Below are 72,089 nucleotides of genomic sequence, written 5' to 3'. Positions count from 1 at the left end.
ATTTTTCTACTACCTATTACATATAAGAACTAATTTGTTTATAGTTTTAAGGTTGAGCTTAAAAGTTAGGTGTACTCCATGTGCTTCCTCCATCAAATAAGTATATACGTATACACTCAGTGATCATAGAGGATACTGACCCACCTCTCTTGCTGACTTATGCCATATTATTTGGATAAGAAAGCTTATAGTACATTATGTAAATTTAGCTGCAGGCTAAAAGCAAGCTTTCCAAGCATAACAGCCTAACAATCTGCTTTCTTTATGGAAAATGGCTGGAAAGTTTTGCTAAGTGTAAGCTATGCAATTAAATAACTCTACTCAATTTAATCTAAGTGAAAATGTAAAAAGCACATGAACTTTATTAATATATTCTTATTTATAAGAATTAAAACTTTGATAAACTGTAAGAATTAAATGAAATAGAAAAATGCCACATTACAGCTTATTACCAATATTATAATTTGTTCATTCAAATATGTACTGAATTCTATTGATTTAAAGGCTGCAAAGCTGATTCTGTTTATCATATGTATACATTTTTTCAATAAAAACTGGCATAATAAAGTCAAGAAATCCAGATTTGCCTCTACGGGGACTTTATATTGATTCTAAAAGTCATTTATAAAACCTGAATTAACTTTCCTATTCTTACTTAAAGTGAACTTACCTATTAAAAATGTCTACTATTAGCAATTCAAATTGTTGTTAGCTTTGGTTTCCATATTGTATAGCTATACCTGCCTAGCTCGATAGTGATAAATAATGGAGAAATTCACTTTTTACTGTATACTAGTATTTTATTAGTTTAGGATTAGCTATATGTCTGGAATTAATGCTAATGTTGTATGTGTAAGAAGCTACAAGACCTTAACAAGCATGACAAAGAATGTCATAAAGTGCTCAGTCAAATTTAATTTAAAAAAATGAAATTAATAATTGTACTTTACAAAAATTAAAATCCTTCATAAAAACATGTAGATCCACATAACTGATTTCTGAAGAACAATTGAAAAATTCTTTAGATATTTTGTCTTCTTTATGTATTGGGGTTTTTCTGATATTTGTCAAATTGATATTAAAATGGCAAAATTGTGTCCCATTTATGGCCACCTTGAAAAAGTATAGTAAGCAGATAACAGTGTATAAAATAATGATTTGTAATTAATATTGACTTTGATTGCTTGATCAGTTTTGTTTACAAAAATGTGATATGGGCAACGCCTAAGGATAGTATGTGAATAATGGTTAATTAATCCTCTACTAATTTCTATTTAACTTGATTTATATTGATTCCTTGATAGTAAAGTAATCGGAGGCTTGCATTGACACTGTGGGGGTCATTTACTATAGCGCCGGTAAGTACTGGGCACTATTACATATAATAGCGCCCACTTTAGGCAATTAAGATTTCTACAGGCGAATGTGCTAATGAAAAAGAATGCTATTAGTGGCGAACATACGTTAGTAAATTCGGAACTCAGCGCTAATTAACGTTTCCGCGTACCGTATATACTCGAGTATAAGCCGAGTTTTTCAGAACATTTTTTTGTGCTGAAAATACCCCTCTCGGCTTATACTCGAGTCTGTGTTCATTTGCAGCCTCGTGCGCCTGATCTCTAGTCGACGGCCGTGCCTCATCCTCGATAGGTAGGACACTGACTCACTGCTTTGAAGAACAGAATCAGTGTTCCGTCAAGGACGAGGGACAAGGAGAGGGCGGGGCTTTGTTACACTGGCCGCCGACTAGACTGACTGCATGCATGTCACAGTGCTGGAAGATCGTAAGGCTGCAGATGGACACAGCGCAGGAGATCAGGTAGGGAGAATGGGCACAGTGAGGCATGGGCACAGTTACAGTGAGGCATGGGCACAGTGTAACAAAGCGAGAATGGGCACAGTGAGGCATGGGCACAGTGATAGTGAGGCATGGTCGTGCAGTGTAACAAAGCACCGACTCTGCCTCTGCCTTCTCCTCGCCTGTGATAGGCGGGACACTGACTCACTGCTTTGAAGACCTGAATCAGTGTTCCGTCACGGATGAGGGAGGAGGCAGAGGCGGGGTGACGTCAGTCTAGTCGACGGGGCTTTGTTACACTGGCCGTCCACTAGACTGACTGCATGCATGTCACAGCACCGGGAGATCGTAAGGCTGCAGATGGACACAGCGCCGGAGATTAGGTAGGGAGAATGGGCACAGTGAGGCATGGGCACAGTAACAGTGAGGCATGGGCACAGTGATGATGAGGCATGGGCACAGTGAGGCATGGGCACAGTGACAGTGAGGCATGGGCACAGTGACAGTGAGGCATGGGCACAGTGAGGCATGGGCACAGTGACAGTGAGGCATGGGCACAGTGAGGCATGTGAGGCATGTGCACAGTGAGGCATGTGAGGCATGGGCACAGTGAGGCATGAGCACAGTGAGGCATGTGAGGCATGGGCACAGTGAGGCATGGGCACAGTGAGGCATGGACACAGTGAGGCATGGGCACAGTGAAGCATGGGCACAGTGAGGCATGGACACAATGAGGCATGGGCACAGTGAGGCATGGGCACAGTGAAGCATGGGCACAGTGAGGCATGGACACAGTGAGGCACACACATGGACACAGTAAGGCAAAGTGAGGCACAGTGAGGCATGCAGATGGGGCTTATACTCGAGACAATACGTTTTCCCAGTTTTTTGTGGTAAAATTAGGGGCCTCTGCTTATATTTGGGTCAGCTTATACTCGAGTATATATGGTATATGCAAATGCCAATTTCTAATAAGTTATTATATAGCACTGGACTGCAACCTTGATCCATGTATATGAAAGAAAAAATATGAAACATTTTTATCTGAGATGTGCTCTACCTCGTGTGCATCTATTGATATATATTGCAATTAGTATTCCTAGTTTTTTCCTTCTTTTGCTAACTAATGCAGTTGTGAATGATTATTACAGAGTAATGTCTGCTATTCTGTAAAGTTACATGTATTGAAAATTTAGGTTACCTATTTGTTGTATGTTGTTTTTATATTTATATTTATGTTTATTCTTTAATCAAACTACACTATTATGCAGGTCTCAGCGTACCTAGCACAATAGCTTGGTGGTCTGCTCAGATGTCTCCGCAGCACTTATGGTATAAGTTAAAATCCCAGCCAACCTAGCATCCACCAGTTGTGTTTATTTTTTTAGTGCACGAGCGAATTAAAATAAACAAACAAAGAAATGTAAACTGCCCATTAGCTAGTGTGTGGTGTTTGGAATTCCACACCATAATATTATTGAATACTTACATACCATTGCATGCATTTGAAGAGTTAATATAATAGAATCAGCCAAATTAAAGTGCATTGCCTAATTGGCATTTGCCTATTTTCAGCATATGCTGCTTTGGCTAAAAGTAATTCACCAATGCAATCTTTTAGTACCTCTCTGTGGGATTTGAACCCATAAGTCTTTCGAAGCCTGAATTTTTCAAGGTAGAAGCTCTGACCACTAGCCTATTGGGATTAGCACAATCATACACATAGAAAATACATTTACTAATGTTTGATGTTTCTTGTCTACAAGCTGTCTTCTCCCAGAGCCGTCTTTCATGCCACCGCCGTCTTCTCCCGCTGCTGTGTTCTTCCGCGCAGCCGGTTATCCGCTAATTTAAAAAAAGCTGCTCTTCTTCTTCTGTGGCGGTCTTCTGTGGCCATCCAATGACATCACCCGTGGATCGCCCCATGGATATGTAAGAGACGCCACACAGCAGGTGACAAAACAGCGGAGGAAGATCGCCACAGAAGATGAGCAGCTTTTTTTATTAGCCAGTAACCGGCAGTGCGGAAGAACACAGCAGATGGAGAAGACGGCGGCGAAAGGAGAGACGGCCCTGGGAGAATACAGCTCAGGGAGAAGATGGCAGTGGGAGAGACAGTGGCAGTAGAATATGGCTCAGGGAAGAAGAACGGCTCAGAGCTATTTTACAATAAAGGGCTTGACATAAACCTATTTTTTTTTTACATTTCACTGCTTTTTCTGGTGAACGGGTAGGGGTACAATGTACCCCATTCCCATAGGGGGACAGGATCTGGGGCCCCCTTTTTAAAGAAATATGCATTTTTATTTTGCCAGTAGAAACAAAATTATGTACATTTAGTAGCATAAAAAAATAAATATTCTACAGGATATATGGTGCTACATTTAGCAAAACAGTTATCTATTGGGTTTTAAGGGCCTAGGAGCTTACAATCTAAAATGTGTCTAAACCTTAGAGTGAACACAGCTTTACTTTCAGTGTATAACATTTCATAATACAACTACTCACCCACCAACCCACATCACATTTTTATCTGCAAGATTATAGAAACATACATAACAGTCATTCTTACAAAGCATTCCAACATAATATTAAAAAAGGCACATATTCAAACACCCACCACCCCCCCACAATCCACACACATACATTGGGGAGTATGTTCTGCTGGAAGCTGCATTTCTGTGTACATGATTAAGCAATGAGATCAAAGAGTAGAAGGTTAGCAGATGCTCTCAAACCATGTATGCTTGTTCAGACAGGAATACACACACAACATTGACAGCATGGCCACATAAACCCACTTTTGATGGAAAAAATGCACAAGAATTTCAGCACACAAATAGCCCTAGTTGGGCGTTTTTTCATTATGCACAATATCATTCCTTCTCCCCCACAAATCATAGCAAAAACGAACCCCCCCACTGCAGTCCTTTATATCAGGTTGTATTGTTAGCATACAGACACACGCCCAATAGAAGTACATGCCCACCAGTATCTTTTCATCTGTCTCTTCATTTATGTGTTTGCATCTGATAAGCAGGAACACATAATACTATTTACAACTGTGTTAGCCCATGGCTATTTGCATCAATTCGCCTACTACAGGCCAAAGATTGATGTCCATTTGCATGCACATAAACAAAGCAATAGTTTTCTAAGCATATGTACCTGTGCAGTGTAAACCCTACAAGTTTAAATGTCCATGTCTCTGGGCATGATTAGTGCTAACAAACATTAACATCAGTCCCTGGCTGCAATGAGCTTCCAATCTAAAGTCCAAAACTAACTTTCTTACATTAGAGACTATTTTGACAGGAGACAAATAACTTGCCAGCATGTCTTTGGATTGTGGTGAGAAACCCACACAGGGAGAACATATAAACTTCAACACAAGCATTAGTATGTTGGGGAATTGAACCAGCAATCCCAGTGCTGCTAGACAGAAATGCTACCCGCTTGGCCAGTGAACAGCCTCACGCATGTAGTCTGCATCTCTGTGGTGTGAACCAACCCTAAGTCCATAGCCATGATCAGTGTCACAAGCAATATACAATATATTGGCCTAAGTATTGGGTTGCCTGCCTTTATACACACATGAAATGTAATTGCATCCCAGTCTTAGTCTGTAGGGTTCAAAATTGATTTGGCCCACCCTTTACAGCTATAACCGCTTCAACTCTTCTGGGAAGGCTGTCCACAAGGTTTAGGAGTGTGTCTATGGGAATGTTTGACCACTCTTCCAGAAGGGCATTTGTGAGGTCAGGCACTGATGTTGGACAAGAAGGCCTGGCTTACAGTCTCCGCTCTAATTCATCCCCAAGGTGTTCTGTTGTGTTGAGGTCAGTACTCTGTGCAGACCAGTCAAGTTCCCCCACCCCAAACTCACTCACCCATGTCTTTATGGACCTTGCTTTGTGCACTCGTCCAAATCATTTGGTGGAGGGGGGATTATGATGTGGGGGTTTTTTTTTAGGAGTTGGGCTTGGCCTCTTAGTTCCAGTGAAAGTTTGGGGATAGCCCCTTCCTGTTCCAACATGACTGCACACCAGTGCACAAAGCAAGGTCCATAAACACATGGATGAGGGAGTTTGGGGTAGAGGAACTTGACTGGCCTGCGCAGAGTCCTTAACTCAACCTGATAGAACACCTTTTGGCTTAATTAGAGCAGAGCTACGAGACAGGCCTCCTCATCCGACATCAGTGCCTGACCTTACAAATGCGCTTCTGGAAGAATGGTCAAACATTCCCATAGACACACTAAACCTTGTGGACAGCCCTCCCAGCTTTCCCAGAAGCTGTTATAGCTGCAGAGGGTGGTCCAATTTTTTTTTAACCCTACGGACTAAGACTGGGGTACCATTAAAGTTCATATGTGTGTAAAGGCAGGTGTCCCAATACTTTTGGCTAGATAGTGTATCTGGTAAGATTTACAATGGTGGTGGAACATAAATACTACATTTAGACAGTTTTAGGACCCGAGTCAGGAGTTATGTTTAACAACATAGGGAGATGAGACAACTTCTCTACATGAAGCAATATGCTTTGGATTCAAACCAAGACCCTCAGCAATGCTATGCAGAAGTTCTAACCTGTAAGCCACAGAGCCACCACATGTGGAAACCTCCTACACATAAATACACATATACTGCATTTCTTTGGACATATAGGTGGTGGAATTACATTAATCAAGAGTTATTCTCCTTGATTTATTCTGTGATATTTTGTGGGTGAGTGTAGAATAGTGATATTACCCTCTGATTTTTGGGAATTACATTTTGATTTCTGATGTTGGTACACATATCACATTTTTTGGGGTCAAATTGCGATTATTTGGACATAAAAAAAAACACACAAAATGTGACCCATTTTATATTTGCATCAGCAATGGTATTATTTGTGGTTTGTAAAGACACCTGTGTGAGTTTGGATAAAGATTTTTGTGAGATGGAGAGTAGGGATGAGCCGAACACCCCCCTGTTCGGTTCGCACCAGAACATGCGAACAGGAAAAAAGTTCTTTCGAACACGCTAACACTGTTAAAGTCTATGGGACACGAACATGAATAATCAAAAGTGCTAATTTTAAAGGCTTATATGCAAGTTATTGTCATAAAAAGTGTTTGGGGACCTGGGTCCTGCCCCAGGGGACATGGATCAATGCAAAAAAAAGTTTTAAAAACAGCCATTTTTTCAGGAGCAGTGATTTTAATAATGCTTAAAGTCAAACAATAAAAGTGCAATATCCCTTTAAATTTCGTAGCTGGGGGGTGTCTATAGTATGCCTGTAAAGGGGCGCATGTTTCCCGTGTTTAGAACAGTCTGACAGCAAAATGAAATTTCGAAGGAAAAAACCCATTTAAAACTACTCGTGGCTATTGCATTGCCGACAATACACATAGAAGTTCATTGATAAAAACAGCATGGGAATTCCCCACAGGGGAACCCCGAACCAAAATTAAAAAAAAAAAATGACGTGGGGGGTCTCCCTAAATTCCATACCAGGCCCTTCAGGTCTGGTATGGATATTAAGGGGAACACGGCCAAAATTTAAAAAAAAAAATGACGTGGGGTTCCCCCTAAATTCCATACCAGACCCTTCAGGTCTGATATGGGATTTTAAGGGGAACCCCGCGCCAAAAAAAACGGCGTGGGGTCCCCCCAAAAATCCATACCAGACCCTTATCCGAGCATGCAACCTGGCAGGCCGCAGGAAAAGAGGGGGGATGAGAGTGCGGCCCCCCCCTCCTGAACCGTACCAGGCCACATGCCCTCAACATTGGGAGGGTGCTTTGGGGTAGCCCCCCAAAACACCTTGTCCCCATGTTGATGAGGACAAGGGCCTCATCCCCACAACCCTGGCCGGTGGTTGTGGGGGTCTGCGGGCGGGGGGCTTATCGGAATCTGGAAGCCCCCTTTAACAAGGGGACCCCCAGATCCCGGCCCCCCCTGTGTGAAATGGTAAGGGGGTACTTACCCCTACCATTTCACTAAAAAACTGTCAAAAATGTTAAAAATGACAAGAGACAGTTTTTGACAATTCCTTTATTTAAATGCTTCTTCTTTCTTCTATCTTCCTTCGTCTTCTTCTTCTGGTTCTTCTGGCTCTTCTGGTTCTTCCTCCGGCGTTCTCGTCCAGTATCTCCTCCGCGGCGTCTTCTATCTTCTTCTCCTCGGGCCACTCCGCACCCATGGCATGGGGGGAGGCTCCCGCTCTTCTCTTCGTTTTCTTCTCTTCTTCCTTCTTCTCTTCTTCTCTTCTTCTCTTCTTCATTTTCTTCTCCGGGCTGCTCCGCATCCATGCTGGCATGGAGGGAGGCTCCCACTGTATGACGGCGTCTACTCGTCTGACAGTTCTTAAATAACGGGGGCGGGGCCACCCGGTGACCCCGCCCCCCTCTGACGCACGGTGACTTGATGGGACTTCCCTGTGACGTCACGGGGAATGCCACAGGGAAGTCCCATCATGTCCCGTGCGTCAGAGGGGGGCGGGGTCACCGGGTGGCCCCCCCCCGTTATTTAAGAACCGTCAGACAAGGAGACGCCGTCACACAGCGGGAGCCTCCCTCCATGCCAGCATGGGTGCGGAGCGCCCCCCAGAGAAGAAAATGAAGAAGAGAAGAAGAGAAGAAAATGAAGAGAAGAGCGGGAGCCTCCCCCCATGCCATGGGTGCGGAGCGGCCCGAGGAGAAGAAGATAGAAGACGCCGCGGAGGAGATGCTGGACGAGAACACCGGAGGAAGAACCAGAAGAACCAGAAGAAGAAGAAGATGAAGGAAGATAGAAGAAAGAAGAAGCATTTAAATAAAGGAATTGTCAAAAACTGTCTCTTGTCATTTTTAACATTTTTGACAGTTTATTAGTGAAATGGTAGGGGTAAGTACCCCCTTACCATTTCACACAGGGGGGGTCCAGGATCTGGGGGTCCCCTTGTTAAAGGGGGCTTCCAGATTCCGATAAGCCCCCCGCCTGCAGACCCCCACCGGCCAGGGTTGTGGGGATGAGGCTCTTGTCCTCATCAACCCAGGGACAAGGTGTTTTGGGGGGCTACCCCAAAGCACCCTCCCAATGTTGAGGACATGTGGCCTGGTACGATTCAGGAGGGGGGGCGCACTCTCGTCCCCCCCTCTTTTCCTGTGGCCTGCCAGGTTGCGTGCTCAGATAAGGGTCTGGTAGGGTTTTTTTTTTTTTTGGCACGGGGTTAAACTTAAAATCCATACCAGACCTAAAGGGTCTGGTATGGAATTTAGGGGGAACCCCACGTCATTTTTTAAAAAAATTTTGGCCGGGGTTCTCCTTAATATCCATACCAGACCTGAAGGGCCTGGTATGGAATTTAGGGGGACTCCCACGTCATTTTTTTTTTTTAATTTTGGTTCGGGGTTCCCCTGTGGGGAATTCCCATGCTGTTTTTATCAATGAACTTCTATGTGTATTGTCGGCAATGCAATAGCCGCGAGTAGTTTTAAATGGGTTTTTTCCTTCGAAATGTCATTTTGCTGTCAGACTGTTCTAAACACAGGAAACATGCGCCCCTTTACAGGCATACTATAGACACCCCCCAGCTATGAAATTTAAAGGAATATTACACTTTTATTGTTTGACTTTAAGCATTATTAAAATCACTGCTCCTGAAAAAGCGGCCGTTTTTAAAACTTTTTTTTGCATTGATCCATGTCCCCTGGGGCAGGACCCAGGTCCCCAAACACTTTTTATGACAATAACTTGCATATAAGCCTTTAAAATTAGCACTTTTTATTTCTCCCATAGACTTTTAAAGGGTGTTCCGCGGCATTCGAATTTGCTGTGAACACCCCAAATTGTTCGCTGTTCGGCGAACTTGCGAACAGCCAATGTTCAAGTCAAACATGAGTTCGACTCGATCTCGAAGCTCATCCCTAATGGAGAGTAACAAGTGAAAGTGACAGTGAAAAATATATTTTATCAAAACATCAAAACATTCCACATTCTAGCTTTCTTAAAAACAAAATAGATGAGAAAAAACTGAATAGAAGCAGCAACATTGTTGCAAGGAACATTTATTTCAGAGAAAGATACATTTTATCTCAACATTAAAAGTATTTATTTGGGGAAGTTACAATTGTACTATTAGAATCAATGGCTGAAACTTGCATTGGACTATAATAGCGCCGATTCTCATTCTCAAAAATGCATTTTAGCCCAGCGCTAATTTTGGTATTTACTATAGCACCTTGTAAAAAAAGCCATGGGAGCTAAAATGAGAGTTGTTTGCAGGTCTGAGCATGCTCAGTTGTCTTGGCACCTAGTTGTACAGAGACGGGGAATGTATCTCTTTTTTAGACTTTTAAAGATATTTCTGTGTAGAAATAATTTTTTAACACAGTTTAAAAGCAGAATAACATTAAACAATATACCGCATATTTCAGTACCATTTAGGCAATTATATCATGCTCTAAACATTATTTCCATGTGCGCTACTCCAGGTTTTAGCAGAGTAAGGGTTTGGGCGCTATTTGTTTTCAGGGAACTATAGTAAATTCAATTTTGGGAGTATTTTTTTTACCAGCACTATAGTGAATGCTGTTTTAGAGATAAGTAGTGCGACTAGCGCTAATTCGTGCTAATTAGCGCCGCAGCGCTATAGTAAATGACCCCTAGTTTGTTCAATGTTTATAATTTCAACATCTTACCACATTTCCCCATTGCATGGTATTTGTATTAAAATTTTAATATTATATAAATATTTACAACTTTAGATGCATGCTTTTCTTGGCAGGCTCCTCTCTTACCATTTTAAACTGTTGGATAATTTCTAAGTACTTATCTTTTGCTCTCCTATTTTACTGTTGTCTGTTTTACTAATTATAAAGTGTTATATGTAAAATATGTAATATGTCAGGAAATACATAGTGCCTGGACAGCTACTTCCTTCTCTATGTTACTGATCTTTTTTAATTAAGAGTCATCTCCAGTGGGATCACACATATAGTGTGGTGGTGGTCGGGCGCTGGCCAGTCATCTACTCAGGTGGCTTCCTGTTAACACTGGATGGTGCATGGGTCAATGGGACCAGGAGATGGTGAGCCTACATTTACTTAGCTGTGGGGATATCTTTGCATCAGCTGTGGCTGTACCCAGTGGTGACAGGTGGAGACAGTGGATATTGTTGGATGCATGGGTGGGGTGCTGTAGTCCTGTGTGTGGGAGGAGGCATCTGTATGGGGGAGGATATGGTTATGTGCACATGGTTATGTGATGGGTACTGTGTGGAGGGGGAATGAATGGAGAGGGAGGAAGAGGATGTATGCATTGTGTAGGTTGATCTGCTTGCTATATGTGTAAGCCCCAATGGTGGTGGCTTGTTGGGATGAATGGAATGCGTGGCTATGGCTGTTTGTGCATTGGTGGTAATCTGGGCTGACATGGTTGAGTATATGTGTATGTGTGTGGGGGAGGGGGATAGGATGGGTGGGGTCTTGTGGCGAAGTGTAGGTGGTTCCTTCTGGTGGTGACTGTGTGGTGGATGTTTATGTATATGTGGGGGTGCATTCTTACGGACATGAGCACACGGTCTCTCCCATCCTCTACTAATCCTGTTTTAGGAAGATATCTAGCATGCCCCATATTGGAATTCCTGCTTATGGTCATTTATAAAAGGAGGTTTAGTTATGTTAGCTGGACACCTTGTGATTGCTGTCATACATATATTGGAACTTTTAAGTTCTCTTTCTCTTAATATTCTAGATATTACCATTGCTACCCGCCTAAATCCATCTAAGGTGTGACCCAGTGTCTGTTAGACTAAATCCTAGGTTCTGGCACCTTAGAACATAGGGCTGGGGTCTGGTTCAGTCCCTTTCTATGCTGGAAATTGTGAACAGCCAGAATCTGATGAAACTGGTGAGCACAATATTTATGAAATATCTTGTGATTGTAATAATTTTGTCTGTTACTGTAAAATGATAACATTATATGTGGACTGTTGTGATTGTAACTATATCCCTTTAAATTCAATCTGCAGCCTAGATTCCCTGAAGAAGCGGACATCTATTCCTGTGAAACGCGTTGGTATACTCTATGCTCAAGAATCTCTTCATATACTGGGAACAAGTATTATTGGCTAGATGCCATATGTTACTCACACATCATGATTTTATGATGTTTTATTTATATTTGTACAATAAAATGTTATATTTTTAAATCAACTTTGGTTTCTGTGGTTACCTCAATGACAACCTCATATCCTTAAAAATCCTATCTTTCATATGGGAGGCAATATCTCCTCCCATTTCTTTCTTTTTTTACTGTATATTATATATTGGGATGTGGATATGATTGTTTGTCCTAGAACTGGTCAAACCTGATACTACAAAACAAGAGCATAGTATAGACTTGGGCAACACAAAATCTCCTCAATGTTTATGTCCATCCAGATGGTAACTTTTCACTGTGATAAGGTGCATTTTGATTCTGAAAACTAAGCCTACTGTCTTAACCAAATACTCACCGGCCACTTTATTAAGTACACCTTGCTAGTACTGGGTTGGACCCCTTTTGCCTTCAGAACTGCCTTAATTCTTTGTGGCATAGATTCAACAAGGTGTTGGAAACATTCCTCAGAGATTTTGGTTCATATTAACATGATAGCATCACGCAGTTGCTGCAGATTAGGGATGAGCCCACGGTTCGAGATGAATATAAGTTCTACTCGAACATTGGGTGTTTGCTCGGGGGAAATTAGAGCACGACGGAATGCCACATAATACACTGCAAGATCGCAGTGCATTGACATCTGATGATTGGCCAAAGCATGCACCTGACCTGCATGCATTCGCCAATGACAGTGTGCTCTGCTGCGAGAGCCATAATTGGCCAAAGGCAGGGTCCCCCCCAAAATCTATACCAGATCCTTATCCGAGCATGCAACCTGGAAGGTTAAGATAGAGGTGGATGAGCGAGCACCCCTCCTCCTGAACCATACCAGGCCACTTGCCCTCAGCATGGGGTGGGTGCTTTAGGGTCCCCATTGTACCCCTACCCATTCCCCAAAAAAAGTGTCAAAAAGTAAAAACCACAAAAGACAGTTTTTGACAATTCCTTTATTAAAAAAGAAAAAAGTGTCCTGCGATGTGCATTCTTTTTCAATCACGGTGCTGACGGACCCGAAAGAGAGAAAAAAGCTCCGCCTTGATGGGAGGCGTCCTGCCGACTGCAGTCTTTTCGCAGTGAAGCTGTTATTTCGGCTGACATCATGTGTCATTGGGGGGGTGGGGTCATCTGGTTACATCAGCGGGTCCCGCCCTTGCCTTTTTAACAGCTGTCACTGTGAAAAAACAGTAGTCGGCTGAACGCCTCCCATTAAGGCGGAGCTTTTTTAAAAAAGATTTCGGGTCCGGTATGGATTTTGGGAGGACCTCCACGCCAATTATTATTTTTTTCCAAAAGATTTGTTATTGAGAAAGATCTGTTGTTATACAGGGGAATAAAGCTTACAGTGGTGTACAGTAACATTGGGAATTGAGCTTAGGGAACGTAAGCATAAAGATAACCTTAAGAACGGTAAATGTGAGATACATAGCCAACTCGTGTTATTGTAGGAAGTCCAAGTACGATTATAGTTCTACAACCTTAAATGTGTTGTGTGTTAATGTATCACCTCGTCACCCCTATTGGGGTCTCACTGTGATGGGGGGGCAATAATCAGGTTGCAGACCACAGATCTCTTGGAGAACCTACTAGTATATTAGACTAAAGAAATTCACTTTGCATATTTTTTTAACCAGACCAATTTTCAGCTTTCAGCGCTGTCGCACTTTGAATGACAATTGCGCGGTCATGCTAAACTGTACCCAAACTAATTTTTTATCATTTTGTTCCCATAAATAGAGCTTTCTTTTGGTGGTATTTGATCACCTCTGGGATTTTTATTTTCTGCTAAACAAATTAAAAAAGACCGAAAATTTGGAAAAAAATATTTTTTTTTGTTTCAGTTACAAAACTTTGTAAATAAGTAAGTTTTCTCCTTCACTGATGGGGTTTCACTGATGGGCACTGATAAGGTGGCACTGATGGGCACCCATGAGGTGGCACCAATGAGGTGGCACTGATGAGGTGGCATTGATGGGCACTGATTATGGGCACTGATAGGCGGCACTGATGGGGCACTGATAGGCGGCACTGATGGGCACTGATAGTTGGCATTGATATGCGGCACAAATGGGCACTGATAGGCAGCATGGATGGGCACTGATAGGTGGCAAGGATGGGCATGGATGGGCACTGATAGGTGGCACTGATGTACTGTAATGTATTGTACTGATGGATGACAACCAGTGCCAAACAATAATGCCTGCCAATCAGTGATGCCCATTGTGGGCACTGATTGCCATCCTTTGTGGGCACTGATTGGCATCCTTGGTGGTCTAGGGTGGCATACCTGGTGGTGGGCATCCCTGGTGGTTTTGTGGCATCCCTGGTGGTCCAGTGTGGGCATCCTGATAATAGATCAGCACAGACCCCCCCTGTCAGAGGAGCAGCCGATCGGCTCTCCTCTACTCGAGTCTGACAGACACGAGTGAGGAAAAGCCGATCATCGGCTCTTCCTGTTTACATCGTGATCAGCTGTGATTGGACACGGCTGATCACGTGGTAAAGAGTCTCTGTCAGAGTCTTTTTACGTAGATCGGCGCGATCGGCAAAGATCGCTGCGATGCGCGCCCTCGTGGGCGTGCAGCGGCTTAATATCCTGAAGACGTCATATGACGTCCGGTCAGTATATTGAAAACACTTTGCCACCGTCATTTTGCTATATGGCGGACGGCAAGTGGTTAAGTTCCAACTATCAGTATAATGTGTTATTAAGACTTAGCAGTAAGGCATTAAGTCCGAAAGTAATAGTGATGTTACTGTTTGCAATTTGTTCAGTATAACAGCTGGATAGTGTGTTTTCCCTTTAGTGTGTAACAGGGTATAAAAAATTTCAGAACAACTTCGGAAATTATGTCGGTCATACTCCTTGTACTGTAACTATAGAGTCATGGGGTGTATAATCTATAGGGAGTTGGAACTCCTCCCAGTTTTCTATGATCTTACTATGTGTGGAAGCGTCATCAACGTGTTGTCTTAATATATGTTATCTATTACTTAGCGTTTGTAATGATAAATGGCCTAGTGTCTTAGGAGATGTCAATTTCACGTAGGGTTGTGGTCACTGGACCCCTAGCAACCTAAACGAGATATGAAGTTTTTGGTAGGGCTAGGCATTGGTCAAATCAGGCAGATGAACTGGTAGGGATTGGTTATTGGGTTTATTAGGGGATAGGGAATATCAAGAGAAATCTCTTGTACGTTCGGGAGAGGATAAGAAGAGGGAAGGGATAATAAGAGGAACTCGCACGCATGAGTCGGGTAGAGGGGTAAGTCGGCCTAAAAATTGTTATTCTAGGGGTATTAGAATGCTGGGTGTATCCGTATAGTGTAGAAAAACGGGGGGTGGAAGGGTGGGAGTCAGAGGGAGTGATGAGGAGATGGGGAGGTGCATCATTTCTCCTCTCCCGACTCAGCATCATGTGCTAACAGTCTCCATTGAGATAGCATTTGAGAATATTCACTTGTTGTTTGAAAGTGGTGCCATCATGACCAGGTGTTCTGAAACTTGGATAATGTGTGTCTTTGGGTTGGTGTACAAGATCCTCCATCTCTGTCACTTTGTTTATTTGTCTGATCCAATCTCCCAATGTAAGTGGGTTGGCCGATTTCCATTGGGTTGGTATACACTTCTTAGCTGCATTTAGAAGGTGTAAAGTTAAGGAGCGATGGTATTCTTTTTTAGGGATGGAGGAGTGATGTAAAAGCATTTGGGCCGGGGAGAAGTATATCAGGTAAGGTGTAATTTGAGTAGTGAGGCAACATACTTCTTTCCAGAAAGGTTGAATCAAAGAGCAGGACCACCATATATATAAGAGCGATCCTTCCTTATCAGAGCATCTCCAGCAGTTGGGGAGGATAGTAGGGGAAATTTTATGTAGTCTAGGAGGGGTTTTGTACCATCTTGAGAATACTTTGAAGCTATTTTCCTGTGCAGAGACGTTAATTGTCCCTTTGTGAATATAAGAGTATATGTTTTCCCATTCTTCTTCTGAAAGGTCTAAGGAGAGTTCCCTTTCCCAACTATGACTGACTATGCTGGATTTGGAACTGTGGTCAGAGAACAGGATAGAGAACGAAATCAGGTGTCTTTGCGGGTCTTTCCTGGTACAAAGTGCTTCAATGTGTGTTGTCTAGAGTAGTCTGGGCGTGAGTGGGGGTCATTTAGAACATTTCTTAACTGAATATATGTCCAGAATGGGAAAGATTGGCCTGGCATCTGTGCAGAAAGTGTGGGTAGAGTCAGGAAGTTGCCCTTAGCAAAGAATTGTTGAGCTTGGACATCGGTGTGGGACCAAATTTCTGAAAGGAAGGTGTCAGATAGGCCTGGCAAGAAGTCTGGGTTGTAACGGATAGGAGTTAGTGGACCCTGTGAGGATGATATTGTAGATTTGTGGCATGCCTTTCTGAAGATTTTTAGCGTGTTGTCAATTAAGGGGTGTCGTTTACACTCTAGAGGTATGTGAGTTGAAGCGATCCATGGGAGTTAGCGTAATGGTAATGGGGAGAACGCGTGTTCTAGATGTACCCATGCTTTGATCTTAGAGTGTAGGTTCCAGTCTATTCAAAAAAGAAAAAAGTTTGGGACTTTATATGAGGTGCATATGAATATGCACCTCCATCCCTGTGGCGTTGCCAAAAATAGAGAAAAAGTTTTGGGACTTTGAATGAGGTGTGTTTCCAAAGATTGATACAGTGAGCACGACCTAAGTGTGAATACATTGATCCATATACCAAAGGTAAATGCACATTTCAAAAGGTACTTTATTAAAACCAGTCTATTATCCTTGTTAATTGACAGGCCCAGTGATATTTAACAAGGTCTGGAAGACCTCTGCCCCCTTTCAGCTTGGGTAGTATCAGTCTCTCAAAACTCAGTCTGGGGTATGATTTACCCCAAATAAATTCCATGTAGACTCTTCGGTAGGATGTGAAGAAGGTCTGCAGAATTTTTATGGGTAACGCTTGCATTACATATAATATCCTTGGCAGAATAATAATTTTGATTATCGATGCCCTGCCAAACCACGAAAAGAGGCCGTAGACCAAGATTTCAGGTCACGTTGAATGTTTTGAAGGATCGGGAGGTAGTTTTTGGTGTATAGGTCATCTAGTTTGGAAGGCAGTTGAATTCCAAGATACGTAATTGAGTCACGGCCCCAGCTGAATGGGAAGTTAGTTAGCATTGTGCGATCATATCCTTTTGTAGGGAGATATTCAGTGCTTGTGATTTTGCAAAGTTTATTTGTAAGTTGGTCAGGGTTTTGAACGTAGTAAAGTCTTTGAGTAAGTTGGCAATCGTAATGTGTGGTTCCATTAGAAAAAGGAGGATGTCTTCTGGCAAAGCGGCTAGTTTATAGATGTTTTTGGAGACGATGACACCTTTGATATCGGGGTTGGATCTAAGGCATCGGAGTAGAGGTTCAAGGGTGAGAACAAAAATTAATGGGGAGAGAGGGCAACCTTGACGCGTACCGTTAGATATCAAGGAGGCATTCGACAAGTGGCCAGACCTTGGCTATTGGGGCTGAGTAGAGGGTTAAGATGAGTTGTAGCATACGTTCTCAAATGCCACGCATTTTGAGAGCTTCAGACATATAGTCCCAGGCCACTCTATCGAATGCCTTCTCTGCATCCAGGGACAGAATGAAACCACGGTTGTGGGTTGATGTCAACAGTTTGTGTATATTAATTGCTTTTATGGTGTTGTCTCTTGCCTCTCTACCAGGTATGAATCTCACCTGGTCTATGGAGATGAGTTTGAGAAATAAGGGGAATATGCGGTTGGCTAGAACTTTGGCGAAAAAGTTTGAGATCTACGCTCAGTAGAGAGATTGGGCGATATGCGCCCAATGTGATGTGAGCCGTAAAGAGATCTCGGGTAGGGGGTTTTTCTATTGAGAGAGAGTTGAATGCTTTTAGGAAATGCGGTTTGAGCATGCCTATAAAAGTTTTATAGTATCCAGCTGTTAGGCTGTCTGGACCAGGGCTTTTTCTGGCCTTCATTTATTAGAGTGCCGCGTCGACTTCCTCAGAGGAAAGGGGGCGGTCCAGTTGTTCCGCTTCCAAATGGGATAAGGGTTTGGGGCTATAATCTTTAAGGAAATCTTGTATCATTTGGATCCTGGGAGCTTCTCTTGCCTGTGGTCTTGTGAGGCTAAGATTATAAAGCTGAGTATAATATTAAACAAAGAGGTTTGCTATCTCTTTATTGGCTACTATTTTACGTCCCGTAGAATCAGTGAGGGAGTGTACTGTTGTGGCTGCTTTTTTAGATCAGAGGGCTCTAGCTAGGAGTTTTCCAGATTTATTTCCATATTCAGAAAATATTTTTTGAGATAATATGTAGTTTAGTTTAGTTTTTTTTGCTAGTTTCTCCAATAGGTCTGTCCTGGCCTGGATGAGTTCTGGAAGGGAGAACGCGGCTTGGGTATATTTATGTGCCTTTTCTAAAGTGTGGATACGGGCTGTCAGTTTTTTTATGTATGATTGTTGTTCTCATCTGCATTTTGTGGAGATTGCAATTAGTTCTCCTCATATGATGCATTTATGTGCTTCCCTGCTCATCATTGGTGATATGTCTGGAGAGTTATTCTTGCAGAAATATTGAAGGAAAAGTCTATTCACTTCAGGTACTATTGTGTGGTCCTTGAGTAGGGATGGGTACAGGCGCAATGTCAAGGGTCGAGTTGGTACATCCGCAAATTCTAAGGATATAGATATAGGGTGGTGGTCAGATAAGTACATGGGGTCTATAATAACTTTAGGTAGCATCGGTAGATCTCTTTGCGAAATGAATAGATAGTCGAGTCTGGAGTAGCGGTCATGTGGGTTTGATTAGAATGTTTAGTCTTTTTTACGCTGGGGTGTAGTGTACGCCAGGAGTCATGTAGCGTGAGGTCCTGCAGTTGTGTTTTGATTGCTCGCAATGCTTTTTATGGCATTTTGGATGAAGCTGTGGAAGTGTAAAGAAGGGTGTTCAGGGGGACCTTAAAGTCTCCACCTAAAATTAATATGCCTTCTTAGAAGGCTGAGAATAGTTGTATTTTTGATCGAAAGAAAAGGACTTGTTTTGCGTTTGGTGCGTAAATATTTGCTAATGTCATAGGTTTCCCATGAATTGTACCCTTAACAAAAATGTAGCGACCTTCCTTATCTAAGCAGGTAGCCGATATTTGAAATGAGCAATGTTTAGCAAAGAGTATGGAGACCCCTTTGGACTTTGAATCGTTATTGGTCACATGTAGGGAGGTTGGGTAGTGAGCGTTTGAGAGTTTTGGGACAATGTCTGACTTAATGTATTTCCTGTAAAAAGATAATGTCGGCTTTATTTTTGTGCATCGAGAGAAGTAGTTGGGAGCATTTTTCTGGGATATTGAGACAGAGTGCATTTAGGGAGATGATCTTGAGGGAGGATTTAGTGTTTTTAGGAGATGGAAGTGTCATTGTAGAGGAAGACCAATCCTCTGCTCTTCTAGCTGTCAAGTTTACTTACTGTGCTTGGATATCTTGATATTGGAGGAGGATAAAGTAGACCGGTGGTAGGTAAAAAAAGGGAGGTTGGGGCAAGGGAGGGGATGGCAGGAGAGAAGGAAGGGTAGGATACAGGTGGGTGGTAAGGGGAGTGTGTTTGGGTGTAGACGTTATCTATTAAGGAATGAGAAACAAGGGTGGGAAAGGGGTAAGCATGGGGGAGATTCCAGCGACTGGCGAGAACCTGCTCGCTCGTCTGGGTGGATCAAACACATAATAGAAGGTGCGACTGGAAAGGTTCAGTGGTTAGGCTTAAAAGGATGAATGGGATCTTGTAAGGGTTGTTTTAATTACCACTGAGGGGATGAGGGCTTGTAGATGGTGGGGATTAGTGTACTAAATCTATAGGAAGTATCCTGCCGAGCTTATGAGGTATTAGAGCTTAATGGAGGAGGTTATGCAGGTGATGGGCATAGTTGTATGAGAGGTGGCTGGTTGTCAGGCAGGAGGGGTTGGGAGCTCTAGATGAGTGTAAGTGCTTTAGAGTCTGAGGTGTGTAGTTTGGAAGTGAGTGTTGTATAGACCTGTGTCACCCAATTTTGTATGTTGACAGCTACTGTAAAACTGTATGCGTTATCTTTACTGAACAGTAGAACAGATTAACAGTTTAACAAATCTATGAACTATTGAATCTCTAAGCCCAGTACTCAGGAGCGTAATCTATTAGTATGTCAAACCATCATGCACAACTTATTGTTCTAAGAGCAATGTATCTGTCTGTTAGGCAAAAACAGAACCATGTCCCTGCGTGCGTTCTCTATTTACTGGGGTAGTGGGAGGAGGATGTATTATCACCCTTCTGAAAAATTTCCTCCAACTACTTCAGTCAGTTTCTGCTTATCTGGAAGTTTCGCCACAGCTTGAAAAAAAATGTGCATGAGCCAGATGTATGCATATCATGTTAGTATAGTAAGGATCTGGCTGGGTTATACCATCTGGATGGACTGAAAGAGTGGTATACTAGATATACCTTGCACAGTTATCATGAGTAAAGGGTAACGAATTCCTCAGCTAGTGACTGAGGGAACTGTTATAGTTAGAGAGCATCCCAATAGGGATTCACGGTAGGCATGACATTCCTCCAAAATGCGTAGACTGTTCGATCAGAGTGCTTTTCGGAGAATAGAAGTTAGGGGTATATGTAATTTAAGAACATTGGGAGACAGTGGGGGTCATTCACTATAGCATTGCTAATTAACACTAATCTCACTAATCAGCGCGATTAGTGCTAATTACCATTTTAGTGCTAATTAGTGCAATTAGTGCTAATTAGCCATAAAATGGTATTTACTATAGCGCTGGTAAAAAAAAAATACTCCCAAAATCGAATTTACTATAGTTCCCTGAAATGAAATAGCGCCCAAACCCTTACTATGCTAAAGCCTGTAGAATTGCACATGGAAATATTGTTTAGAACATGATATAATTGCCTAAATGGTAGTGAAATATAAATATATATAAATTCCCCGTTTTTGTACAACTAGGTGCCAACACAATTGAGCATGTTCAGACCTGCAAATAGCTCTCATTTTAGCTCAGGTGTCTTTTTTACAAGGCACTATAGTAAATATCAAAATGAGCACTGTGTTAAAGAGCATTTTTTGGAAGTGAAAATCGGCGCTTTTATAGTCCAATGCAAGTTTTAGCCATTGATTCTAATGATACAATTGTAATTTTCCCAAATAAATCCTTTTAAAGGGGTTGTAAACCCACATGAAAAAAAGACCTGCAAGACAAAGGCATAATGAGCTAGTATGCATAGCATATGTGATGTTTTGTAATACTCATTATGTAATACTCACCTGAGATCGAAGCCCCTGCTGCGGTGCACGTAAACAGCACCAGGCGGCTACATTTCTCGCCGGAGTTACTTCCGGGTATCGCGGCTCCGACACTGTGATTGGCCGGAGCTGCGATGACATCACTGCCGCGCTTGCGTTAACAGCACACTCACTGAAGCAAACAGCACGTACATGCCATTGCTTCAGTGCGCATGTGCCGATGACGTCGGCATATTCAGATACAGGGGATATCTCCTAAACTGTGTAGGTTTAGGAGATATCTGGGTAGCTACAGGTAAACCTTATTATAGGCTTGCCTGTAGCAAAAAGTGGATTTTAAGGGTTTACAACCACTTTAATGTTGAGATGAAATGTATCTTTCTCTGAAATAAATTTTCTTTTGCAACATTGTTGCTTCTACTAGAGATGAGCCCGATGTTCGAGTTGAACAATTTGGGGTGTTTGTGGCAAATTCGAAAGCCGTGGAATACCCTTTAAAAGTCTATGGAAGAAATCAAATGTGCTAATTTGAAAGGCTTATATGCATGGTATTGTCATAAAAAGTATTTGGGGACCTGGGTCCTGCCCCAGGAGAGATGCATCAATGCAAAAAGTTTTAAAAACGGCTGTTTTTTCGGGAGCAGTAATTTTAATAATGCTTAAATGAAACAATAAAAGTGAAATATTCCTTTAAATTTCGTACCTGGGGGGTGTCTATAGTATGCCTGTAAAGTGGCGCATGTTTCCCGTGTTTAGAACAGTCCGAGAGAAAAATGACATTTCTAAAGGAAAAAAAAGTCATTTAAAACTACTCGTGGCTATAATGAATTGTCTGTCCCGGCAATACAGATATTGAAAAAAAACGGCATGGGATCCCCCCCAGTCCATTACATACAAATGTACCCCTACCATTTCACAAAAAAAGTGTCAAAATGGTAAAAATGACAAGACACGGCTTGGGAAAAGTCCTTTATTAAAAAATAAAAAAATAAAAATGTCCCATGAAGTCTTCTTCTTCTCTTGCTCTGCCGACGGACCTAAAAAGAAGAAAAAAAATGCGATCGGCCGCCTCTATGAGAAGCTCCTGCTGTATGATGCATCTTCGCTTTGACAGTTCTTTTATAACTGAGGGCGGGGCCACACCATGAAATTCCCAGGTGACCCCGCCCCCTCAGACGCACAGGGACTTCCCTATGGCTTTCCCGAGGCATCAGAGGGGGGCAGGGCCAACTGGTTACAGAAACTTTTTTGGTCTGTCAGCGGAGCAAGAGAAGAAGAAGACTTTGTGGGACATTTTTATTTTTTAATAAAGGACTTGTCTCAAGCCGTGTCTTGTCATTTTTACCATTTTGACACTTTTTTTGTGAAATGGTAGGGGTACATTTGTACCCCGTTACCATTTCACACAGGGGGAGGCCTGGGATCTGGGGGTCCCCTTGTTAAGGGGGGCTTCTAGATTCCGATAAGCCCCCCACCCACAGACCCCCACAACCACCGGGCAAGGGTTGTGGGGATGAGGCCCTTGTCCCCATCAACATGGGGACAAGGTGCTTTGTGGGCCTACCCCAAAGCACCCTTCCCATGTTGAGGGCATGTGGCTTGGTACGGTTCAGAAGGGAGGCGCTCCCTCATCTCCCCTCTGTTCCTCTGGCCTGCCAGGTTGCGTGCTCGGAAAAGGGTCTGGTATAGATTTTTGGGGGGACCCCACGCCATTTTTTAAAAATTTTGGCATGGGGTTCCCCTTAAAACAGGTCTGGTATGGATTTTAAGGGGGGACCCCCACGCCATTTTTTTTTTCAATTTTGGCGTGGGGTTTCCCTTAATATCAATACCAGACCTGAAGGGCCTGGTATGGAATTTGGGGGGACCCCCACACAATTTTTTTTTCATTTTGGTTCGGGGTTCCCCTTAATATTCATACCAGACCCGAAGGGACTGGTAATGGACTGGGAGGATCCCATGCTGTTTTTTTCAATGACTTCTTTTATCTGTATTGTCGGGACTGACAATTCATTATAGCTGCAAGCTGTTTTAAATGACTTTTTTTCCTTTAGAAATGTCATTTTGTTCTAAACATGGGAAACATGCACCACTTTACAGGCATACTATAGACACCCCCCAGGTACGCAATTTAAAGGAATATTTCACTTTTATTGTTTCACTTTAAGCATTATTAAAATCACTGCTCCCAAAAAAACGGCCATTTTTAAAAAAAACTTTTTGCATTGATACACGTTCCCTGGGACAGGATCCAGGGCCCCAAACACTTTTTATGACAATAACTTATATAAGCCTTTAAAATGAGCACTTTTGATTATTCATGTTCGTGTCTCATAGACTTTAACGGTGTTCACGTGTTTGAACAAATTTTTTGCCTGTTCGGCTCATCCCTAGCTTCTACTTCAAATATTTAGTTTTTAAGAATGCTAGAATGTGGAATGTTTTGATGTTTTGGTAAAATATATTTTTCTCTGTCACTTTCACTTGTTACTCGCCATCTCACAACAATCTTTACCCAAACTCACACAGGTGTCTTTACAAAGCACAAACAATACCATTGCTGATGCAAATTTAAAATGAGTCACAATTTTTTGTGCTTTTTATTATTTCCAAATAATCATGATTTGAGCCCAAAAAATGTGATATGTGTACCAACATCTGAAATCAAAATGTGATTTCCAAATATTTGAGGGTAATATCAATATTTTACACTCACCCACAAAGAACCAGCAAATATTACAGAATAAATCAAGAAGAATAACTCTTGAGTAATGTAATTCCATCACCTGTATGTCCAAAGAAATGCAGTATGTATGTGTATTTATGTGTAGGAGGTTCTTACGTGTGGCAGTTCCATGGCTTACAGATTAGAACTTCTGCTTAGCATCCCTGAGCATCTGGGTTCTGAATCCCAAACATGCTGCTTCATGTAGAGACATTGTCTCATCTCTCAGGTCCTAAAACTATGTCTAAATGTAGTGTTTATGTGTAGGAGGGTTCCACCACCATTGTAAATCTTGACAGATACACTATCTCGTCAAAAGTATTGGGACACCCGCCTTTACATACACATGAACTTTAATGGCAGCCCAGTCTTAGTCTGTAGGGTTAAAAATTGATTTGGCCCACCTTTTGCAGCTATAACAGCTTCTGGGAAGGCTCATGTGTGTTGAAAGGCAAGTGTCCCAATACTTAGGCCAATATATCGTATATTGCTTGTGACACTGAGCATGGCTATGGACTTAGGGCTGGTTCATACCACAGAAATGCAGAGAACATGTGTGAGGCTGTCTGCTGGTGGGCAGCCTCACACAGGTTCTGTCTAGCAGCAATTTTGACTAGCAGCACTGGGGTTGCTGGTTCAATTCCCCAAGATGCGAATGCTTGTGTTGAAGTTTATATGTTCTCCCTGTGTGGGTTTCTCACCACAATCCAAAGACATGCTGGCATTTTATTTGTCTCCCATTGAAATAGTCTCTAATGTAAGAAAATTAGTTTTGGACTTTAGATTGGAAGCTCACTGCAGCCAGGGACTGATGTTAATGTTTGTTAGCACTAATCATGCCCAGGGCTAACACAGTTCCAAATAGTATTATGTGTTCCTGTCCATCAGGAGTACTTCTATTGGGCGTGTGTCAGTGTGCTAACAATACAACCTACCTTATATAAAGGGCTGAAGTGGGGGGGGTTGTTTGGCCTGAGAAGGTCAGGTTTTTTGCTGTGATTTGTGGGGGGAGAAGGAATGATATTGTGTCTATTGACAAATGCCCAACTAGGGCTGTTTGTTTGATGAAATTATTTCAATCAAAAGTGGGTTTATGTGGCCATGCTGTCAATGTTGTGTGTGTATTGTTCCTGTCTGACCATGCAAACATGGTTTGGTAGCATGTGCTGACCTTCTACTCTTTGATCTCATTGCTTAATCATGTACACAGAAATGCAGCTTCCAGCAGAACATGGTCACCAATGTATGTATGTGTGTGGATTTGTGGGGTGGTGGTGGGAGTTATATTTTGAACATGTGCTTTTTTAATATTATGTTGGAATGCTTTGTAAGAATGCCTGTTAAGTATGTTTCTATAATCTTGCAGATAAAAATGTGATGCGTTGCCCGTTATACACTGAAAGTAAAGCTGTGTCCACTCTAAGGTTTAGACAAATTTTAGATTGTAAGCTCCTATGAGCAGGTCCCTTAAAACCCAATTGCTAACTGTTTTGCTAAATGTAGCACCATATATCCTGTAGAAATTTTTTTGAAGCTATTAAATTAACGTACATAATTTTGTTTCTGCTGGCAAAATAAAAGTACATTATTGAGCTTGTTTTTTTTTTTTTTCTCTTTTCTTTCTTCTTTTTAATTAGTTTTGGGGGTGGTGGTTATGGGGAATTGCAATATCTTTTATATCTTATCTTTTCTATATGTATTTGTGCACCAAAAAGAATCTCTTCGGCAAACCTGCAAGTAAATGATAAAGCTGGAATCTTTATATATAACAGCTGTGGAGAATTGCAGGTAATAAATTCAGCTGGTGGATAGTCAGTGTTATATGTGTCAGCTCTGGTTTACATTGGTGCGATTTGACATGTCAAAACGGTGGCAATTGCACAGTTCTAATTGTTGCGGCACCCCAGTTTCCAAAAGTAGTTTCTGTACTACTTTTTGGCGACTTCGGGGTGCAATTTTTATTGACATCATTGCAGAAACCTGCACAGATGTCTCTGAAGTCAGGACTGACATTCGGGAATGAAATTGCATGAGTTCAGCTGAACTCATACGATTTCCTCCCGCTGTCAGTGTGAACCAGGGCTCAAACTGGGCCTTTGTCCTTGTAATTCACCTGCTGCTATCCCAGGGACACCATTTCTTATCAAACTCCCTTAAGTTTACCTTCAAATATCATATGTAGAAATACAGATTTGCATTTCTGAAAAGAAACAAATTCTAATGGTTGCAATCAAATATTCGCAGCTGCGATCAAAAGAGTGTGGTTTCACCTTCTGACCCAGAAATTAGTCATTGTAATCACCCGGAAGTTCCTGTGCTGGTCAGGATCTCCATCTAGGTGGACATGGCTAGGTCCCTCTTTAGTAAAAAGGAGGTGCTGCTTCTTTGCCGGGTAAGTGTAGGATTTGTACTTGTGCTTACTCATTGTATCGGTGGATATGGTAGTTAGATTTGGTGTAGGTGGGGTTAATTGATTTGTTTGGCATCACCACATTTGCTTCTGGCCCATGTGCACACATCGCTTCCTGCATTTGTTCTGCTGATGTAAATCAGTAAGGACTATGCAGATATAAATGAGAGCTCCTTTCTATTAAAATATGTATGGCTTGTTTCATAGTTGGGTGACTTTTTTAGCAAATTTGGACCTCCAAGTTGCATGACAAGTTGTGCCCCATGATTCTTAATGATAACCATTCATATCTGTGCTACTTCAAGTTGTAACAACTTCAAAGTAGTCCCTGTACTTTTGTTAAATTTTGGCATGGGGGGGTCCCCTCCAAATCCATACTAGACCCTAAGGGCCTGGTTTAGACCTGGGGGGGGCCATGCAGTTTTTTAAATTTTTTTTGGCAGGCATTTTTTTTGACTTGCAGTGGGGAAGATGCTGACAGCTGAAGATTAATTGGTTGTTAAGGACAGCTGGCTTCCCTGCCCCCTGGTTAGCAACCAGCTATATACAATGTTAAAATAAGAACCGCAAAACACATCAAAAATCACATCACAAACGCAACAGTTGCGTTTCTGGTGCAGTTCCATTGAAATCTATTACATGAAAAACTTTGCACCAAGTTTACTATTTATACAATTTATGTATTTATAGAAGGAAATGAGAAACAATATTTTAATTTGTGAAAATAACATGCTTTAAGTATTATTTCAGTTAAAAAAGAATGTGTCATAAATGAATTTAGGTATATCTGGAAATCTTACAATTTTCCCACAGGTGGTGTATTGTAATAATGCTTCTAAATATAGTTTATTCTTCTGATTCTAGCATTTGTAAAACCAATATTGCCAAAACAATGTCATTTTTTCACATTTTTGTAATTGCCTTTTATTAAGTGCATTACTGTGAATATATTATATACATATATTCTTGTCATAGAACTCTCCCCATTACAAAAAAAGTTAACTGAATAATTAAACTTCCAAAGTTCACATCAGCTTCCTACCTATGTAATAAGTGTTGGAGGTTTTGCCATTTTCCATCTAAATAAATTGATTGCTGCAGGGAATTTTTTTCCATTTAGTTGTTAAAGATCCCCATTGGATGTGACAGCAGATAAATTGCTCTGTGCTGGCCTTCTGGTCAGACTTTTAGTGTTTACTGGAATGGTACCTCACGATGAGCCATAAGTGATGTGGAGACCATTAAATGTTGTAAGATTCCATGAAAAGATTTGAAGGTATTGGAACTGAGAGTGTTTTAAACATGGAAGCCTAAGATAACGATAAATATTAAATGCCAATAGGTGGAGAAAATAATTATTTTAATTTTGAGTCTAGCTTTGCAGCATAGATAGAAAATTATATGAATAAAATGTGACTACCACATAGTTTTTAACACTTGATGGGCAGTTCAATTTCTGGCCAGGTTACCGCTCATACAAATGAAAAGTAATCATATCCATTTAGGATTTCCACTTAGCGCGCAGCTGCCACAGAAAAAAAAAGAAATAGTTAAGATATTACTCCTGTAAATTTAGTCATTTGTAAAATGGATGGAGTGCTTAAAATCAGGGAAATATTAGGAGGGGAAATGTTATCATGTACAAGTTTTTATCTTCAAAAAGGTCACCTGACTCACTAGATTATCACAGCTGCCTGCATGTTTAAATGTAATAGAAGTGAACTGTTAAATACCCTAAGTAAATAATTAACAGACTGCTAAAAATGTATTTTGGGGTACACAAGAGTTCTATCTATTTATCTATCTATCTATCTAGAAACCCATTGTGACCCGAAATCATATCTTCTAGGACACAGTTACCCTGGCGCTCAGACTCTCATGCTTCAAAAGATTTTTCACAGCGTGAGACAAACTATGAAAGTGACCTGAAATTTTATCTAGTTAAGGCACAAGGTCTAGACAGGGAAAGAAAATTTGGGTTTCCTTGGCCACCACTTTGTGCTAGGTTTTCACATTGTAGTAGCTTGTAAAAGAAGGAACACAATACACAAACATGTAGTGGCACTCCTAATATTAACAATTCAGCTGCTAATTAAGGAATTAATTCTAATAAGACCATCAGAGAAGGGCAGTATAAAAACATTTCTGTCCAAAAGTGAATGAATAAGTCAAAGAATGCACTTGGCTAGGCAGACACCCAACTAGGAGAAATGCCAGTATCTTGGGCTCTAAGGGCCAATGCCTCCTGCAGCTTCTTACAGGCCTAAATCAACCTTCTATCCAACGCATGCAAAGCGATCCTTTGTTGACACCTTCTATCATGTCATATATGAGGAATTACTCAAATTTTGTACCTCAACTACTGGTAATAGGGTTACCACTATAATAATCTCAGCAAATGGGAATCTAAAGCTCTTAAGGTCCCAGGGGAAAATCATGATTTTATTATAGGGATACTTTATAAATGTCAGTCCACTCATCTTCTTGCTCTGCCTGCCTTTTGGCAGGTTAAAGCTACATTTAACAAACAGCTATTGATACATCAATTTCCTGTAACAGACCTGCATGGCTGCAAGCCATAGTCTGACATTAATCAACACGCCCTCGATAGTGTCTTTTACCAACATCACCATTAAGGTAAATTTAGGTAAATTTAGGTATGGTATATGCAGAGTATTAGAGCATAAAGGTCTGCATTAATGGATACTAATATAGCTCTATGCATCCACATACAACAATTGTTTAAACACCATCTTGAACCATGTAAAATCAACTTAACACATTATCTTTTAAGTCTAAACTTCTCACTCATCTAAAATTATCTGATTATCATCAGTCTTCCTTTTTCTCTCATCTTTACTTGTTTTGGTTCATTTGTATTTATTTTTGTTTTTGCCCTCTTCATTGTTTTTGTTCTTTTTGGTTCTGTTTTTGATTCATTTCTTCCCATTGCACTCCCCTATCATACAAACCATGTTCATTCACACACAATGCGTATTCACCCTCATAACCACTCACATCCTTTCACTTTGGTTTGCACAAATCACACATTCAGGTCACCACACAACAATTTTTCACTCCTTAGTGCTTCAGCCAACACTACCATTCACACCCCTAATACATCAACACTTCAAACAAGACACACACACTAAGAATGTATTTATTTATTTGTTATTAACAATTAATAGTATGATAACACTATTATAATGCAGATATATATTTACAGTGATCACTGGAAATTACTCTGACCATCTAATAAAATCTCAGAATTAAACTAGTATCACCTAACATATTATATATGATATCTTTGGGGTTTTGCTGCAGGTGTGGACCTCCCACCCACACATGCCCCCGAGGATGTCTTACAGTGTGACTCCTTGTAAGCCATACAGAGTGGAACGATATCCCTCCTTGGAGTGTGAGTGGCCAAATGATACATGGGATCATCAAATTGATTTTAAAGGATTTCTGGTCAGGAGATCCCCCCATCTATACCTTTCATTGGTAACTATACCTTATGCTTACAATAACTGTCCATTAACTATCTGTTGACATTTTAAATGCTAAATATAATTTTCTAACAGCAAAGAAACCCCTTGAAGAAGACCTTGACCGTATGGATCGAAACGCATCGAAACTTTATACAACAGACATTCTGATATGTGATGCTGTGTACAAATTTTTGTTTGCATTCTTTGTATTTGGGAATGGTATTATATTAAGAATTGCACAATAAAAATCAATTGTGTATGTGATTTTGCGCAAAACCTCTAAGTGAGCTTACTAATAGTAAACAATGAAAAAATAAATAACCTGGTGATAAATTCCATAAATAAATCCACAATTAAAAAAATTTATTTATGGAATTTATCACCAGGTTATTTATTTTTTCATTGTTTACTATTAGTAAGCTCACTTAGAGGTTTTGCGCAAAATCACATACACAATTGATTTTTATTGTGCAATTCTTAGTTCTTAGGTAGTGAGTGGTGTTCACTATTTTTTGATTTTGCAGCATTACACACGTAATTTTACACGGTTTTACTTTAGTAGCGCAGAAGTCTATCTTAGGATATCTCACAATGGTATTATATCCCCTTACCAGAGCTCATATTTTAACTGCTATGTGTCTATGCTATGTTAATTTTCTAATAAAGAATTAACTTTTAATTAACTATTTTTTTTAATTTACTAACCTTGCTGCTAAAAAAACCCTGGGGGAACTCTCCCATATTATACTTTATTTGGGGTGTGCAGCACCAATATCTCTCATACCATGTGTCTTCCCTGTGCTGAAGAATTCGGCCTTGGGTGGTGGTGGTGGTGCCACAACACTGTAAGCCCTCACAGATACTCTTGTTGGGTGCAGGAACGGGTCCTGCTGTCAAATATTATATCAAACATTGTAATTATATGCCCCTGTTAAACAGGGGCAGAAAAAATGGGCCTTGGGTGGTGTTGGTGGTACCACAACACTGTAACCCCTCACAGATACTCTTGTTGGGTGCAGGAATAGACACTGCTGTGAAATATTATAGCTGCACTGTATTGTGTACTATATACACCACCAGAAGTGTAGTGGAAACTGTACACACTGTATTAGACACTGTGTACACTGCCTGCACTGTATTAGAAACTGTACTACAGCTGCACTGTATTGTGTACTGTGTACACCACCAAAAGTGTAGTAGGAACTGTACACACTGTATTAGATATTGTGTACACCACCAGAAAAGTAGTAGAAACTGTACTATGGCTGTACTGTATTGTGTACTGTGTGTATATATACATATATATATTAATACACTGCCTGCAATGACTGAATATTGAGTAAACTCTGACTATATAGTCTATGCTAAATGCAGAGTAAGTATATATATATATATGTATATGTATATATATGAGTATATGTATATACCATATACCGCCTGCACTGTATTAGAAACTGTACTACAGCTGCACTGTATTGTGTACTGTGTATATATATATATATATACACACGAGACTGTGTGTGTATATATATATATATATATATATATATATATATATATATATATTAATACACTGCCTGCAATGACTGAATATTGAGTAAACTCTGACTATATAGTCTATGCTAAATGCAGAGTAAGTATATATATATATATTACACTGCCACTAACTGAATAACCTGCCAACTTAATCTAACTCAAGCTATCTCTATGTTCATGCCAACAACACTACACATGGCCTCTGTGTAAGCAGCCTTATATAATGTGGGGCGTGGACTTAGTCCCCCTGAGCCATGATTGCCCAAAGGCACCCTGCCTTTGGCCAATTATGGCTCTCTCAGCAGAGCGCGCTGTGATTGGTGCATGCAGCGGGCTGCCACCCGAGGTCGAGTCAAACTTATGTTCAACCAGAACATCGAGTTCATCCCTATTTGATTATAAAACAGGCTGATAAGGGAGGCAGTTTGGTGGTGCATGAGTGGACTAATTACATGAAGGAAACCTATAGGTTACTTATGGACAGATCCGCTTATGCAAAATTACCTAAGGACCCTTTGCCTGAGTATAAGGTGGAACTCAAAGAGCTGATGGACATTGTACTTGCAGAGGGAATAATAAATAAAATGAATTTGTTAGCTTTCTTATATCAGGATCTGTATCAAGCACTGTATTGTTACCATATTCCAAAGATGAACAGAATCTCCCAGGGAGACGCATAACATCTGCCATGGCCGTATTACCCGTTGACTTTGTGTATACATAGACCGCTATTTACAGCCCAATTTCAGTTCCCTGCCTTCTTATGTTCATGACCCTGGTGTCTGATTATCTTGACAGTTGCAGATCATGCAGGAAAATATAGTACAGTGGTAGACCCCTTTTTCATCTGGAGGGGAGTAGTAAAGATTTGAACAGTCAGATTGGAACTGTCAACCAGTTGTCTTACAAACCAGGAAGAGAGTTGGGGGAATTAAAAAAATGTAAATGTTTAAAAGAGAAATTTGCCGGAGCACCATGACAAAAACTGGGCATGGCCAATTGCATCCCTAGATTTTCCCACATTACTCCTCACATTAATAATTTAAAGAAAATATATTCCGGGTGCATCAAAACAAAAGGCGTTCCATATCTTACAGTTCATTTTCTTTCTAAAGCAGCCACAGTCTATGTAGAACAGTGTTCTGTGTGGGACCTTTGCTCTGTGTAGGGAAGCAGTAATTTCTCTGTTTCTCTGTGAAAAGCAAATATAAACCTCAAGCTGGGGTTTTAAAGGCAATGTAACAGAAAAAATATTCTTTTAAATAAAAATAATTTATTGATACATAAATAATTTCATGACATACAAAAATGGACTTAAATAATCGTGTAGATTTTAAAAGATCAAATTGCATGAGAGTTTAGAAAATAGAAAAAAGAAAGGTAATGATAATCATAGACCATGATACATCCTACTACAAGATACAATCACCACCAGTGCAATACGGTGGCGTCAAGTAGCAGTATTCCAACGCGTTTCAACTTATAGCATCAAAAGAGTCTTCCTCAGGGAAAGATTGTATCACATTCTAAGAGAGATCAAAATAGCAATGTTACAAGCTGCATAAATATGTCACATGAATAATCAAGTACATAAAGTCCACCAAATCAACTTACATTTTTCATGCATTTGTAGAAAAGAAAAAGATAAAGTGCATTCCCAGTGCCAAGATAGAGGGGTCTCTGTCATCCATTGCCAACGCTGCCCTACATCCTCTACAGGATGACAGGATACATATATAAAAGATCCAAAGACATGGCGACCAAAGGGTACAACTTGATGGCTTCTATAAAGATAAGAGTGCAAGATGTAAAAAAATGGGAAGAATCCTCCCTGGGATGTCTATTCCCAGAGATATTCCCATCTAAGCAGTCCTAACCTAACCATCTAGGGCTTACCTTGTGGATTAGAGTAACAGGGCCACTAGTTTGGGTCCTGTATTGCCATAATAGAAGGAGGCGTCATGTAACCACGGCAACGCCATGCCTCTCAACCGAGACCTGACGCCCCACACCACCATTGCCTAAGGGGCGTGGGTGAGGTAGCTCGAGGGAGGGAGGCGTCGCATCGCCACGGAAACGCCACACACCTCAACTCAGTGGAGATCTGATGTCCAGCGCCATGGTCACAGGGTCCCTTTTAGGGGGGTCCTGGGTGGACCCCTAAATCGTCAGGGACATGCTCAATTTGAGACTGAATTCTAGGAGGGTTTATTTATTATTATTTTTTGTTTCTATCACAATTATACGTTTATTTTTCAGATCTATTTAGTGTTATTCACTTATATGTTTTGATAGCAACTGTATGCTGATCTTTACGATTAATGTACATGTTCATATGAAAAATTAATTTCTAATTCATCATTTGTTTCCCAGTGTCAGGGTTTTGAGTCTCTTTATGCCTCCGTTTCTCCAATTGGAGGATTTGCCCCCTCTGTTCCCTCATCCCTACCCGGCATTGGGGGGCCGCAGTGATTTACACTGCGGCGTCCACACCCCCAGACTCTGACCTATCAGAGCAGGGGACTTTATTGTATAATGCATAATGCATAATGCATATGTATAATGCATATAATTGCAAAGAGCAAGACAACTAGTAGATATACGATTGAAGAAATTGGAACTGTCTTATGCTATGCTATTTCCAGCTAGGTTAAGAGTAAAGACACAGGACAATACGTTTTTTTTTTTTTTACAACACCAGACTCAGCGTCTAAATGGCTGGATAATTACATACATCCAAATTAATTTCTTAACGTGGTATGGAAAGTTGTGAATAATTTTTTTTTTGTGTTATTTTTTTGTTTTGGTCAGGGTGGGTTCTACTTCTGGGACCTTTTGGATCATATAACCCCTATGATTGTATCTGTGTTTTTGTTTTTGTCTTTTACGTGTTTTGTTCTGTGTTTGTTTGTCTTTGTTTTATATTTTGACTTGTCTGGCTCCACTTTTAGGGGCCTTTCATTAATTCATATGATTGTTTTTCAGTTTTTTGTTTTTTGTTATTGTCTTCCAAGTGTTTTGATGCATGTCTTGTCTTATTTATTTTTTTGTCCTTCGTGTGTGGGTTTTGGTTGCTTGTTTGTCTTTGTCCTATTTGTTTTATATGTTAGTCTGGTTACACCTTTCACTAAACCTCCGCATATCAACTCCATCGTTAGGCTCCTGTTTCAGATCTCCTCTCCTCCCTCTCCTTCGCCCTTCACCTCCCTATCTTTGAGCTCCTGGGAATTAAGTGATGGATGGTACTATAATAAATATGAAGATAGTTTGTAAACTCTTGATATCCTTTCTTTCTTTCAGTCTCTCCCCTCTTATATGTCTATGCTTTTTGCCCTTCTACTCTATGGCCAAGTGGCTATTGAAGTATAAATATAGTCTGCAATATGTTTATAAGTGAAGTTAAAATATATGATGTAATTGTTTTATGACCTCTCAGAAAGATGTAATAATATCATGGAATGTTAGAGGCTTGGGTACTGCATCAAAATGGCAGGCTATCATAACTTCACTGACGAGATTTTCACCTTCTATAATTTGTTTTCAAGAAACCCACTTACTTCCTCACACGTTACATTACTTAAAGAAAAATCAGTTTAGAACTCAATTCCATTCAACATATACATCATAATCTAGAGGGGTATCCATTATTATAGCCAACACATTTGATTTTCAATGTAGACAGGTTAGGAAGGATAGTAGGGGCCAATATATTTTTTTGGATTGTGTATTGGCTGGACAAAGATGTATATTGGCAAATATTTATATTCCACCACCATATTCTCCTGAAATTTTGAAGGAATTTATCATGTTTGTATCCGATAAACCAGATAGACTATGCATGATAACTGGTGATTTCAATAATTATATGGATCCATCAATGGATGAATTTTCCTTATCGGATAGAGGATATCCACAGGGGACCACAGCCTTTGTCAAATACACAGCGGAAATGGGATTACTTGACCTTTGGAGATTGCGAAATCCAACCAGTAGACAATTTTCATGTTTTTCAAGTACATATAAAACCTTATCTAGAATAGATTTAGCACTGGGGTCTGACTGCCTATTGCCGTGTCTTAGTGAAATCAAATATGAGGCCAGAGGTATATCCGACCATTCACCTTTGATACTATCCTTTTTATTTAGGATTAATGTGGGGAATAGATTGTGGAAGGTGAACCCTTACTGGATCTCACTTATTCCTCCAGACGAAATTAAATTAGAACTTATTACATTCCAGCAGATGAATAAATCTACTGTATCGCCCTTAATATACTGGGATACACAGAAAGCTTACTTTAGAGGCCGTCTTATTTCACAAATCTCAAAAAAAAAGAAACAATCTAGAGCTTGGGAAAAAAATCTTGCTGATAGTATGTCACAAACTGAAGCATTATATATAACTAACCCTAGTAAAAGTACTTATACACAATGGATAAATAGTCAAGAAAAATATAGCCATAAAAAAGCAGAGAATAAAAGGTTCTTTTTGCAGCAACCTTACTTTGAGGAGGGAGAAGGAACAGGACATATATTGGCCTCTATTGTAAAGGTACAGCGATCAACATCCCTTATTACGGAAGTTCATACTTCTGAATACGGGAAGACCAACACCCTAGAGATCCTAGAAGTGTTCCGGACTTTTTACCAGAAGTTATATACAAGTAGGACAAGAGATCACGAGGAGGATATGAAAAAGTTCTTTGAGTTCATTAATTTGCCAAGGTTGACAGATGATGATAGGGAGATATTGGAGGAACCATTAACACTAGATGAATTGAGGGGTGTAGTGACCAATTTAGCCAACAATAAATCTCCTGGGTCAGATGGCCTTCCAGGAGAAATTTATAAAACATATGGAGATTTGATATGGATTACCTGATCTCCTAATGGTTTTTAATCATGCCTACGAGGTGGGATCTTTACCCCCCTCGATGAAAGAGGCTGTGATCATTTCTATTCTGAAACTAGGTAAAGATCAAACAAAGCCTGATGCATACCACCCTATCTCCCTGTTAACATCGGACGTTAAACTCTTGGCAAAGATAATGGCAACTAGACTTTCAAAGTATATTGATAAATTAATACATCATGACCAATCAGGTTTTATCCCAAATAGATCAGTAGCCAATAATATTAGACGCTTATTTTTAAACCTGCAGGTACCCATAGATAATACTGGAAATAGAGCTATCATGTCGTTGGACGCCTCCAAGGCATTTGATAGTATTGAGTGGAATTATCTATGGGCGTCCCTAAAAAATTTAATAGGACCAAAATTCACTAGGTGGATACAATTGTTATATAACTCCCCGAGTGCAAGAGTACAGATTAATGAATCAACTTCATTACCTTTTTTTTTGAAGAGAGGAACAAGACAGGGTTGCCCCTGTCTCCTCTCCTTTTTGCACTGGCTGTGGAACCCCTGGCGGAGGCTATTTGGAAAAATCCAGACATTGTGGGATTCCAGAGAGGTGCAGGCGAAGAAAAAATAGCACTCTTTGCCGATGATGCTCTAGTTTTTCTGGGGGATACACATTACTCTATGTCTAAAGTTATCTCACTTATTGATCATTTTGGTCCATTCTCAATTCCACCACCAACTGGGATAAATCAGTAATAATGCCGAATGATCCGATGAACCCGACGGAATTGGGGCTTCCACACCAGAATCACCAGATTAAGTGTGTTACGTAATTTAAGTACTTGGGGGTAATAATCACCTCAAATGTTAAGGATTATATAGATAAAAATGTATTACCTCTTCTAGGTAAATTCAGGCAACAAAGTAAAACCTGGAGCAAATTCCTATTAACTATGATAGGGAGAGCAAATCTGGTGAAGATGGTGTGGCTCCCCCAATTGCTATTCAAATTACATAATTCCCCAGTTTGGTTGACATCAAAATTATTTAGGACATTAGACTCTATATTTAGAGACCTTATTTGAAAACATGATAAACCAAGAATTAAACTTGAAACACTCCAACAGGCACAAGATAGAGGTGGAATAGCGGTCCCTAATGCTAGACTGTACTTTTTCGCAGCACAACTTCAACACTGGTGTGGTTGGGAGGAGATAGATGATCAAGACCCTATACAGAATATAATAATGACTCAGTTTAAACCTTTACCACTAGTTCAGTGAATAGTCTCCCACAGATTTTATGAGAAGAGAAAATTTCTTTTTTATCTAATCCATAAACCGTGGGAGACAAGACGCATTATTACGCAGCATAAGGGATATACAAGACATATGCCAATATGGGAGAATTTTTGTTTACCCAAGATAAATAAATTACCAGAATTTTTAGAATGGAAAAGGGCTGGGATAAATTTCCTTTACCAGATATTTGAAAGGGATACTTTACTGTCTTTTAGTATATTGAAAGATCGCTTCCAACTATCAAAGTCTAACTTCCATCAGTACCTTCAGATTCGCCATGCTCTACAAAGCCAAGCTTTAACATTTCAATTTCAATATAATCCATCAGAAATTCTACTGAAAGCAACTTCAGTTAGACTTACTAAACAGGGATTAATAGGGGATCTTTACCACATCTTATTAAATACAGTGAAGGCAGATGGACAGGCTAAGAGTTTTATTTGTTGGCAAAAAGATTTGATAGATCTTAATGAAGATGAATGGACTCGTGCCATGAAGATCCTTCCTGAGGTATCTATCTCACCATCTCAGCAATTGACTCAGCTTTTCATTTTACACAGAACTCACTATACCCCACAAAAATTGTTTGTGTGGGGAAAAAACGCTTAGCCTTTATGTCCATGATGCTTAGTTTCGAATGGTTCCCTTATCAACATGCTTTGGCGATGTCCCAAACTCCGTAGATATTGGGAAAAAGTCTTTATGACCCTAAATACAATTTTACGAACAGAAATAATAGATACTCCTAAATTGTCACTACTGGGAATAATTCCAGATGGAATTTTACCTGTGGATATGCACATAATGTGGACTAGATCTCTCTATTTAGCCCGTAAACTTATCCTACAAAAATGAACACTTTTTTTTTTTTTTTTTCCACTTCAGCGAAAGTTTTCCGAGAGACATTATTTCAACTTTATGTGTCAAACTTTATCTCTTCTCCTTTTTCACATCATTGTGGATTGTTTCCGTCACATCTTTATTATTTTTCCCTTCTAGGATATTCTTAAATAATTTTAAAAACCGACGACAAAACGCCTTCTATAATTATAAACCCTATTATTATCTTAATCTCTCTCAGTCCCTCTTATTTCCCCCCGCCCCATCTCCCCCTCCCCTGTGTCTGGTCCGTTCCTTTATGTTGTTTATTTATCCACTTGGCTCTGCACCTATTCTTTCTTTTATCCTATCTAAATAAATATCCGAGACTTTGTAGTTTTTCCAACTTTCCCATCTACTATTATCCCCTTTCTCTCCTCCTTCCATTTTGTAGTGATAATCTATTTCCTTTAGCCAGTTTCTAATATCTGGTTTTCCACTTTTTAGCCAATTCTTGGGAATTAAGGCCTTGGCCGCATTCAGGAGGTTAGGAATTATTGATTTTCTATATTGTTTCTTAGGTTTATTGTAGATATGGAAGAGGCAAGTCCAAATATTTTGTTCTATTTCTTCTCCAGTTATTTCTTTTATGTTATTTAACACTTCCTTCCAGTACTCCATTATTATTGGGCATTCCCACCATATGTGTGTGATCGTTGCTATTTGGCCACATTTTCTCCAACACAAGGAGGTTCTATCTTGATGGAATCTGTGTATTCTTACTGGGGTCATATACCATCTTGATACTAGTTTATAATTCATTTCTATGGTCTTCATGTCCCAAGCCTTATTATATCCCATTTCTATAATTTTTTCCACTTTTTGGTTATCTATTTTTAAATTCATTTCTTTTTCCCATTGATTTATATATTCTGGTCTTTCTTGTGCTTCCAAATCTGTCAGTATACTATAAATTTTTGATGTTCCGTTTTTTAATGGTGTTTCATTGTTACATAGCTTTTCCAGTGCAGTTAATTTTGTTTCATCTCTCAGTGGGTGTGGTATTGTGCTTACTAGGTGCCTTAATTGAGTATACTTCCATTCATTCATCTTCCATCCATTCCTTTCCTCTATTTCTACTCGTGTTCTTATTTTACCATTTCTAGTGATATCTTTCAGTTGTGGGTTACCTATTCCTTGGATTTCAAATATTTCCCTCCCAGGGGTGAAGAGATTCGATCCTGTGAGTGCTAATAGTGGTGAATTATATTTCCATTCATTCTTTAAGTGGATGGTGTCCCAAATTTTAAATACATTTTTTGTTATTTCGTGCGTGTCGGTGTCCAATATTCTATATTTCCGTGGAATCCAAATATTCTTATGTAGTGTGGCTCCACTTATTGTGTTTTCCATTTCCACCCATTTTTTTTCATTTTTCTCATTTGTCCACTCTAACATTCGTGTTAAAACTATGGCTTTATAGTACCTACTTATATCTGGAGCGGCAAGACCTCCATGCTCCTTTTTCCTTGTGATCAGCGTGTAATTAATTCTTGGTTTTTTATTAAGCCATATGTATTTTAGCAGGATTGTTTTAATTATTTTAAAAAAGCTCTGCGGGATTTTTACTGGTAACATCTGTAATCTGTAGTTTATTTTAGGTAATATCGTCATCTTAAACCTATTTATTCTTCCAATCCATGAAAGTGGCTGTATTCTTAACTTTTTCATTTCTTCTTTGACCTCATTGATCAGTGGAATAAAGTTTGCCTGATAAATTTTTTCGACTCTAGGAGTTATTTTAATTCCAAGGTAATTTAGTTCTTTTACCCAAGTGAATGGGAATTCTTTTTGCAAAAACTGAACTTCCTTTTTCTCTAGACCTATGTTTAATATTTCCGTTTTTATTGGATTAATTTTGAAGTTTGACAGTTCTCCGTATTTTTTAATTTCTTTCAGTATGTTTGGGAGTGACACTCTTGGGTTGGATACGTACATCAAGATGTCGTCCGCGTAAGCAGCGATCTTATGCTCTTTTCCTCTTAGTTTCGCTCCTTCTACCTCTTTGTTATTGCGGAGTGTTGCTAATAGTGGTTCTAAAGCCAATACATATAATAGTGGAGACAGTGGACAGCCTTGCCGTGTTCCATTCTGCATCTTAATTTTTGGAGAGAGTCTACCGTTTACTTTTACGACTGCTGTCGGGCCATTATACAAATTTGTTATCCACTTCATCATTTTTGTCCCGATACCCAAATGCCGCAATGTATCCATCATGAAACCCCAGTCTACCCTGTCAAATGCTTTTTCTGCATCCAATGACAGGAATAGAACTGGGGTCTCATTCTGCACCTTCTTGTGCAACATCAATAATGATTTTAGGCTGTTGTCCCGCCCCTCTCTCCCCAGGACAAAACCAGTTTGGTCCGGGTTGATCCACAGTGGGATTAGTTTTTTTATCCTAGTGGCCAGGATCTTGGAGTACAGCTTCGTATCGGCGTTCAATAGGGCTATTGGCCTGTAGCTTGAGCAGTTAACTTTGTCTTTCCCTTCTTTTGGTAGTATTGTAATATGAGCTAATAACGATTCACTTCTTATTTCTTCATCTTCCCCTAAGGAATTCATATATTCTAATAGTTTTGGAGTCAGCTGTTCTTCAAATTTTTTATAGTATTTGACCGTAAACCCGTCTGGTCCTGGGCTTTTTCCTACGGGAGTTTCCTTTAATGCCAGTTTTACCTCTTCATGCGTAATATTTTTTTCCAATTCTTCTAGTTGGTCTATTTTTAGTTTTGGTAAGTTTGCTTTTTTTAAATATTCTTGTATCTTCTTTGTTCTTGTATTCGCTTCTTTCCAACTTTCCTGTCCTTTTATTGCATAAAGGGAGCTGAAGTATTTTTGAAATGTTATCGCTATATCTGTAGTTTTATTTACCACTTCTCCTTTTTCATTTTTGATCTTCTCAATGTAATTCAAAGACTTCTTTTTTTTTTACCAGATTTGCTAGGTATTTTCCTGGTTTATTACCCCATTTATATTTTTCTTGTACTACTCTGTTGTAGTCCTTCCTTTCTTCTTGTTCCATCCAGTCTTTTAATTGCTCTCTCTTTTGAGATAGTAGGCCGAAGATTTTGTTGTTTACTTGATTTTTATGTTTTCGTTCCAATTCATAAATTTCTTTAATTATTTGTTGCATGTTTGTTTTCCTTTCCTGTTTTTTTCTTGCCCCTATGGCTATTAACTTGCCCCTAATAACAGATTTATGCGCCTCCCATATTGTTGCTTTCGATACCTCTGGTGTATCGTTTTCCTCAAAATATCTTTTAATTTCTTCTATGATGCTTTTTTCGGTCTCACTGTCTTCTAATAAAGTTTCGTTGATTCTCCATGGACCCCTTTCAAGGACTTCTCCTTTTATTTTCATTCTCAAGGTTACTGGGCTGTGATCTGAGGCGGTTATTATGCCTATTTTTGTTTCTTCTATTTCTTCCAAGTTTCTATGTTCGACCATGATGTAATCCAATCTGGAGTAAATTTTGTGTACTGTTGAGTAGAATGTGTAGTCCTTTGTGCTGGGGTGCTGAATTCTCCAAGGGTCTATTAGTTGCTGTTCATATAATGTTCTTTTTAATTTCTTTAGTTGATTTACCTCTTTGTCCCTTACTCTTGAGGTACTGTCCATTTTATTATCCATGCTGAAGTTGAAGTCTCCAGCTAGTATTAATTTTCCTTGCTTGAATTCCATTAGTATTTTAATTATATCTATCAAATATTTTTTAGGGTTCTTATTAGGACAGTAGACATTGGCCAATGTATATTTTACCCCGTGTATAGTTCCTGTAATAAAAAGATATCGACCCTTTGATCTATTAGAAAACGTACATTTTTCCCTATACCGATGGCTACTCCTTTGGCCCTTCTTATTGGCGAGTCTCCTTGATACCATGTTGGTATGTTTCTTGAATAAATTTTGGCATTTGAGTTTTGGGTTATATGCGTCTCCTGTAGGAAAATTATTTCTGCTTTACTTTTTTCTAGTTCTCGGAGAATGATGTTTCTCTTCCCTGGGGAATTTAGTCCTCGGACATTGTAAGAGATTATTTTTATGCTGTTTACGTTTTCCATTCTTGTGCCTTTTCTTCCCCGCCCGTCCTCCGGCCCTCCCCCCCACGCGGTCCCCCTAGGTGACCGGATGGAGGGGACACCCAGCGGACGCACGGGGTCTCCTCATCTCTTGTCTCAAAATAGGTGCGCCTATGTAACCACTCATGTGACTCAGACCTTTCCCTCCCCACCCTCCTTCCCTCCCTTTTCCCTCCTCCCACCCTCCCCCTCCCTTTTTTCTGATATGGGTTTTTTACCCCCATATTCTCTAGAGCTGAGAGCGTTTTACTTTGTTTTGTGGGGCACGCTCTGCCCCCTCTGCTCTATTTATTGTGAGGCGAAGCTCTGTAAGACACCCTATTCCCCCCCTGCCTAAGCACTAATAGGGCGACCCCCTGTCCACTCCGTGAGTCCCTGTTTCCCTCTCCCTGCATTTTTGTTGTGTTTTACCAATCCTTTCACTTTCCTTTTTTCCCATCCCATCAACCCCAGCCCCCCCCCCCTTTCCACTCTAAGGCCCCTTGCACCGTTGTGTGGTATTTTCTCAGATATTAATTTCCTCGAGAGTCCACATCTTGATGTCTGATCCTTGAATTTACTTGCCACTGCAGGTCATCTCCTGCCGTTATTCGCTCCTGACTATTTGCGTATTTTTCCAGTTCTGGGGAGGGGATTTCTAGTTTGTTGCAAAAGTCCGGAATCTCCTCCACATGTCTTAGCCTCGCACTTATTCCGTTTTTCCTTGCTATTAGACATGCTGGAAAACCCCAGTTGTATTGAATTTCTTGCTCCCGGAGGATTTCTAATAATGGCTTTAGTATCCGTCGTCTTTTCAACGTTTCTTGAGATAAATCTTGAAATATTTGTAATTTACCTCCCGCAAACTCTATTTGTGTTTTCCTCTTTAGGTTTATCCAGATCTGTTTTTTTTCTTCCCATTTTTCAAAGCGTACGATTACATCTCTAGATGTTTCCCTTGCGAACCTTTGAGGTTTTTTTACTCGAAAGACACTTTCTATTCCTATTGTGTTAGTTGTTTCCTTTCCCAAGATTTGGTTGAAGAGATTGTTCATTTTTTCTATTAGATTTTCTGCTTGTTCTGTTTCCGGTAACCCACGTATTCTCAAGTTTTTCTTTTTATCTCTATTTTCTTGCTCTTCTATTTTATATGATTGTTCCTGTTGTTCCCGTTTTAATTTCTTTATTTCGTCTTCCAGTTCCTTTATGTTTTTTTGATGTAGGTCTACTTTGATCTCTACTTCTTCCACTCTGTTTAACATATATCCCATATCTTTATGGAGTGTTGACATCTCTGCTTTTAGGGAATTCTCTAGTGCCGCGAACATTTTTTCCATATCCTGTTTTGTTGGCAACTGTGGCCCTTGTTGTCCTTCCTCCTTTCCTCCTCTGTCTTCCTCTCCCATTTCTGGCTCCATTCTGGGTTCTGAGAGGTGGCTGGTTTCTGTTTGTACTTTATACTGGCCTTTTTTATCCTTGTTGTCCTTCTCTTTTGTATCTATTTGTCTGCCCTTTGAACCCACTTGTTTCTCTCCTTCTCCGATTCCTTGCTGTATATACCTGTTCATAGGGCCTGGACTTGGGCCTAGGCTGGTCCTAGGTGATTTCGGTATTGCTCCCGCACTTCTTGTTGTTTTCCCCTTCATGTTTGTTTCTATGGCTGGATTTATAAGATCTTCGAAGCTGCCTTCCAGAATACCCCTTGATTGGGGTCTCTTAATGATGAAAAAATCTCCCAGCCTTCTTAAATTGACTTATTTTTACTAATATTTCTTTTGTTCCGTTCTCATACCCGGCATCCTCCCCACAATCCAATAATAGAAATAATTAATGAGATATAAGTAGTCCCCGTTTTCCAGAAGTTATGTTACTACCTTAAGTACATTAAGCATTCCTTGGTGCTGTTCAATTGTTTAAACCATAGTATTAAGTCCCCATGCACACGGACGTCTCCACAGCTGCTTTTCTGAGCCCTTTCTGCAGCTCAAAAAGGCCTGTCTATGTCAGTCCATGGCCTCACGCTCACCTAGGCGTCTCTGAGCCGCAAGTGGCATAGGCGTTCCTAAGCTGCAAGAAAAAAAAAAAAAAAACGCTCAAAAACGCTATTGCAAAAATGCTGAAAAAAGCTGAAAAAAAGTTAAAAAAAGTCACTGCAAAGACACCGGCGTCTTCACAGCGCTTTTCTAACCGCCCGTGTGCATGTGGGCCCAGGTGCTCAGCAAAATAATTCAAATGTTTTAGCGATATAATGCAATCTAATTCAAGTATTCAGCAAGATGATTTATATATTCAGCAGTATAGTTCCAGTATGAGCTTATATGTTCCACATTTTTGTTACTATGAAATTTCTTCTTATTCTATAGTTTGTACTATCAAGCCTATAGTTAGTACCATTTGCAAAAAACAAAAACAAAAACAAAAACAAAAAAAATTCACAAGAAAGGGAGATACTGCAGCAGCAGCAGCAGCAAGCAGGTGGGGGGCTGGGAGACAACTCTTCCGTTGGCTTGTCTTTCTTTCACCTTCTCCTTCTCTTCTTCCCTGTCCCCCCCCCCCGTTTTTATTGTTTTTCTTAGCTCACTTGATTCTACTTTTTCAGCTCTTTCGCCTTCATTTACTTTCACTTTTCATTCCATTTATTTCATTTTATTTCAATGTGATCTTTCCCTTTCCCTTTCTTTTGTTCTATTACTTTTCCTTTGCTTGTTCACTTCAAGACAATTGCAATAGAAAAGAGCAAAAAAAAAAAAAACGCTCAAAAACGCTCAAAAACGCTATTGCAAAAACGCTGAAAAAAGTTAAAAAAAAAAGTCACTGCAAAGACACTGGCGTTTTCACAACGTTCTCCCAACAGCCCGTGTGCATGAGGGCCCAGGTGCTCAGCAAAATAATTCAAATGTTTTAGCGATATAATGCAATCTAATTCAAGTATTCAGCAAGATGATTTATATATTCAGTAGTATAGTTCCAGTATGAGCTTATATGTTCCACATTTTGTTACTATGAAATTTCTTCTTATTCTATAGTTTGTACTATCGAGCCTATAGTTAATACCATTTGCAAAAAACAAAAAAAAAAAAAAAAAAAAAAATCACAAGAAAGGGAGATACTGCAGCAGCAGCAGCAGCAGCAGCAGCAAGCAGGTGGGGGCTGGGAGACAACTCTTCCGCTGGCTTGTCTCTCTTTCACCTTCTCCTTCTCCCCTGATCCCCCCCCCTGTTTTTATTGTTTTTCTTAGCTCACTTGATTCTACTTTTTCAGCTCTTTCGCCTTCATTTACTTTCATTTACTTTCTTTTTCATTCCATTTTATTTCATTTTATTTCAATGTGTTCTTTCCCTTTCCCTTTCTTTTGTTCTATTACTTTTCCTTTGCCTGTTCACTTCAAGACAATTGCAATAGAAAAAAGCCAAAAGAGGGAAAAAAAAAATAAAAAATACGGTACTTATCTTTTAGTTGTTGTTGAAGTTGGGACAAAAAGGGACGCTCACTACTGCTTGTTGCTGCTCTCTGATGCTGCGAACGTTCAGGTGCTGTCTCTGATGTTATCAATCTGCCCAGGTCTGTCTGACCCGCTGAAGTCTCAGCTGTTCTCTGCTCTCAGCTGTTCAGTGTCCGCTGCCGCTGCTCCTTGCTCCACTCACCCACCTTCCTGGCTCTCTCCTCCGAAATTCCCCGGTGCACTTCAGCTGGTTCCTCCTCTCTCCGCGGCCGGCAACACCGCTGGGGACTTGAAACAGCCCCCAGCAGCGCACCGTTTTCCCTGCTGCCGTCGCTTCCGAAGCGCTCCGATCTCCGCGGTTTTCCAGTTCTCCTAACCCCCCGTCCTCGATGAGCCTTCTAGCCCATCCGACTCCGGAGGGGTGGGATGCAGTCAGACGCAGGTACAAACTTCCTCTGGCTTACACCACAAGACAGCTCAGTGAGTGATGAGCAGCGGGGGGCGGGGAGGGAAGCTACCTACACCTTCTCATCAGGCCGATCATTCCTCTCAGCTGCAGGGAGAGGGTTCTCAGGATCCTCACGCCGTGCACAGAGCCATTACCAGGCTCCTCCCTCCCCCTCCAAAAATGAACACTTAAGATCTCACCAACTCACAAACAGTGGAGTAATAAGATAAATTATATATTAAAAAAGTAAAGATTAACATATAAACATAGGGGAGTCCCCCAGAAATTCAGTAAAATATGGCACTACTGGATTGACTCGAGCAATTTACTATATGATGGCTTAAGTGGAGGGATTGGTGAGGGGGAGAGGGGGGCAGGGGAGGATGGGGATGAGGAGATTGATCTATAAAATATTAAGACGATGGGAGTTGAACAAAGCAAAAAAAAACTATTGCGAGGTGTATGTTTATTGTTGGTGTGTGTGGCTAATTTTATATGAGTTTTTGACATTATCTGTATATATTTTTCTTTGTGAATATGTGTATAATATGAAATGAAATGATGATAAGTTCCTCACGCTGTTTATTCGTATAAAAATTATCTTTCTTTTTATCATTTTGTATGAAATAAGCATTATAAAAATAAAAAAGAGATTTGATTAAAAAAAAAAAAAAAAAGAGATATTGACCTCCAGGGGTGTTATGGCAGTTTTCAGGCACCTAGATGACCCCCTAGTGCTGCCACCCATTATTGGACTGGTCCGCTTGTATACCTTTTATCCTCCTTAGGCCTTGCAACCCTACTTCTCCTCTCCCTCGGTTGACCCCATAATGCATGTAATCTCCTGCTCAGCGATAATGCATCATCTCATTGCCCCCTCCTCTATTGGGGGGATATCTATCCCCCCTTTTGGTGGCCCTGGCAATCTGCCCTCTTTCAAGATGGCGGTTACATCATCTCTGGAAACGTGGCATTCCATTACGCCCAGTCACGTGACCATGGTGCTGGACGTCAGATCTCCACTGAGTAGAGGTGTGTGGCGTTGCCGTGGCGATGCGGCGCCTCCCTCCCTCAAGCCACCACGCCCACACCCCATAGACAATGGTGGTGTGGGGCAAAGGGTCTTGGTTGGGAGGCATGGCGTTGTCATGGTTACGCCTCCTTCTGTTAGGGCAATACGGGACCCAAACTAGCGGCGCAGCGTCACCATGGAGACGTAACGCCTCCTCTTTCTTGTTTACCATGCCCACACCCCTTATAAGGATGCCAGGGATGGCTAATGGCGTCATTCCCTCCCTCGGTTTTCAACCAAAGGGAGCCCTGTAGTGAAGGCCCTTCCTTGCAGGCTCATCTGCAGTCGGAACGGACCCTGTTACGCTAATCCACAAGGTAAGCCCTAGATGGTTAGATTAGGACTGCTTAGATGGGAATATCTCTGGGAATACACATCCCAGGGAGGATTCTTCCCATTTTTTTACATCTTGCACTCTTATCTTTATAGAAGCCATCAAGTTGTACCCTTTGGTCGCCATGTCTTTGGATCTTTTATATATGTATCCTGTCATCCTGTAGAGGATGTAGGGCAGCATTGGCAATGGATGACAGAGACCCCCCTATCTTGGCACTGGGAATGCACTTTATCTTTTTCTTTTCTACAAATGCATGAAAAATGTAAGTTGCTTTGGTGGATTTTATGTACTTGATTATTCATGTGACATATTTATGCAGATTGTAACATTGCTATTTTGATCTTTCTTAGAATGTGATACAATCTTTCCATGAGGAAGACTCTTTTGATGCTATAAGTTGAAACTCGTTGGAATACTTCTATTTGACGCCACCGTATTGCACTGGTGGTGATTGTATCTCGTAGTAGGATGTATCACGGTCTATGATTATCATTACCTTTCTTTTTTCTATTTTCTATACTCTCATGCAATTTGATCTTTTAAATCTACATGATTATTTAAGTCCCATTTTGTATGTCATGAAATTATTTATGTATCAATAAATTATTTATTATTATTTATTATTTAAAAGAATATTTTTTCTGTTACATTGCCTTTAAAATCCCAACTTGAGATTTATATTTGCTTTTCAAACTAGTCAAGGAATGATGGCAATGACACACCCAACCATCAAAGTCATACTTTTTTCTTTTTATATTTTTCCTCTCTGTTTCTCTATTTCTCTTCAGAGTCATGAGTCGTGCCCTGCTGAGTAAGACCTGTAGGTCATGTCCCCTGGTGATTGGAGAGCTCTTGCTCTGATTTAGCAGGGGGGCATGTTGGACCACTGCAAAGAGATAACTGCTTACGCTCATAGGATAAGGTTGTCACTCTAAAAAGCACGCTTGCAGGGGACAGGCTTTTCCACTAAGGCTGCGTCTGCATTTAAAGAAAACAAACTGTAACTTTGAATATATTTTGTTTTGATGCACATGAAATTTGTAAGCTAATTTAAACTGAAAGTTCACTTGGGCCTAAAGGAATAGGTGAATTAGTTAGAGCAGTAACCCCCTCTCCTTCTCATTCGATGTGGTAAATTAAGTTAAATTAAATAAAAATTACAAACTTTGCAAGTAAAGCATTGGTGTTAGTAACACAGGTTGCTTTATACATTGAATAGCCATTACATCTTTAGTAAGAGAGAGACAGAAAGAAATAATATAAAATATTGGTTTAAAAATCGATATACTCTATAAAATTAAGTAAAAAAATAGACCTAAAACCATTGTGGTTTCATCCTCATGCATATTGGAAGACCTTGCAACCACATCCTAAACCCATATAGTAAGATACAACACAGTACCTCATCTTGTACACAAATAATATGACATTGTTCCTATCCACTTCATAACATTGAACTGCAAGAGACTGCTCCTGTTTTTGTTTTTTTAATGTTTCTTTTCCTCACTTACTGTTACCTGCACATCATGAAATTGACTCTGTTTTAAAGTTTAAAGGCATTTTTATATTTTAGAATATATTTATGTGCATTTAAAACCCTTACCTTTTTATAGTACCTTGTCTAAAATTTACTTGAATGCAATAGTAATAGAGGACAGTTCTTTTCTTGTTAAATGTTAAGGCATAATCTCAAGCATAACTCTAAAGAAAAAAATGATAGCATAACACACCCAGATATGTTTCGCTCCTAAAATTACAGAATAGAAAAACAGTTAATATCTGTGCATTTTTATCAAAGTTTACAGGGTTAAACAGTTTCAATAAGTGGTTAAAGTGTATCTATGGTATATCGTGTATCTATGGTATACAGGACCAGGACTGGGGGGGACAGAGGAAACACTGACCTTGTCCCAGCACTCATGGTATATGTGTAATATATACAGTATATTTACTTTCCACACAGAGTTTCTGTTTCAATGTATTTATTGGTTTTAAGCCACAATGTAAGAAATCAAAGCAAGCATATAGGTCGTTCTCACAGAGGCTAAAGAATGATCAGGTATTACAGAAGTATCCAAGAGAAAGACAAACATAACAATCATAGTTTGTGATTGGGATGATATTGAAGGATAATTAAGGTGAAATGGAAAGGGAAAAAGGCCATACACCACAACTTACAGTCCTCCCAGGGGTGGTCCCATTCCTGAGACCAACCCCAAAGGATGGAGTCTGTAAGAACAAGAAGAAAGAAGAACCAGAAAGACGGTAGGAGGGAGTAAGAAAGGACAGAGTCTAGAGAAGGAAAGAGAAAAAGGAAGGAAATATAACTTAAACTCAAATATGCAGCCGGAAGCATTTAGAGGAGGCCCGAAAAAGCCAGTTGGAGCGAGGGAAACTCATAGGAAAACCAAGGTTCCCAGACTTTGAGATATTTAGGGTGTATGTCGTTCACCATGCTAGACATCTGCTCATGAAACATCAAGGGACTTCATCCCTTGAAAGGCAACACAAGGGGTCTTCCAGGTATGCAGGACATCTCCCCTTTGCCCACAGTTATGAAAGCATCTGTCACTACTCTCCGGGTAAGCATGGGCGACCCGGGCACGGACCCAGTATCACCTAAAAAGAACCTTATAGGCGGCTTTAAGAATATTTGTATTAAAAGAACATTTTGCAACTGTTTTCCAAGCCTTACTCAAATCCTCTAAATCTATTGGGGACTGGAGATCCTGCACCCATTCAGACATGTAGGAGAGGGGTGCTGATGACGGGCGTCCGTTCAAAGATGCATAGATGGCTGAGATAAGGCCAGGGGCCCTGCGGCATGCTGGCACTCATGTTAAAAGAAAGTTTTTCGATATGGGTAGGTGGACATGTGGAGCAAGGCAGCTATTCGATGTTTTAGTTGAAGAAAGTGAAAATGCTCGATGGTTGGAGCCTCGAATGTCTCACGATTGGCCTCCCAAGATGGAAAGGAGCGGGAGGAAAGAAAATCTTGGACCCGCATGAAGCCCCGGGAGAGCCACCAGGAGAACGCCCAGGGTTCCATCAAACCTGGGGGAAAGAGGGGGCAAAACAGAGTTTCAATCATTTCTAGCTCCTCCTGTTAATCTGAATGATCTTAAAGTTTGTAAACTTACTTTGTGAAGATCCATACACATGTAAAAGAATTTAAAGAATTTAAAAAAACTAGCTGCCAAACTACACCACAGCAAGGTACTATTGGATGTGCAGTCATCAAAAATTGAAAGTAAATAGCAGCGGAGAAGCTGTAAAGCATGCAGGAAACTGTGGAAAGAGTTGGCCAGCAGATAGGCATAAGCACAACATGAAAGGAAAATTTTCAAGTAAGCTTCTATTAGATTATCAGTAATAAGTATTGTTTGTAAAATGAGAACAATTGCTGTGACCATCCTTTAACTCCTACAAAATGCTAAAAATTCTCTAACCGGTTTTATTGACTCGCTATAATATGACATTCCTTGTTTGTGAAGCACTCTAAATTGTTGAAATAAGAAGAAATATGAAAAAAAATGTGAACTGGTGACCTACTAGGATAAACATTTTAATTCTCTGGGCTGCTCAGAGTAGCTGTTATGCAATACTTTTGCCTTAATGCAGTTAAATGGGCAATGAGTATGGTGAAGTGGATCCTGCATCATAGCCTTTTTTTTCATTGTGTAAGTATCAGATAAGAATGCAGCCTTTTGCTGCCCAAGTAAGCATGTATGAGAATTGATAATTGATAAAAAAGCAAGCCTATGACAATGGTAATTTTTAAATATAGCTTAGGCTAATACGTCCCACTAGTTTTGAATAGAGTATAGAAAGGTTAGAAAGCCCTATCAAGTTTTATTGCTGTGACAGCTGAGACAATTTCCCACAGTTTAGAAGGATTTTTTCTTGCTTGCTGTTGCATCTACAGAACAGGAAGTGGGGGAAATTTCCCCAATAGGACACAGATTGCAAAAAAAAAAAAACTAACAGGGATTTTAACCTTCCAAAATTATAAAACATTTTGGCTTTAGAGATACTTTAACTCCTGAAAATTCACAAACCACTGTTGCACATTTGATTTCATGAGATTTGTAGAGTCTTATATAGAGAACATGCTGTTCTTGCCAAATGTGAATGCCATTTGCACATGCTCTAGCGTTTTCCCCCTAGCCATGCTACATGATTACTATTTCTATGTTGAAAACAGAATCTGCTGTTGATGGTATCATCATGTTGTAGACTATATATTCAGAGTCACCATTGGACTGCATAACCCACCAATTATTAAACTGAAAAGATGATTGTGTGGTACCTGAGCTATATAGAGTTCTTTCATTCTGCTCAATAGCTCCTGCAGCACTCAGGCTCCTACTAAATTTACTCAATGCCTAGGTGGGCAGTCTAGACAAAGATGCCATTGTTGATTTTTTGCTATTTATTTTCACCCTGATCCTCTAAACACAGTCCAACAAGTGTACTATGTTAAGCCCAGGGCCATTGCAAGGATTTATGTCTACTCAGGCGAATGTGCATTTTACCACACCCTTCCCCTCCATCCAGGTGCCCTAGGTGGCTGCCTAAGCAGTCTTAAGCTTCCTGGATACCTGGATACGTCCTCAACCACTGTGAACTGTCTTCACACCTAATAAAAGTCTGTAGTCGAGCATTGGTGCAAAGTCCTTTGGGTGACCCCTGCGGCCGAATCCATTCTGCACAAAAAAAACCCTCTTCCCCCTTCCTTTTGAGATATTGTGTTAAAGTTCCTATTGTGTGGGATTCTGACTCCCTTGGGTGCAGAGAAGGGTTGGAAAAGAAGGGAGGAGCACTGGTAAATCCCCATTCATCTGCTCTCTGGTGATATGTAGGGGGCTGATTGACCCCCTGTTCGGTTCGCACCAGAACTTTCGAACATCGTGAAAAGTTCGGAACCGAATAATGAACCTTATAGAAGTTTATGGGACCCGAACATGAAAAATCAAAAGTGCCCATCTTGAAGGCTTACTTACTTTCATTGACATGTATCAATGAAAAAAAAGTTTGTAAAAAACATCATTTTTAAATGAGCAGTGATTTATTGATGCTTAAAGTGAAAGTATAACAATGAAAAATTCCTTTCAATATAGTGCCTGGGGGGGCGTCCCCGTAGTCAACCTGTAAAGTGGCACATCTGTACTGTGTATAGAAGCTGCTGCAGCAATAATTGCATTTTTAAAGCCCAAAAAATGTAATTTTCTTTGCAAGCTTTCTTTATTTTGTAAGCAACGGCTTAGGGAGCCAGTCTGTATAATGAGACCACAATGTAGTGCACTGGGAACAAGATTAGAGATTTTTTTAGATAAATTCTGGTATCCTTACCACAGACTTTGGATTTTTACTTCTGTTAATGGTGTGCAAAAATGGTTCTTTGTGTGTTGGTGGTGCCTTCACACCATAACCCTTAGAGGTACTCTTGATGAAAGCAAGAATTGACCTTGCTGTCAAAAATTTTAATTATATGCACCTGTCAAACAGGTGCGGAAAGATTGTTCTTTGGGTGCCGGTGTCGCCTTTACACTGTAACCCTATAGAGGTACTCTTGATGAAAGCAAGTTTTGAGGCCTTGCTGTCAAAAATTGTAATGATATGCACCTGTCATACAGGTGCGGAAAAATTGGTCTTTGGGTGTTAATTGTGCCCATGAAACCTACACCAAAAACATTCTTCCAGATGAAATCAACACCCACAACACTAGACAGCCTAGAAGTCCTGTAGAGATTTCACAACCCAAAAACACTTAATTGGCGACATCGGCATCAGGGGCTTCATAGCTGCTGGTAATCCAGGACTGATTCATTTTGATAAAAGTCAGAGGGTCCACGAAGTCTGTGGACAGACGCATTCTATGATCAGTAACACAATCTCCAGCAGCACTGAATGCCCGTTCGGAGAGCACGCTGAATGCAGGGCAGCCCAGCAGCACAATAGCATACTGGGCAAGTTCTGGCCAGTGGTCTATTCTCATGACCCAGTAAGCCAGTGGATTATTGACTGGAAAGCTCTCCATCTCTGGTAATAGTCCACCATGTGATGCAGATGCTGCTGATGGGATATGGGATCTGGATGCTGACAGCCCTGGGCAGCAAGGACTAAAAAAATTGAGAAATGCATCACTTTAGGTGGCCGCCTTCTCCACCGCTCCTCTCTTGACCAACAGAAGCCTCAAAACTACGTTTTCCATGACACTGTAACCTACCAAAGTCAGGAAAAATGTTCAGTAATCTCCTCTTTAAGGTGTCCTCAAGAGATTTCATCTTCTTTACTCTCTGTGGGGACGGGATGAGTTCTGAGACTTTACCCTTATAACGGTGGTCAAGGAAGGTTGCCAACCAATAGTGATCCTTTTCATTTACACCACATATTCTTGGATCCTTTTGCAGGCTTTGAAGCATAAGAGAGCCCATGCACAGAAATTTCGCGGAGGCTTGAGAAGCAGACTCCGTGGGGTAATTGAAGATTTTAGTATCTGGAACTGCCTCCTCCCAGCCATGAACTACTCCCAAGGGTTTTGCAGATGGAAAACCATCTCTTACTGTTTGACGTATGTCTTCCTCTGCTTCAATTCTTCTGCAAAACTTACAAAATCCTCCTCCTCTCTCTCCTCTTGTGTGTTCTGCGGCATAGGAACAATGGTGTCTGGATAAAGTGGACCTTGAGAGGAAGTCCTCCTCTTCATCCTGCTGCTCTGCCTAGAGTGCCCTGTCCATAATGCCACGCAGAGTCTACTCCAGCACAGGAATTGTGTCACTGATGCGTGCATTGTCATGGCTCACCATCCTTGTGGCCTCCTCAAATGGTGACAGTACAGTGCATGCATCCTTTATGAGCAGCCATTGGCGTGGAGAAAAAAGACGAGGTGGCCTGAGCCTGTCATTGTGTTATACTCACACAGGTACTCGTTGACCGCCCTCTTCTGCATGTGCAGCCGCTGCAGCATTGTCAAAGTTGAGTTCCACCTGGTGGGCATGTCACAAATCAAGCGGTTTATGGGCAGGTGGAATTCCCACTGAATTTCAGCCAACCAAGTACTGGCTGTGTATGACTGCCTAAAATGTCTTTTGGCCTGCTTTACTAGATCTTCCAACCCCGGGTACCTATTTAGGAAATACTGCACCACCAAATTGAGGACATGTGCCAGGCATGGCACATGTGTCAACTTTACCTGTCTAAGGGCAGACAGGAGGTTTGTGCCACTATCACACACCACCATTCCTGGCTCCAGCTGGTGTGGCATGAACCACCTCTGGGCCTGTCCCTGCAAGAATCCCTGCTCCGGTGTGGTTCCTGTCCCCTAGATACACCAGCTAAAGCACTGCATGGCACCTTTTAGCCTGACTCATGGAATAGCCCTTTGAACGCTTAGGGGGTACTTGAGGTTCATAGGACAATTCAGCAGAGGAGGGCATGGAGGAGGAGGGGGTAGAGCTGACAAACCTGGCATCATCACCAGCTGTATGGAGACGTGGGGGCACAACAAGCTGCAGCACTGAGCCCTGTCCTGCATCCTTCTGAGTTGCAAGCAGAGCTACCCAGTGTGCTGTGAACAAAATATATCGTCCCTGCCCATGCTTGCTGGACCACGTGTCAGCAGGAACGTGGACTGCCTTGCCCAACAATGCCACAACATTGCCTTCCTGGTGATGGTAGAGAGCTGGAATGGCCTTACATGAAAAGAAATTGCGACTGGGAACCTGCCATTGTGGTATAGCACTTTCTGCAAATTCAAGGGGGCAGAATCCACTAGGCGGAAAGCCAGAAGTTGTAGAGCCACCAGCTTTGACAAACTTGTATTTAAATCCCGGGCATGTGGGTGGCAGGGACTGTATTTTTTTTCTGCTACAGCAGATTGGGCAGAGGAGTTGGCCGGCTATAGTCTACAGCTGGTGGTGTGCTGCTGACAGATGTGCTGCAAGGACCTGGAACACCCTGTGCTATACCATCATCCCTTTCAGTGGAGGCTGCTAAGAGGTCATGAGGTATAGCAGGAACAGACTGAGGTGAGTAAGGAGGAGGGACAGATGTGTGCCTTTTGTGTGGCTTTTAGGTGCTCTTGCCAATGGGCTGAGTGGTGGGAGTTTAAATGCCTTGTCAAGCATGTGGTACCCAAATGGTTGGTATTTTTTCCATGCTTGATGTGCTTGAGACAAATTTTGCAAATAGCAACAGTGCTGTCGGCTGCACATATACTAAAAAACACCCAGACAGCTGAGCTGTGGGAAGTAGGCGGGAGATAACAGCTCCACAATGTGATGGAATAGGGTAGCTGTTCTCTACTCTTCCATGATGGCTGCCTCATTGGGGTTGTGCCTCACCCTCACTTTCCCCCTCTGCTCTACCCGGTACCAGAGTTGAGTCAGTGACCTCATCGTCATCAACTCCAACATTCTCATTACCACTGGAGACAATTTGGCATAACGCTGCTGCTGGGGGGAACATGAATGTCAATTTGTGTACCAGTGTTCTCCCCTCTCTGTAGGCTCATGTTGCCTTCCTTCATCAACCTCAGAACCAACATCTGAATCAAGTAATGGCTGTGCATCGTCAAGGAGAAAGTGGCTGATGTTGTGCTCAAATAACTCCGCTGGCTCCTCCATGCCAGATGCTGGGGCTATGGCAGGAATAAGAAGTGGTAGGCTCCCTTCAGTCCACCTGCCTTCATTTATCCATCGGAATATATGTGCCTCCACTGTGGGGACACTCATATTTTAGAGTTAGGACCACAGATATCAGGGTGCCGTGACGAGGCTCTGTGGCTTACGCATGCGTTTGCAAATGCGTGCAGACTAAACCCCTGTTTTTAACGCATACTGTTAGACAGGTTAATTGGTTGTCTGCGAGCTGGTGGTAAGTAGGCTTGGATTTTTCCCTGGGCATTCCCCAGGTTTTGTTGGTATCTATGGCAGGAATAGCTGTGGACAAGGAGGCAGGTTTAGCCACTCTGGCACCTGGGCATTCCCCAGGTTTTGTTGGTATCTGTTTGTAGCCTTCCAATGCCGCTTACTGTGATAGCCAGCTATAAATGAGGGTGGTGGCAAATTTTTTGTGATCACGTTGGTGTGTGTATTGGTCTAGCAACGCACCAGCACCTTTGCAGCCATTGTGCTACCTGCTGGGTGTTTGGAGTGTTCCTGTACCTTTAAGGTTAATTGGTTGTCTGCGAGCTGGTGGTAAGTAGGCTTGAATTTTTTCCTGGGCATTCCCCAGGTTTTGTTGGTATCTATGGCAGGAATAGCTGTGGACAAGGAGGCAGGTTTAGTCACTCTGGCAGCTGCAGGGGACTGTGCATAAGTCTCTGCTTGGGTGATGGGGGATGAGGAGGGTTTAGTAAGCCAGTCCACCACCCCCTCTGCCTGCTGTGGCTGGATAGCACGGGCAACATCACTAAACAGAGGAAATGATGCCCTGCCTGAGGACTGATCACGTCCATCTTTTCCCGTGGACACATACGCTGCTGGCCCCCTTACAGTGCCATGGAAATGTCTGCCTCTCCTTGCTGTCCTCCCAGACATGATGGGGGGAGTGGGGGTGGATATTAACAAAATGTAATAAAGATGTGTAAATGTAAACGTGGATGCACTTTAATCAATGGAAAGTGGTGTTTGGTGCACTTTAATTTGAGTATTCACTACACAGACACACTCCATGGATACACTATAATATACTGCAATATACTGTGTCAAACGTGCAGTAATGCATAGAACTATATGGCGTTAAACTTGCAAGTTATGCAATGAAATATACGGCGTTAAGCTTGCAGGAATGCAATGAAATATATAGCATTAAACTTGCAGTAATGCACAGAACTATATGGCATTAAACTTGCATTGATGCAATTAAATATACGGCGTTAAACTTGCAGTAATGCAATGAAATATATGGCATTAAACTTGCAGTAACGCAATGAAATATACACCGTTAAACTTGCAGTAATGCACAGAACTATGTGGCGTTAAACTTGCAGTAACGCAATGAAATATACAGCGTTAAACTTGCAATAACGCAATGAAATATACGGCATTAAACTTGCAGTAACGCAATGAATTATACAGCGTTAAACTTGCAGTAATGCAATGAAATATACAGCGTTAAACTTGCAATAACGCACAGAACTATACGGCGTTAAACTTGCAGTAATGCACAGAACTATATGGAGTTAAACTTGCAATAACGCAATGAAATATACAGCGTTAAACTTGCAGTAACACAATGAAATATACAGCGTTAAACTTGCAGTAATGCAATGAAATATACGGCGTTAAGCTTGCAGTAACACACAGAACTATACGGCGTTAAACTTGCAGTAAACGCATTAAAATTTTCTGTGATAAACTGTCACTACACTCACACTGACTGAACAATCCCTACATTCACACTAATGTAAAGATGAATGGTCGCACTACACTCACGCTGAACTATGCACTGAGATGGACACTAAACTGATATTCTACATTGACAATGGAATCAGAATAGCAAACTATGGCACACTAACTGTCTAATAGCAATGAACAGAGCCCTGTTCTATCTCTCTCCACGCCTCTTTTACACTACAAATGGCCACTATGGAAAGAATACTTTTATAGTGTGGGGCGGGATTAAGGGCAATGAGCCATGATTGGATACAGTCATCATGATAGCGTCCAATCATGGCTCTGACAGCGCTCTGTGCCCTGATTTGGCGTAGCTTTCATTCCTTCAGCCAATCAGGGCTTTCAATGCACTGAGCGGTGACGCAGTGCATTGTGGACGTTCGGCAGGTCAAACAACCAGTCGAACGACTCTATAATTTGGTTGTTTGGAGAGCATCCAAACAGCCAAGGTTCGGCCCGAACTCATGCTCGTGCCGAACTGTTTGCCCATCCCTAGTGATATGGATGAATAGTGTGGGATCAGCCTTCCTAGGCAGAATGTGTGGATCCCACTGCCTACTCTACCAAGGCTAGATGGTGTATGTTGTCCCCTCTGTCCCCTAATGTGTCCCCGATGTGTCCCCATTTAATCCTCTCCTGCTCTCCTCCTATGTTGTGTGTGCCTGTAGTGCGGTCCCCTGTCTGCCCAGTGTAGAGTTCCCTAGCCCCAGCCAGGCGGAACATTCAGTATCAGGTGTCCCATTCTCAGGCCTGCAGCTTCCTATCTCATGCAGCATGTCCCGGCTCTCTCCCCTCCTGCTCTCACTGCTGATGCTAGGACTGCACTGCAGACAAACATAATGAATCCAGGTTGGGCTCTGCTGAGGATGGATTGGAGTCCCAAGAGGGGTATGTGAGGAGTAGGGATGAGCCGAACACCCCCCGGTTCGGTTCGCACCAGAACCCGCGAACGGACCGAAAGTTCGCACGAACGTTAGAACCCCATTGACGTCTATGGGACTCGAACGTTCGAAATCAAAAGTGCTCATTTTAAAGGCTAATTTGCATGGTATTGTCCTAAAAAGGGTTTGGGGACCCGGGTCCTACCCCAGGGGACATGTATCAATGCAAAAAAAACTTTTAAAAACGGCCGTTTTTTCGGGAGCAGTGATTTTAATGATGCTTAAAGTAAAAAAAAAAAAAGTGAAATATTCCTTTAAATATCGTACCTGGGGGGTGTCTATAGTATGCCTGTAAAGTGACGCGTGTTTCCCATGTTTAGAACAGTCCCTGCACCAAATGTCATTTTTAAAGGAAAAAATCTCATTTAAAACTGCTTGCGGGTTTAATGTCATGTCGGGTCATGGCAATATGGATGAAAATCAGTGAGACAAACGGCATGGGTACCCCCCAGTCCATTACCAGGCCCTTTGGGTCTTGTATGGATATTAAGGGGAACCCCGCACCCAAATTAAAATAAGGAAAGGTGTGGGGCCACCAGGCCCTATATACTCTGAACAGCAGTATACAGGCGGTGCAAACAAGACAGGGACTGTAGGTTTGTTGTTAAGTAGAATCTGTTTGTAATTTTGAACATTTTTAACGTGTTTAGCTCCAGCCAAAAAATCTTTTCTAAGCTTTTTGGAAAACATAGGGAAGGGTTATCACCCCTGTGACATTTGTTTTGCTGTCTTTCCTCCTCTTCAGAAGATTTCACCTCACTTTTTTGTCCCAATGAAAAATGTTTTTTGAAAATTTGGGTTTTTTTGTGGAACAAGGATTGGAAAGCATCAGTGGAAAGGAGAAATTGTTTTCCCATATTAACTCTTACAGGAGAGAATTTCCCTTCCTAGGGGTAGATTTCATCTCACTTCCTGTTGTCTCCTTCCGTTTGCAAGTAGAAGTCATTTGTAAGTTAGATGTTTGAAAGTAGGGTCCTGCCCTATATACTCAGCAGAAATTTGGGCCTTAGGTGTTGCTGTGGCCACAACACTGTAAGCCCTCACAGGGCCCTGCTGTGAAATATTAGATCAAGAATTGTAATTACATGCCCCTGTTGAACAGGAGCTGAAAAATTAGGCCTTAGGCACTGGTGCTGGTGCCACAACACTGCAACCCCTCACAGACACTCTAGTTGGAACGCAGGAACGAGCCCTGCTGCAAAGTATTGCTTCAAAAATTGTAATTACACGCCCCTGTTAGACAGGGGCAGAAAAATTGGGCCTTAGGCACTGGTGCTGGTGCCACAACACTGCAACCCCTCACAGACACTCTAGTTGGAACGCAGGAACGAGCCCTGCTGCAAAGTATTGCATCAAAAATTGTAATTACACGCCCCTGTTAGACAGGGGCAGAAAAATTGGGCCTTAGGCACTGGTGCTGGTGCCACAACACTGCAACCCCTCACAGACACTCTAGTTGGAACGCAGGAACGAGCCCTGCTGCAAAGTATTGCATCAAAAATTGTAATTACACGCCCCTGTTAAACAGGGGCAGAAAAATTGGGCCTTAGGCACTGGTGCTGGTGCCACAACACTGCAACCCCTCACAGACACTCTAGTTGGAATGCAGGAACGAGCCCTGCTGCAAAGTATTACATCAAAAATTGTAATTACACGCCCCTGTTAAACAGGGGCTGAAAAATTGTGCCTTAGGCACTGGTGGTGGCGCCCAGAACCAAAAATGTTCTTACAAGCTATCAGCGTGATGATTGAGGAGGAAGAGGATAATTACTCAGGGATAGTCACGCAGCATCAGCATAGGCAGTCTTTGAAGGGATCTGAGATTTCAAAAAAAATTATTCGGTTACATCAGCATCAGGTGCTTGGTAGCTGGTGGTGATCCAAGACTCATTCATTTTTATGAAGGTCAGCCGATCGACCGAGTCGGTGGACAGACGCACCCTGTGATCGGTTACCACGCCTCCAGCAGCACTGAATGTGCGTTCCGAAAGAACGCTGGATGCAGGACAGGCCAGTAGCTCAATTGCATACTGTGCAAGCTCTGGCCAGTGATCCATCCTCAAGACCCAGTAACCCAGAGGATTTTCGGTGGGAAAGGTGTCCAAGTCTGATCCTGCCCCTAGGTATTCCTGCACCATGTAAAACAGACGCTGGCGATGGTTGCTGGAACCGATCATACCTTGGGGCTGCGGACCAAAAAATTGTCTGAACGCATCGGTCAGACGGCCACCTTCTCCACCGCTCCTTCTTTGACTGACCGAAGCCTCAGCAACACGTTGTCCAGAAACAGGAGTTTGTAACCTCCCAGTCTCTGGGAACGCGTTGCACAGACCTTTCTGCAAGGCCTCCCGAAGATGTTTCATCCTCTGCTCCCTCTGCGATGGCAAGATAAGGTCCGCAACCTTACCCTTGTAACGTGGATCAAGGAGGGTTGCCAGCCAGTATTGGTCCTTCTCCTTGATACCACGAATACGAGGATCCTTACGCAGGCTTTGCAGGATCAGGGAGGCCATGCAGCGTAGGTTTGCTGAGGCATTCGGTCCGGAGTCCTCTGGGTCACTAAGAACGACATGGTCCGCAGCCACCTCCTCCCAGCCACGTACAAGTCCATGTGTTTCTTGGGACTGATCCCTTAAAGACTGCTGCTGATGCTGAGTGCCAGGCTCCACCTCCATACTGACACAATCTTCCTCCTCCTCCTCCTCCTCCTCTTCCTCCTCGTCCTCTTCCTGTGTGATCGGCGGGCACGCAGGAACACTGTCTGGATAAAGGGGGCCTTGAGAGCTAAGGAAGTCCTCCTCTTCCTGCCTCTGTTCTGCCTCAAGTGCCCTGTCCATTATTCCACGCAGCGTGTGCTCCAACAGGTGGACAAGGGGGACAGTGTCACTGATGCATGCACTGTCACTGCTCACCATCCTCGTGGCCTCCTCAAATGGTGACAGGACAGTGCATGCATCCCTGATCATGGCCCACTGGCGTGGGGAAAAAAAACCAAGCTCCCCTGACCCTGTCCTGGTGCCATAGTCGCACAGGTACTCATTGATGGCCCTCTGCTGCGTGTGCAGCCGCTGCAGCATGGCCAACGTTGAGTTCCACCTGGTGGGCATGTCACAGATTAGGCGGTTCTTGGGCAGGTTAAACTCCTTTTGGAGGTCCGTCAGCCGAGCACTGGCATTATATGACCGGCGGAAATGCACACAGACTTTCCTGGCCTGCCTCAGGACATCCTGTAAGCCCGGGTACCTGCCCAAGAACCGCTGCACCACCAAGTTAAGGACGTGAGCCAAACAGGGCACATGGGTCATTTGTCCCTGTCGGAGGGCAGAGAGGAGGTTGGTGCCATTGTCGCAAACCACCATTCCTGCCTTAAGTTGGCGTGGCGTCAACCACCTCTGAACCTGCCCCTGCAGAGCTGACAGAACCTCTGCCCCAGTGTGGCTCCTGTCCCCCAAGCACACCAGCTCAAGCACCGCATGGCATCTTTTGGCCTGCGTACTTGCGTAGCCCCTTGAACGCCTACGGAGCACCGCTGGTTCCGAGGAAGAGGCCATGGAGGAAGAAGAAGAGGAGGGGGTGGAGGAGAGAGGTGTGTCACAATCAGCATTTTGGAGGCGTGGTGGCGGAACAACCTCCAACACTACTGCACCTTGTCCTGCATCCTTCCCAGCTGCCAGCAGAGTCACCCAATGCGCCGTGAAACTTAGGTAACGTCCCTGTCCATGCCTGCTGGACCATGAGTCAGCGGTAATATGCACCTTACCGCTGACCGCCCTGTCCAGCGAGGCATGGACATTGCCTTCCACATGCCGGTAGAGAGCCGGAATCGCCTTCCGTGAGAAAAAGTGGCGTTTGGGTACCTGCCACTGAGGAACCGCACATTCCACAAACTCACGGAAGGGGGCAGAGTCTACCAACTGAAAAGGCAGCAGTTGAAGTGCTAGCAATTTTGCCAAGCTAGCATTCAACCGCTGTTCATGTGGATGGCTGGGAGCAAACTTCTTTCGGCGGTGCAGCAGCTGGGGCAGGGAAATTTGCCTGGTACAATCTGACGTCGGTGTACCAAAAGCAGATTGCCCACAAGTACTTGGCTGTGACACACCTAATTCTACACCTTCATTCCTCTCACTGCAGGTCTCAGAGAGGACTGAAGGTCTAGTGGGGTTGGAAATCTCAGCTGATGAGGAGCAAGGAGAGATCCTCTTTGTTCTTTGGTGTGGGTCTTTTAGATACGCTTGCCAACGAACTGCATGGCAGGTCAACATATGTCTGGTCAAGCATGTGGTACCCAAGCGGGAGATGTTTTGGCCACGCGAGATACGCTTGAGACATATGTTGCAAATAGCAGCGGTGCGATCTGATGCACTCGTCTCAAAAAAGGCCCACACCAAAGAACTTTTTGAATAACGCGCAGAGACTGCAGCGCCCTGCACATGTGGAGCTTTGGGGTGTGATGCAGTCAATGTGCTGCCCTTAGGCTGGCCCCTGGAGGGCATCCTGCCTCGTTGGTGATGTGCCGCCGCCTCCTCCTCCTCCTCCTCCTCCTCCTCCTCCTCTCTCCTATCAGGCACCCACGTTGAGTCAGTGACCTCATCATCCCCTCCCTCCTCATCACTGGAGCAAACCTGGCAGTATGCTGCAGCAGGGGGAGCATGACTGCCAGATTGCTGTCCTTCTTGGGCACCACCTCTGTCCGTGCTCATGTTACTGCTTTCATCGAGCTCAGTATCGTCATCAGAGCCTTCCAAACGCTGGGCATCCTCCTGGAGCATGTACCCAACACTGTGGTCAAACAGTTCGAGGGAATCCTCATGAGGACATGGTGGAGCTAGGGAAGGAGTCACTGATGACATTGAGCTGAGGGAAGAGGCCGCTGCTTTGCCAGACAAAGCACCCTGGGCATGGGTGAGAGAGGATGAGGAGGATGAGGACGGCTTGGTCATCCACTCGACCAAGTCTTCCGCATGTTGCGGCTCAACACGGCCAGCTGCCGAAAAAAAGGCCAAGCGTGTCCCATGGCCACGTGCTGATGAGGATGCACCGTCTCCACGACCAGCACTAGACACAGAGCCTGCTTGCCCTCTCTTATTGGCTTGTGACTGTCTGCCTCTCCTTCTTGGCCTTCCAGACATACTAATGGCCTGTAGCTGCACTAAGCTGGGATAGAACACCTGTAATTTTCTTCAGGTAGCTTTATATACTGTAACCAGACAAGCCTGCCTGTCAGTAGGAAGATAACAGGAACGGATCTAGCTGAACACTGTGAGCAGGACGCACTGTACTAAATGTAAATAATCTAGCTGCCTGACCGTGGTACTAATAGGATCAAATAGAACACCTGTAATTTTCTTCAGGTAGCTTTATATACTGTAACCAGACAAGCCTGCCTGTCAGTAGGAAGATAACAGGAACGGATCTAGCTGAACACTGTGAGCAGGACGCACTGTACTAAATGTAAATAGTCTAGCTGCCTGACCGTGGTACTAATAGGATCAAATAGAACACCTGTAATTTTCTTCAGGTAGCTTTATATACTGTAACCAGACAAGCCTGCCTGTCAGTAGGAAGATAACAGGAACGGATCTAGCTGTACACTGTGAGCAGGACGCACTGTACTAAATGTAAATAGTCTAGCTGCCTGACCGTGGTACTAATAGGATCAAATAGAACACCTGTAATTTTCTTCAGGTAGCTTTATATACTGTAACCAGACAAGCCTGCCTGTCAGTAGGAAGATAACAGGAACGGATCTAGCTGAACACTGTGAGCAGGACGCACTGTACTAAATGTAAATAGTCTAGCTGCCTGACCGTGGTACTAATAGGATCAAATAGAACACCTGTAATTTTCTTCAGGTAGCTTTATATACTGTAACCAGACAAGCCTGCCTGTCAGTAGGAAGATAACAGGAACGGATCTAGCTGAACACTGTGAGCAGAACGCACTGCACTAAATATAAATAGTCTAGAAGATAACAGGAACGGATCTAGCTGAACACTGTGAGCAGGACGCACTGCACTAAATGTAAATAGTCTAGAAGATAACAGGAACGGATCTAGCTGAACACTGTGAGCAGGACGCACTGCACTAAATGTAAATAGTCTAGAAGATAACAGGAACGGATCTAGCTGAACACTGTGAGCAGGACGCACTGCACTAAATGTAAATAGTCTAGAAGATAACAGGAACGGATCTAGCTGAACACTGTGAGCAGGACACACTGCACTAAATGTAAATAGCAGGAACGGATCTAGCTGAACACTGTGAGCAGGACGCACTGCACTAAATGTAAATAGTCTAGAAGATAACAGGAACGGATCTAGCTGAACACTGTGAGCAGGACGCACTGCACTAAATGTAAATAGCAGGAACGGCTCTAGCTGAACACTGTGAGCAGGACGCACTGCACTAAATGTAAATAGCAGGAACGGATCTAGCTGAACACTGTGAGCAGGACGCACTGCACTAAATGTAAATAACAGGAACGGATCTAGCTGAACACTGTGAGCAGGACGCACTGCACTAAATGTAAATAGTCTAGAAGATAACAGGAACGGATCTAGCTGAACACTGTGAGCAGGACGCACTGCACTAAATGTAAATAGCAGGAACGGATCTAGCTGAACACTGTGAGCAGGACGCACTGCACTAAATGTAAATAGCAGGAACGGATCTAGCTGAACACTGTGAGCAGGACGCACTGCACTAAATGTAAATAGCAGGAACGGATCTAGCTGAACACTGTGAGCAGGACGCACTGCACTAAATGTAAATAACAGGAACGGATCTAGCTGAACACTGTGAGCAGGACGCACTGCACTAAATGTAAATAGCAGGAACGGATCTAGCTGAACACTGTGAGCAGGACGCACTGCACTAAATGTAAATAGCAGGAACGGATCTAGCTGAACACTGTGAGCAGGACGCACTGCACTAAATGTAAATTGCAGGAACGGATCTAGCTGAACACTGTGAGCAGGACGCACTGCACTAAATGTAAATAGTCTAGAAGATAACAGGAACGGATCTAGCTGAACACTGTGAGCAGGACGCACTGCACTAAATGTAAATAGCAGGAACGGATCTAGCTGAACACTGTGAGCAGGACGCACTGCATTAAATGTAAATAGTCTAGATAGAAGATAACAGGAACGGATCTAGCTAAACTGAATACAGTGTATATATATATATGCAACACCTGGGATGCATATATATACACAATACACTGTAAGTGCAGCTAACTGACTGACTGTTCTGCCTAATCTATCTAACTCAAATCAAATGACACTGTCGCTCTCTCTCTCTATCTCTCAGCACACCGGAACACACACTACACAGGGCCGCCGTGCAGGCGGCCTTATATAGTGTGGGGTGTGTACTAAATCCCCTGAGCCATAATTGGCCAAAGCCACCCTGGCTTTGGCCAATTACAGCTCTCTCTACTGACGGCGCTGTGATTGGCCAAGCATGCGGGTCATAGTGCATGCTTGGCCAATCATCAGCCAGCAATGCACTGCGATGCCGCAGTGAATTATGGGCCGTGACGTGCCACACGAATTTAGCGCGAACGGCCCATATCGTTCGCAATTCGGCGAACGGGCGAACAGCCGATGTTCGAGTCGAACATGGGTTCGACTCGAACACGAAGCTCATCCCTAGTGAGGAGTGGAGTCCTGGCAGGGGAGCGCTCTGATCCTGCAGGGAGCCCCCACACAGCCAGTGCTCAGAGCAGGGCTGGGAAAAAATACATCTAACACCCAGGGCAAATATGTCAAACAATCAGGAACCCTCCTTTAACATTAGAGTCCCTTTTGCCTGGGGCACATGCTCCCCCTAGTTTTGGCCCTAGCTCAGACAGTGAAAGACCTGAACAGTGCATGTGACGGTGCTGACCAATCTGAAGCTGTCTAGCCCATACTGTCACAACTGGAAGGAGAGGAGAGAAAGCCGCGGGAATTTCAAATCCCTGGACCTGTGAATTAGCTTTTTGTTGTCTGACAGAGGGGGATCAGCAATCTGGTAAGCAGGACTGGGGGGGGGTGGGGAGGGGGTAGAATGGATGGCTGGAACCTCTGGAGGCTGGGGCAGAGAGCCATGGGAGAGGCAGGAGGAGTCCAAGTCACAGCCACCGATGTCCACAGTGGGATCGGGAGCTGGAGATGGTGGAACTCATCGTGCAGGGAGGTTTGCCTCACCGCTCTTGTGTGAACTCACTATGACAAGCCTGGGTTCAAACAGGATCTGTGCGGGAAACCGCATGCAATTCAGACAGAAATGGCACCACATTCCTGTTTAAATCACATGCAATTCTTTGAAGTGCGATTTGAGCCCATTCATTTTGTATGGGCTCAAATCACAAAGGTATCGGTTTTGGTATCGGGAGCATTTGCATGAGTATAAGTACTTGTGCAAGTACTCGATATCGGCACCAATACCGGTATCGGTGCAACCCTTGCTGAGATGATCAGGGGAGAACAGTTTAATGAACCACTAATAATCATCAGGATCGCAGCTCTTCTCAGTTTCATAAACAGACACCTTAAAGCGTTTGTTAACAAAAAAAATATTGATCGTGCTCCTTTAAAGCTTGTTATACAGCACAGTGCTTGTGCTGTGTAATTTGGGCCCCTGTATCACCTGAAACACCTGGCTGATCCTGCCTGCTATGCCCTCCCATGTAAACAACCTCACCGTAGCCAATCAGCTTCCAGGTTTGTTTGTCAAAGCTTAAAGTGTAAGTTCACCTTTACAGAAAAATCTGTAAGGTGAACTTACACAGGACCCCCTCCCCAGTCCCGCCTCCACTGTGGGGACACTTATAAGTTAGTGTTAGGTACCACAGATACCAGGGTGCCTTGACGAGGCTCTGTGGCTTATGCATGCATTTGTAAATGTGTGCAGACTAAACCCCTGTTTTTAACGCATACTGTTAGACAGGTTTACTTGATTGTCTGCGGGCTGGTCGGTAAGTTAAGCTTGTTTTTTTCCTTGGAGTTATCCTTGGCCTTGTTTATAACTGTTGTTAGCCTTCCAATGCTTCTTACCATGATAGCCAGCTATAGATGGGGGAAAGTGGCGTACCTTTTTGTAACACACACACACATACACCTGTATACAGTGGCAGCTGGTGCTCAAAATTTTTTTTGGGGGGGCGCAAACCAACTTAAAAATGCAGAAAAAAATCAGCAGGTGATGTCGGCGAACTGTGTCCTCCATGCGTCTCCTCTCCTCCTCCCAGGCGTCCAATCCCAGCGCCTGTCGTTTTAGCCAATCAGGTGATGGGTAACACACCCGTGCTTCTTGATTGGCGGAGAGGCGGTTCAGTGTTAGAAAACCGAATATTCATTCGCTGTTCTAATACAGCTGGGTGAGCTGCGAGTGCAATGCTCTGCGCTCGCAGTTCACCTTTGTAATGCATGAATCTATTCATGATACATAGAGGTGGGTTGCTGGAGAGAGGGAGCGGTGCCCGTGCGCCCTTAATGGGTGCACTGCCACTGCCTGTATATATGCCAGCCCAGCCCCCCACACACACCTGTATATATATATATATATATATATATATATATATATATATATATATATATATATATATATGTCAGCTCCACACATACAAAAATCTGTAAACACACAAGGCTCTGGCTCCTCCCTGTACACAAACATCCCCCTCCCTTTCCTTCACAGCCCGCAAAGAATTTCTTCCTACCTGTTCCCAGCCCAGCTGTGAGATCGTTTCTGTAATGCACAGCATGGCCCCCCTTCACCCGTCCTGCCTTCTTCTGGTCCGGGCGGGCCCCAGGGCCACTTACAGTTGTAACGGCTGTACCCCCCTGATGGCGGCCCTGGACACTGTTACCAATAAGCAGACCATACCATAGATGCTCACAACAACATGCTTTACAGCACATGATGATGATAATTTGTTTGATTATTCTAAATATTTGCAAATATTTGCACATTCCTAAATGTGCAGATCAGCTCCCCCTAAATCCTGCTGTGGGAGCCATGCCTGCCTCTACATTCAATGTAGATATATATAATATATTATTTCAGTTTGAATTACACATTTCCTGATTTGGCTTGGACAATGATGCTCCATCAGTTTGCACAGAACCGCAAAATAAATAACTTGGCAGGTATATTAGCAATCTTCAATAAGGATCACAATGATGTCATGCTCACATTCAGCAGCACAAAAAGAAAAAAGACGGGAGCCTATTAAGAACCTACCATCAAAAAATGGGGTTCCACAAGAGAACAGCTGCAGTTTTGAGCCAAAATGAATAAACTTTATTAATTACACAAAATCTATACAAAAAATCCTAATAGATATGAGCAAATCCCACTGTTCACCTTTAAAAACAAGTGACAACTTTGTCAATTGTAAAAGACAGCCCGGGCTCACAGGGACACAAAATCATGCATCTTCCCACTAATAGCAATGTAAGAGTAGCTAAAAGTTCATCCTGGCATAAGCTAGCAGATGTTAACTCATATTGAGGAATACTGGAAATGAAGAATGGTAATAAGTCCTCAATCAATGAGATAAAGGTTCTAACCAGTATTTAAAATTAGCTAACTAATTCGCTTTCCTACCACCCTGACACTGTTCCCAAAACAAAGGGACAGATAATCCAATGACAATGATTATCCCTCTACACTAAGTGTATGATATCCAAACTGTCCCTCAACTAATGCCGAGGTGGATTGTCTACAGCACAGCTGATTCCTCCATACAGTATAGCCAGCTATAAAGGTGAGTATGCAGCAGCAATAAAACAGCAGCAAGGGGCAGTGGTATGCCAAGCAGATGGAAGCTCACAAGATGCCTGCAGCAATAGGCAGCAGGTAGCATCAAGCAAGTACATAGAACCCTACTGATAGGCCAGAATGTTGTATACAGTTTATTCAAGCCAAGTCCACTCTTCCAAAAAGCAGCTCAGTCAAGGCTCCTTTGTATGCAAAATTGCAATCTTGGAAGTGAGTGTCCATTGCGGACCAAGGCTGATCAGTGCTAATAAAGGCTCACCACTCCTGCAGACGTCCACCCTCCTTGTAGACCATCAGCTGTCATGCCTCTCTTGTATATTGCGCTTTCTCCCCGCTTGCCAATGGATCAAGTAATAAAACTGCCCAGCCGTGTCGGTCAGCATGGGGTGACTGATGGAGAGCAGCCAAGCCTGACCTCAAGTGTGGGAGTGGAGGTGTAACCATGTCTACACATTTCACTCACATGGTCACGTGAAGTGCTTAAGGTCTCCATCATCCACCCCATGCTGAGTTCCACCTCCTCCATACATAGCATAACTTCTATGAATGGGGGGGGGGGGGGGCGCAAAGGACAGCCATAACCGGCACTCTTGGCATATGACAAGTTCCTTGGCTCTATTAACCTCTGGGGTACCAGAACCAAATGATTACATAACCCAGGGAAGGGGAAATCAGATGATGGAAGATTTTAACTAAATCTGTAGCCAGCTGCACAAAGGGACACATCACATAATGTCCCTTGTGCTGATTTAAAAAAAAAATATATTTTTTCATTAAACTTAGGGTTTTGTTTCAAAAGCATTTTATTTTTTGTCTGTCCTGCTGTTGGAGACTTACCCTAACGTTGTGTCTTGTCAAAAGGTTGTACACCAAAAAGTAAATCAGAGGAAATCTCTGTAACGGAGTCCCGGACAGCAGCTAAACCTTATAGGGGGTCTAACCCGTCCTAATTCTATACATATTTGGTCTACAGATACACTTTAACCAAAACATATGTTAATTGCCACAGTGAAATGTTTTTCTTTACGTTTTCACTTTTCTTCTTCCTCTGGGGAGGACACTGAGGCCTGTGCTCCCCCTTTACCCTCAGAGAAAGAGTTGGCTTAGAGGAAGCCTCAAAAAGATTCAGATCAAATGGATGAACTGCAAACAGAAAAGAAAATAATGAAAAAAATAAATAAATAAACCCTAACATGTAATACACTAACTATAGAAGAAAAGAAGAACAGCAAGAAATAACAATGTCTAAAAGGTTTATACCTTTCCCTACTCTATCCCAAAGTAATACATAAGTTTGCCTCATAAATACCTAAAAAGGGAATGTTTTAATAATGGAGTAAAGCATCTTCACTTTTCAAATTTCAGTTTGAAAGGAATTATTCACTGAGCTTAGTAACTGTTGTAAATATTCACCTTTGACAAAAAACACAGTTACGTAGAAGGAACATTTGCAAAATTAGATTAAATCTAAATAACTAAGCTAAGTGCTATTTTCCTTGAAAAGTGAACATTTACTTTGCAAAATGAATATATGCTAAGATTCAAGTCAAAATATGGTTTAAAGTGTGTTTAGACCTATATTCCAATATATACAGTGCCTTGAAAAAGTATTCATACCCCTTGAAATTTTCCACATTTTGTCATGTTACAACCAAAAACGTAAATGTATTTTATTGGGATTTTATGTGATAGACCAACACAAAGTGGTGCATAATTGTGAAGTGGAAGTAAAATGATAAATGTTTTTTAATATTTTTTACAAATAAATATCTGAAAAGTGTGGTGTGCATTTGTATTCACCCTCCCAGTGTCAATACTTTGTATAACCAGATTTTGCTGCAATTACAGCTGCAAGTCTTTTTGGATATGTCTCTACCAACTTTGCACATCTAGAGAGTGACATTTTTGCCCATTCTTCTTTGCAAAATAACTCAAGCTCTGTCGAACTTGGTGGAGAGTGTCTGTAAACAGCAATTTTCCTTGTCAAAAGAAGTTTATTGAGTATACAATGTTATAAAGATACATAAAGTAAGTTTACAAGGATCTATAAAGTAAGCTCATTGTTTTACAGTAGGGTTTATATAGGTAAATATCATGAAATTTCAAATATTAAACATTGGGTTCACGTAAACCTAAATTAAAGATATATATCATTTCCTTAGTTACTTTTGTAGGTAT

This window comes from Aquarana catesbeiana, linkage group LG02 (genome assembly GCF_042186555.1).
Source record: "Aquarana catesbeiana isolate 2022-GZ linkage group LG02, ASM4218655v1, whole genome shotgun sequence".
Classification (NCBI taxonomy): domain Eukaryota; kingdom Metazoa; phylum Chordata; class Amphibia; order Anura; family Ranidae; genus Aquarana; species Aquarana catesbeiana.
The sequence above is the reverse complement of the archived record's forward strand: the minus strand, read 5'-3'. Positions refer to the sequence as shown.